The following is a 72,089-nucleotide window of genomic DNA, read 5'->3' on the forward strand; positions in this document are numbered from 1 at the left end:
GGAAAAACCATAGCCTTGACTAGATGGACCTTTGTTGGTAAAGTAATGTCTCTGCTTTTGAATATGCTATCTAGGTTGGTCATAACTTTCCTTCCAAGGAGTAAGTGTCTTTTAATTTCATGGCTTCAATCATCATCCTCTGTGATTTTGGAGCCCCCCAAAATAAAGTCTGACATTGTTTCCACTGTTTCCCCATCTATATCCCATGAGGTGATGGGACTGGATGCCATGATCTTCGTTTTCTGAATGTTGAGCTTTAAGCCAACTTTTTCACTCTCCTCTTTCCTTTTCATCAAGAGGCTTTTGAGTTCCTCTTCACTTTCTGCCATAAGGGTGGTGTCATATGCATATCTGAGGTTATTGAGATTTCTCCCGGCAATCTTGATTCCAGCTTGTGCTTCTTCCAGCCCAGCGTTTCTCATGATGTCCTCTGCATATAAGTTAAACAAGCAGGGTGACAATATACAGCCTTGACGTACTTCTTTTCCTATTTGGAACCAATCTGTTGTTTCATGTCCAGTTCTAACTGTTGCTTCCTGACCTGCCTATAGGTTTCTCAAGAGGCAGGTCAGGTGGTCTGGTATTCCCATCTCTTTCAGAATTTTCCACAGTTTATTGTGATCCACACAGTCAAAGGCTTTGGCATAGTCAATAAAGCAGAAATAGATGTTTTCCTGGAACTCTCTTCCTTTTTCAATGATCCAGCAGATGTTGGCAATTTGATCTCTGGTTCCTCTGCCTTTTCTAAAACCAACTTGAACATCTGGAAGTTCATGGTTCATGTATTGCTTACCTCACATTAGCTCCCTCAGATTGTCCTCAGGATATTCAGGCCTGGTACCTACCCTAAGCAATGCAGCCTGTGCCACCCTGTTCAGCCCCCGCTTGCTGGTAGTGGATGCAAGCATCTGGGCTACTTCTACACTGGGAGTTGCTGTTAGGCACATAATCTGTGGGTTTTATTTATTTATTTTTCCTCCCAGTTATGTTGCCCTCTGAGATTCCAAAAGTCCCCAAAGACCCACTGGTGAGAGGGTTTCCTGGTGTTTGGAAATTTCTCTGCTTTTATGACTCCCTCCCTGGGATGGGTCTCCATCCCTAACTCTTGTCTCTCTTTTTATCTTTTATATATTGTCCTACCTCCTTTCGAAGACAATGGGCTGCCTTTCTGGGTGTCTGGTGTCCTCTGCCAGAGTTCAGAAGTTGTTTTGTGGAATTTGTTCAGCGTTCAAATGATCTTTCGATGAATTTGTGGGGGAGAAAGTGGTCTCCCCATCCTATTCCTCCACCATCTTAGGACCGCCCTCTACCCTTGCCTGGACAATTCCATGGACAGAGGAATTGGCAGGCAACAGTCCATGGGGTCTCAAAGAGTCAAACACAACTGAGTGACTAACACTTTTATGATACTTCTGTATCCAAAGGTTACTCTGTGCACATGTGTTGTCTAACATAAGTGTCTACAGACCAGTCTTTGGAGAGCTGTGATGGCATGGCCTATGCTGTTGGCTTGTAGCATGCTAAGCAGAGGAGCTGTTCCAGATCAGACATCTGGGGGAGAAATCAGGGATCACAGTGAAGGCATGAAAGCACTGGGAGATACAATGGGCACAAGACTTGGGAAAGAAATAGGGACTAAAGAGGAACAAAGATAAACTTCGCAACTTTGTGGTTGTTTGACATAGCTGGACAAAGACCCTACTGTATATGCACTGCCAAACTGCCCATTAGGTAAGAGCTGTAGGCAAAACTGGCTGATGTTCATGCAATGAACATCATTGGGAGAATAGCATTGAAACATGTATAATATCATGTATGAAACGAGTCACCAGTCCAGGTTCGATGCACGGTACTGGATGCTTGGGGCTGGTGCACTGGGACGACCCAGAGGGAGGGTAGGGGAGGGAGGAGGGAGGAGGGTTCAGGATGGGGAATGCGGGTATACCTGTGGTGGATTCATTTCGATATTTGGCAAAACTAATACAATATTGTAAAGTTTAAAAATAAAATAAAATTAAAAAAAGTATCATCTTTATTTGCTATACTAGAGGTTTTTTTAAATAATAAAAATTCTAGCTATTCATCCATACATATACTCAAAGGCTTATAGACTGCTTTCCTCCAGGTTACAACTCTGAGATTCTGTATTAATTTCTAAAATATTTTTCAGGCCTGTAATTGTATGTCTATGAGATCTAAACATATAAATCATCAGAATCAAAATCTTACTGCTGGGTTAGAAAGACTCTCAAATGTCATCTGATGAGTTCTCCCAAATCTGATGCTTAATCTAATCTATAATTCTATAACTATAAAGATAGGAACTCACTTCATCACATTTCCCTCAGAGATAACTTCATTCATTTATACCTTCCATGCCTTGGTTACATAAAGACAATTCCATTCCTTTACTTGAAATATCTAATCAGCTATCAGTTATCAGACTTTTTTGAAACTTGAATAAGTCAAATGTTAAAATTCCTTGATCAGTTCTGTGTATGAAAGGACATTGGTATAATTTTGAGTAACTTTTTCTTCCATCAAATTGCCCTTCTGAAAAATTTAGACTTTCCATATGTTGGACAGATATTGGAGAGTTTTATTTTTTCAACTTCCTTAAGACTTATTATGTAGGATTCCAACTATAAAATTAAAAATGCCTTCTAAGGGTTTAGCATTTTACTCTATGGCCACTAATCATCTTTAAGAATGTGATCACCTAAACAAAAATAGCATTATTATCTGTAGGCCAATACTTAATAGATTTAAAGCAGAATAACTTTCTTATTCATGTCATAAATTGATCTTCCTTCTGCCAGGTCCTATGCATTGTCTTGGGGCTTCAGTGGAAAAGAAGACATAGCTACATCCTCAAGGAATTATCCTTGGAAAAAATGACAAGAAAACAAGCAATTACAACACAATGTGTTAAAGGCTAGAAAAGGATGTATGCAGTTCTGCAGGGAAAGACACCAGCCATCCTAACAAGCTATGGTGATGAGGGGATGGATGTCAGAGGAAGGGTTGTAGATTTAACTATGAAGTGGCCACAGAGGTGTTGAATTTGGCTGTCACATGATGTGAAGAAGATCTTCCAAGAAGAGGAGCTATTGGGACAAAGTTTTGCAAAGGAGAGAAATGACATGATCAGAAAACTGCAGTTGCTTACATGTGACCTAAAATGGGAAATAACAGGAGGGAAAGAGAAAGAGAAGGTGAGGATAAGGAAAAGAAGGGAGAAAAGAGGAGAGGAGAGAGTTAATGGTGGAGAGTGAAGAGAAGCTGAAGATTAGGATGAAGGCTAAGGCCACATTATGACAGTCCTTGTATGAATGTCCTTGTATGAAAAATGTGATGATCAGGGCCCAAAGAAAGCTGGATGATCAGAGAAAGAGTCTAAGAAACACTAGTTATAGAACTGAAGAAAAATATGCCCCACAATGAAAGAGAAGAGTCTCCAGAAAAGGAGGGAATAGATAAGAAAGTTGAATGCTCCAAAGAGGCGGAATGGTAAGTAATTTAAGGACAGAAAGGTACTATTGGACTTGGTGCCAGGGAGTCCTTGGGAACCCAGAAGTGAGTATTTTCACAGGTTGGGGGTGGGGGTGGGGCAGGCACAGGAGAGGACCTTGAGGCTGAAGTGTAGATGGAAGGTGAGGACATGGAGACAATTCCTATAGCTGGTGCTCATAGGAGCCTGGCTGTGAGAAGAGAGAGTAAGCAGAAGAGCTGGGAATTGAGGTGAACACCTTTGGTAATGGCTGAGATTCTCATACATATTTATGCTGATAGAAAGGAGCCAGGAGGGAGTGTGAAACTGAAGATATAAGAGGAAGAAGGATTGTGCCCATGTGCTGGTTATTGTGCATAATGTTACAATGAATATTGTATTCTTGTGCATGTCTTTTTGTATGATAATTTTCTCAGGGTATATGCCCAGAAGTGGGATTGCTGGGTCATATAGTAGCTCAATTTTTAGCTTTCTAAGGAATCATCACACTGTTCTCCATAATGGTTGTTATCTATTTACTTTCCCACCAACAGTGTAGGAGGGTTCTCTTTTGTCCACATCCTCCTCAGCAGTTACTGTTTGTAGATTTTTTGATGATGCTCATTGGGTCCAGTGTGAGGTGATACTTCATTGTATTTTTGATGGGAAGGATGTCCAAGAGAGGGGATATATGTACCCGTGCAGTGGAGGCTAGCACAATGTTATAAAGCAAATATAGTCCAATAAAAATTAGTCATAAAGACAGAGGGAGAAGAGTAACAATGACAGAGGGGAGTCTCTTTGAAAGGAGGGAGAAATGGCTTCAGAGGACAAGAGGGGGACTAAAGCTTGAGCAGGAGACAGATTTTCAATGTAATTAGAGAAAGGGAGAAAGAGGTGGGTATGTTTGTGGTTGAGTTTTTGCAGCAAGTTGGGGCTCCTCTTTACACTATGAGAAACTGGAGGGTGTTTATCAGTTTATGTTGTCTGAGAAGCAGACAACCAAGATGGAATCAGACATGCAAGAGGTTTATGGAGGTGGAGAATGCTGGAGACTGGGGAAAGGAAGCAAGAGCAGGAGGAGCTTAGAGTCTTGGACTGCAATACAGTCTGACATATATCAGAGAAGAGAGAGACATAAAAAGCACCAAAGAGGAGGAGCCTCAAACCTCAGGGGAGCTAAGAGAGTGTCTTGGCCAGGCTGATGCAGAGTCATGTCCCTAGTAGCTCACAGTCTCAGACAATGGTGGAGAGCAGCCACACACATGGGGAGAGGGTGGCCACCTTCAGGGGAGGCCAAGAGCTGGAGGCTCTTTGTAACAGCTTTCCTATGACCTCCCCTAGGAGCATCACCCAGAGAGAGGAGGACACAACAACTCCAACTGCTGCTCCAGCAGTATCTCCACCGGCAGCTGTGGGGCTCCAGCTCCCACTGAATGGCACCATGTGATTTGGGTTCCAAATGCATGTCTCGAGCTGCTGGCCTCCTCCCGAGTTCTCTCCATTCTTGGAATGTGGGTGGTTTCTTGCTGCCATTAATTTCTGTTTGTCTCTTCCTCTATTTGGCCTCTCAGCTCTTCAGTGGCTGGTATGAATGATGGCAAGTGGTTTCTTCTTTCCTAGATGGCCCATGAATGACAAAAGGACCCATATTCACTGTACCTCTTGCCCTCCCTCCTCTCCCCAAACACTGAATATAGAGTTATTTACTTTGTTTACTATGTTTGTGGTCATCTGCCTAACTAACAAGGACCAAGAAGCACTAGAAACCTACTTGGAAGGTCTGGTTCCAACAAGAAGTTAAAATCTGGGGTTTGGGATGAGGCTCAAATATTGTACAGTTGTTCCTCATATCTGCAGGAAATTGGTTCTAGGAGACTTCAAGGATACCAAACTCCATGGAGGCTCAAGTCTCTTATATAAAATGGCAGAGGACCAGGAATTTTCTGGTTGTCCAGTGGTTAAGACTGAGCTTCCACTGCAAGGAGCACTGATTCGATCCCTGGCTGGGGAACTAAGATCCTTCATATTGTGTGGTGTGGCTAAAAAAAACCATAAATAAATACGGCAGTAAATATGGCAGAGTACAACAAATACAGTTTGCTCTCTGTATCTACAGATGCAAAACCTACAGATGGGAAACTTGCAGATATGGAAGGCAGACTGTAATTATAATGAATGAAGTTATTAGGCTTTGGGCATTGCAAACTCCATGTTTCTTAGCTACCCTCACAATTTCCATAATACAAGTTCCACTTATTCCTCACATCAGGGGTCATGCCCATCTTATTCCATTCTTGGCTCTTCAGTTCTGTAGAATCCATAATATCTGTATCTGAAGAAGAATGACTTTGTGTTCATTACATTATCTTCACAACAGTGTGCATTTGAAAATTCCTAACCAGGGTTGAAAAGCTCCTTGGACTGCAAGAAGATCAAACCAGTCAATCCTAAAAGAAAGCAACACTGACTATTCTTTGGGAGGACTGATGCTGAAGCTGAAGCTCCAATACTTTGGTCACCTGATGTGAAGAGCCAACTCACTGGAAAAGACCCTGATGCTGGGGGGGAAATGAGGGCAGGAGGAGAAGGGGGCAACAGAGGATGAGATAGTTGGATGGCATCACCAACTCAATGGACATGAGTTTGAGCAAACTCTGGGAGATGGTGAAGGACAGGGAAGCCTGGCATGCTGCATTCTATGCAGTCAGAAAGAGTCAGATATGACTTAGTGATTGAACAACAACCCAGGGTTTTTGGCCATGTGGTGTGCTGATCATCACTGGGCATGGAGAGAAGGATAATGTTTTTTCCTGTTATAACCAATGTCTAGAGGAAAGAAGATTATATTCTCCAAATAATGAATTCATCTCTTTAACATGATAATTCTGAGGCCCACACTAAATGCCAGGAAGGGAATATTTTTTCTATTACTTTTTATTCATTGTTTTTCCAATGAAACAACTATACTAGGTAAAAAGCTATAATTCACCCAAATATAATTTGCAGCACCATTCAGTAAGAACTCTGGGTTGTATCACCCACAACTGGGCAGTAGGGCAGCTGGCCTTCTCATTTCGTACTGTCAGTTATAATAACGGTGTGTGTGGCTGCAGAGTCCTTTTCTAACTCTTTTTTAGGAGGAAATACAACAAGGAAGGATGCATATTCATTCCATGCCTGGTTGACTGGAGGAGACTGTTACATTAATGGCCCCAACTTGTACCTACCTCCCTGTATGTGGGCCACCTTGCAATGTGACTTTGCCCACACATGTGAAGTCCGTTTCTCTACTCCTCAATTTCTCTACTCTACTTATTACTCCAGGGTCTTGTTCTGCCCTATGCAACAAGTGCAAAAGGGATGCAGACAAAGACTTGAAAGTGCTTGCCCACTGAAACTTACTTTCTGCTGTTGGAAACTTTCTGTCATTGGATGAGTAAGCCTGGGCTGGCAGGCTACAGAGAACCTGTGGGGAGAGTAGCCCTGCCAGTCCATCTGAGACCCCAGACCACAGAAACCTGGAGAACTGGTGATGTGAGTGCTCGGGGATTTTTTTATGCCTTCCAGTTCTCTATTCCCTTCAATGGATACTTGGAAAAACAAGCAAACAAAAATATTGTTTAACCTCATTTCTCAGTTAAATTACATTTTTAATTTCTTGTTGATAGTTCTCACTTTTAAATGTCCTTCTTGGTGTTTCACTAGCAGAGTTATCCATGGAACATGTTTGTATATTAACCCATTTTGTCTTTTAACGCTAAGTCACTTCAGTCGTGTCCAACTCTGTGTGACCCCACAGACGGCAGCCCACCAGGCTTCCCCGTCCCTGGGATTCTCCAGGCAAGAACACTGGAGTGGGTTGCCATTTCCTTCTCCAATGTATGAAAGTGAAAAGTGAAAGTGAAGTCGCTCAGTCGTGTCCGACTCTTAGCGACCCCATGGACTGCAGCCTACCAGGCTCCTCCATCCGTGGGATTTTCCAGGCAAGAGTACTGGAGTGGGGTGCCATTGCCTTCTCCTTGTCTTTTAATACTTCATACAATCATGAAAATGACGGTAGTTGTTCTGATTCACTAAGTTCTGAGTGGTGTCTCAGGCAGCAAAATGTAACTGTGTCTGAGCTCAATAACCATGTAAAATGCCTGGCACAGACCTGGTATGTCCTAGGTGTTCCACATGGGTTCGTTGGTTGATGGCAAGGATGTCTAACTCATTCTTGAAAAAAAATGAAAGATTTCTCCCAACTTGAGCTCCTCTTATATGAATCTGGAATGTACTTGCATTTACTTCTTCAAGTTTTTTTCTTAACCAATTTAAGTTCATTTAAAAGATGCAGAAATTTTTAGCTACTCATCTAAGGGAGAGTTGGAAAAGGGTGGAACTAGAGGGTGAAAGAGGAAAGAAGAAGTTAGAGCAGAAGGCAAAGAAGTTTTTGCCATCTGGTCTTGGCTCAACTACAAGAAGGGGACACAAAATAAATGTGGACCTTAGAACTGTTCTCAGGGATGCACTGGGATGAAGGAGGTGCCAGGCATTTCAGAACTGAAGGGACTGGTTACCTCTGCTGCCTTCTTCTGTGCACAGGAGGGGTTCAGGCTGTGTTTATCTTCTGGATTTCCAAGAGATGTTGAGAAATACATATCAGCTCTGGCAATAAGACTGAGCTAAATAAACATTTCCCAGGCAGCTTGTATCTCAGGCTTCCAAATTAACTGCAGCTTGAGAGCAAAAAGACATGTTTCAACAGCTCCTAATTACAAAGCATTGAACACTTTAATGGAAAACCAAGAACAGCAACAAAAGAAAATATCAATCAAATTTTTTTCAATATGTATATATGAGGAAGATGAATTAGAAGCATTATATTCACACTTCAAAGAAGAAATATCTTTAAATATTTCTATCATACAGAACAGATGTTGTTGAACTACAGCATATAGACCAAGTCTAGCCTGTCCCTTATTTCAAAAATAAAGTTTTCCTGGAATACAGACTTTCCCATTTATTTACAGATTGCCTATGGCAGCTTTGGGGCTACAATAGCAGAAATGAGTAGTTCCAACACAGACTCTATGGCTCGTAAAGTCTAAAATATTTGCTATCTGTCCCCTTATAGAAAATGTTTTCCAACTTCTAATATGGAAGATGGTAAGGGGTAACTACACGAATCTATGTCTAATAGTCCCTGAAAATGTATGAAATATCATTGATATTCTCTTTTTTAAATTGAAGTATAGTTGATTTACAATGTTGTGTTAATTTATGCTGTACAGAAAAATGATTCATTTATATAGATACACACATATACATTCTTTTTTATATTCTTTTCCAAGATTGTTTATCACAGGATATTGAACATCGTTCCCAGTGCTATAAAGTAGGACCCCATTTTTACGGGGACTGAAGAACATCTTTAGAGAACTCACAGCTCGGTTTCAGTTACATGAATCTATGTTCCAGTGCCAACTTGATAGAACTCATGTCCTCTCATCCCAATAAAGAATTCTTCTTCTGAGTTACTTCACTACCACCTCTTAAGAGATCAAATACAGTGCTGCCCTGGTATCTCTTTGAAGGGCAATAAAGTCACAAAATGAAAGGGAGATAGGCATCTCTCCCCATGGCGCCATGTTATATCATGAGGTTTTGGCCATGTTGAACTCTAGTCAGTTGCTGGTATCCAAGGATGTAGCAGCCAAGATGGCGGAAGGCAGTCACCTTAGTGGTGCTTATTGAATAAAGCTTGGTTGAACAGAAGTGCCAGCCCTTGAGGCTCGGTGGAGGTCAGAGTAGGAGATGTATAGAGAGAACCTCAGTGCCTGCTTATAGTTCCTGGGGCCTGACAGAGCTGGCTGAGAGTTAAAGAACATTACTCAGGAATCCAGCCTTGGCAGATTTTATTTGAGTTGCTAAAAGACAGACTGTGACCACACCGAAGTGGGTGGAACAAATATCTTTTCCATCAGAATTATTTTCCCATTTGTTTTGAAAGTAGCCATGGGAATCAGAGTGGATGGGAATCAGAGAATTGGTCTTGGACCAACCAGGTTGTGAAGAAGAGAATGTGTGCCTCTGGTCGACTCTTTTTCCTAACCTCACTCCACGTATTTCTTCCTGGATAAAAGGTGATAGCACTCAGGTTCATGTGCTTTTCTCTGCAGGTTCACAGAGAGGAAGGGCAAGAACAGCTTCACTCTACTGAAAAGACTTTGAGGCCATGCTCTGAAATTGCTATCAAAAAGAGAGACCAGCTGCAAGGAAATACAAGCCTCTTCACAAATCAAAGGAAGACTTCTTTTCCTCCTCACTTTGATCATACCACTTAATTTTTCATAGTCTAAGCTAAACGTAGTGTTATTTATATAAAGAGCAATCCTCCAGGAAAGGTGCCACATGCTTTTGCATTTCACATAGTATTTCTTCTCTAACAGGTATAATGTGATTTTTGGAGCAATGGTTTATACATAAGAGTAACACTTCATGTATGGACCATATAAAATGGCCTCAAATTCATCATAGAAGCAAAATGAAAGCTATGGATATTGTGTAGCCAGTCACACACACACACACACATACACACACACATGCCTCTATGATCAAATGTATTAGAGACATGCTGAGTTACAAAAACTTAAATGGTTTATTTACTCCAAAAACTTCTCAGGTTCTTCAATATGCTAATAAGTGAAACATATTTCTAAGAGAAGAACATAATGTGAAATACTACTCCAATGTTTTTGATCAAGGAGACCCTTTTGTGTGACATAATGTTATTAAAACACATTCAATCTTTGCATGATATAAAATCTCAGTTATTATGGGATGGGCATTTGCTTAAGATGGTAGATATCTGGGAGGTGCCCTGGATTGGGCAGAACTCTTAGGGAACAAGGTGATAAAATTTCAATGCAAAAGTAGCTTAAATAAAAACGAAATGCACTGGCAGTGCTGCTGAGAAGCTTTATAGAGCAGCTTGGTGCAGGGCTGAGTAGGTGTTCAGGTAAAGAACAGTCTCATCCTCTTTCAGGGTCTCGTGCTCTTTCTCGGTCACTTTCTCGTTCTCCTTTCATTTTTCAGCTCAGTCTTTCTCTATTCTCCCTTCCCCCAAAAAGTCTCTTTCTTTAAGGTGGCAAATCTGTGATTTCAGAAGGAAAGAATGCCTCTTTTTCTGGGAATTCCAGTGCAATCCAGAGAGAGTACTTATTGGCCAGCTTGTGTGATATATCCCTCTGTAATCCAAACACTGTGGACAGGGGAATGCAGAATGATGGGGACCCAGGTCAAGGTCATATGTTTACCCACCATGGAGGTGAAGGAGGAGGAGTCACTTCTACTCAAACTGCATGGAATAGGTTCTTGATAATAGAATTCTTTCAACGCAAGACCCCAGTCAGGCGAAAAATCAACAAATGTACACTAAGCTTTTCCACACATACATAAAGTCTGGTGGTGTGTCTCTCTGTTTAGGCTTTTTATTTTTTTAGACCTATGTCATATGTATCATCTTTGGTTCCTTGATTATTCATCACGTTGATCAGATGTCTTCACTTGGAAGAAAACATTTCTCTGACTCCTATAGTCTCTTTCTCCTCGTACAAATTACTAACTCCATAAACCAAACAGTAAAAAGATTCTCTAAAGGAGTGATTCTCAAAGCATGATCCTGGAGCAGCAGCATCTATAGATGCCTTGTTAGAAAGGCAGATACCTTGTCACTAACCTACTGAATCAAATCTCTTGGAGGGGTGGGACCCAGCAATTCATGTTTGCTCAAGCTCTCTGGGTTCCGAAATGCGCTCAAGCTTTAGGACCACCACTATCCAGAGACAGTTGAAAACCACTTAACATTGGCCTTGCAGAACCTCCAGAGGAAGCTTTTCTTAACAGACCATCATAAGGAACTCTTTTCTGATCATCTTGATTCAGCTGGTCTGGGTTAGGGCTTACTCATCTATCTTTTCCCAGAGTTCCACAAGCAACTGAAATGCACATCAAGTGTGAGGACCACTGTTGGAAAAGAGCAAAATGTCTAAGGGAAGGTTGGTGGCTAGATTTCAAGGTCTAAGTTCAGACTGGTGGCTAAAATTATGTGTGGGGACAGCCACCATAATTCACAAACATGTATCCCTATATTCACAGCAGCACTATTTATAATAGGCAAGACATGGTAACAAACTAAATGTCCATCAACTGATGAATGGATAAAGAAGATGTAGTATACATATACAGTGGAATACTATTTAGTCATAAAAAGAATGAAGTAATGCCATTTTCAGCAACGTGGACGGACCTAGAGATTATCAGACTAAATGAAGTAAGTCAGAAAGAGAAAGTAAAATACCATATGTGTGGAATCTAAAATAAGGCACAGATAAAACCTATCTATGAAACAGAAACAGACTCACAGACATAGAGAACAGAATTGTAGTTACCAAGCGGGAGGGAGGGTAAGGGGGGATGTTCTGGGAGTCTGGGGTTAGTAGATGAAAACTATAGATTGGAGATATATAGAGAGATAGAGAGATAGATGTATACCTGTACAATACAAATTAACACAACACTGTGAAACTATACTTCAATAAAAAATAAATTAAAAAAAATTAAAAATAAGATAAAAAAGAACAGCCCATTAATTTGAACAGATTGAAAACTGCATGGCCTCAGGACTTGAAAGCAGTTGCTGCAGAATTAAGTCAAGCCTGGCAGGCTAAGGAAATGTGATGAAGACGAGGGAAGCTCTTTCAGATAGTGTGGCATGACTGAGCCCTAGTTGGAAACCAGGGAAGACAGAGGTGCCCCAATTCAGCCATCTGAGACGTACTAGGAAGGGGACAGGATGGAGAGCAGGGGGACAGCGTTTGAGCAAAGGCACCATGTGATCTTGCAAGGTCAAGAGGCAGGAGCTGTGAGCAACAACAGATTCTATAGACAGGCTAAGGTAAAATACACATTTTCCAAGGTCACAAGTTAGGTGTCTAGGCCCTCTTGACACATGGAGAACATTCTTCAGCAGTATCATCTTGGAATAATGGAAGACAAAGACAATCACAATTGATACAACCACTATGGAGGGCAGTTTGGAGGTTCCTTAAAAAAAAACAGAGTTACCATATGATCCTGCATTCCCACTCCTGGGCATATACCCAGTGCATGCTCAGTCACTTCAGTCATGTCCAACTCTTTGTGACCCTATGGCCACCAGGCTCCTCTGTTCATGTGATTTTCCAGGCAAGAATACTGGGTGGGTTGCCCTTTTAATAATTCAAAAAGATACATGCACTCTAATGGTCACTGCAGCACTATTTAGAGTAGCCAGAACATGGAAGTAACCTAAAAGTCCATCAACAGAGGAATGAATAAGGAAGATATGGTATATGTATATAATGGAATATTATTCAACCATAAAACAGAAATGAAATTGGGTCATTTGTAGAGACGTGGATGGACCTAGAGACTGTCATACAGAGTGAAGAGACCTAGAGACTGTCATACAGAGTGAAGTAAGTCAGAAAGAGGAAAACAAATGCATATGAATGCATACACGTGAAAAATGGTATAGAAGACCTTTTTGCAAAACAGAAAAAGGGACACAGACACAGAGAATAAACACAATGAACACCAAGGTGCAGGTGAAGGGGGTTAGGATGAATTGAGATATTGAGATTGACATATATACACTATTGATACCATGTATAAAATAGGCAACTAATGAGAACCTACTGTATAGCTCAGGGAACTCCACTCAGTGCTCTATGGTGAGCTAAAAGGGAAGGAAATCCAAAAAAGGGGATCTCTCTCTCTCTCTCTCTCTCTCTCTCTATATATATATATATATATATATAGCTAATATACTCATATAGCTAATTCACTTCACTGTACAGTAGAAACCAAAAGAACATTGTAAAACAACTATACTCCAAAAAAATTAATAAAACAATGAAGCCATGCATCTTGACAGCTTCAGTGATCTCAACATATATTAAATGTGCCAGGAGCAAGTGCTTACTTTCCTAAGGTGTGATGACACAGAGAAAGGAGACTAATTGTTCTTCCTCTCCTAGAGGAAGTGCACTTAAGTAGCATTTCAGAGGTTACAGGGCAGTGTAAGGAGATCCTTTCTGATGGGAATGTCCTGAGACAGACACAGCATGGATTATAGCGCAAGGCTAAGGAAGTTCCCCCCCAGGGGGCGCTTCCTGCTCTCCTCTGTATTCTGCGTGCCCTATTTCAATAAACTCGCACTAAATGTGGTTCCCTAACTTGTCCTCATTCCTTGAAACCTGACAGAGTCTGAAGCACAACCTGAGATCCTCCATGCCTCTGCTCCAGACATTCTCCATCTGGCAGAGCACCCCTCAGCCACTAACTGGCTCCTAGACATCTCTGGCCCTGGCATAATCTTTCAATGTTATAAATCTCCCTCTAAGTACTGCTTTAACTGCATCCCACAATTTTTTATATGCTGTTATTTTTTAGTTGTTAATTTGTTTTATTACCCAGAATATAGTCTATTTTGATGAATATCCATGTGCACTTCAAGACTTCCCCTATGGCTCAGCTGTAAAGAATCCGCCTGCAGCACAGGAGATGTAGGAGACATGAGTTCGATCCCTGGGTCAGGAAGATCCCCTGGAGATGGGCATGGCGACCCACTCCAGCATTCTTGCCTGAAGAATCCCGTGTACAGAGGAGTCTGGCAGGCTCCATGGGGTCGCAAACAGTTGGACACCGGTGAAGCAACTGAGCACGCGTGCACGCATGTGCACTTCAGTGTGAACTTTGCTGCTGTTGAATAAAACATTCTGTAAGTATCAATTAGATCCATTTGGCTGAGACATTATTTTGTTCTGTTTCATCTTTGATTTTTTTTTGACTTGTTTTTCATAACTGAGAGAGAAATGTTGCAACTTTAATTTCTCCTTTTATTTCTATCACTTTCCCCTGTATTTTGAAGCTTTTTGTTAGGTATATAAACATTTAGGTTATTATGTTCACTTGGGGTTTTATCATTATGCAGTGTCTCCCTCTATCCCTGTTAATTTTCCTTGCTCTGAAATCTACTTTATGTGATATTTACATGCCACTTACTTATATAAGATTTCTTCCCCTTATTGATTGTATAGGGGTTATCTTTTCCATCCTTTTACCTTTTTCCTATCTGTATCATTAAAGTGGGACCCTTTTAGATAGTATATGGTTGGATCTTCTTTTTTATCCATAATGACAGTCTCCATATTCTGTCACTTCCTCTGTTTTTCATTCCTCTTTTTCTCCTTTGATGTTTTTTTCCAAATTATTTGAATTTTCAAGTATTTTATTTTAATTTTTCTATGGAATTTTGACTATACGCCCATGTATAATTATTTTAGTGGTTTCTTTAGGGATTACAATATATATACAAATTTAACTTTTCATAGTGTATTTAGGGCTGATATTTTACCACTTCAAGTGAGATGTTGAAAACTTCCCACCACAGAAGTTTCCTTATTCTCCCCTAGCCTTTGTGGTAGTTGCCATGTATTACATCTACACACTTCAAAACTCCATTGTTATCAATAATGCTATGACATTATCTCTCAACTGCATACTTGAGTCAAACAACATAAGAGGGAAAGAACAGTTTATTACATCTATTTATATATATATGATTTATTTCATCCCTCCTTCATTGTTGATGTTCCAAGTTTCTCTCTGATATAAATTCACGCTACTTGAAGAACTCACCTTAACATTTCTTTTATATAGCAGGTCTGCTCACAGCAGATTCTCTTATTTTTCTTTTATCTGAGAATATTTTTATTTCATTTTTCTTCCTATAAAGTTTTTTTGCTAGATATGCAGTTCTCAAAGGATAGTTCTGTTCTTTCAGTACTTTTATAATGTTGCTGCACTGGCTTTTCTTTCCATGGTTTCTGATGAGAAATATGTAGTCATTCTAATCATTGTTTCCTTATAGGTAACACATTTATTTCTCTGGCTCCTTTTTTCTATTTCTTTAGTTTGCAGTCATTACATCATGTCTGGGTGTGGATTTCTTTGAGTTTATCCTTTGGGAGATTTGTTGTGCTTCTTACATCTGTAAGTTTATGTCTTCTGCTAAATTTAGGAAAATTTCAGACATTTTTTTTCCCTTAAGCAGGTTTTCTGTGCTTTACTTTCTCTTCTCCTTCTTGGATTCTGATGATATAAATACTAGATCTTTTGTTTTCCAGAAGTCTCTGAGGCTCTGTTCAATTTTTTTAAACCATTTCCTCTCTGCTGTTCAGATGGTATAATTTCTTTCTTCAGTTCATTGACTCTTTCTCCTATCATTTTTGTTTTGCTATTGACCTCATCCATTGAATCACTATGTCAACTTTTGTATGTTCTAGCTCTCAATTTTCAGTTCGCTTCTTTTTTCATATTTTCTATATCTATGCTGAGATTTTCTATCTTACTATTTGTTTAAAGAGTGTTCAGCCTAACTTCTTGGAACAAAGTCATGTTAACTGCTTTTGACTGCTTTTTCCATGATAAATTGAAGTTTACCTGTTTTTCATTTGCTAAGCCATTTTGGATTATATCTTGAACATTTTGAATAATGTATCATGAGATTGTAGATCTTATTTAAATCTTGAGGAGACTGTTGACTTTTTTGACTGTTTGATTTAGCAAACAATTTATCTAGTTAGTTTTAGTCTGCAACTTCTAATCTACCTTCTTTCAGCTATGGTTTCAATACCCATTCATTTTCCTTTGGAGTGCTACTTGGGCTGATCTAAATGGAAAACCTGAAAGCCAGTCTGAGACATGACTGGTTGTCTATCCTCTAATGAAGTTCTCAATACATATAGTACACTATTTATAGTTAGATACAATCATGGACAGCTCTCAGATAAATCTAGTTCATAAACAACATTATTGCATTGACCTCTTTATCTCCTTCCTTTCTGCAATATCCTTGAAATTTTCTTTTCAAAAAATTTTAAAATATTTATTGATTTAGTTTTATTTCTTTGATTGTGCAGGGTCTTAGTTGTGGCATGCAGAATCTTCATTGCAGTGTGAAGAATCTTTTAGTTGTGTTATGTGGGATCTAAGTTCCCTGACCAGGAATTGAACCCATGCTCCTTGCATTGGGAGTGTAGAGTCCTAGAAGCTTGACCACCAAGAGAGTCCTTTGAAATTTTCTTGATCCCAGGTCTCCCTCTCATTTTGCCAGCACTTTAGTCAGAAAGCCAGAGCTTTATTTTCTCTTTTCAGCTTCACAATTCCCATAACTGCATTTGTATTAGGACCACCAATCACAGAGCAGAGAAAAAAACAACAGCAATAGGCATTGCCCCACCCTCTTGTGAGCACAGTTCCTCTGGTCAGAATGAATTTTTTCCCTTTAGGGTGGTTCTCTTAGGCCCACTGCTGCCATCATCCTTGCCTCTAACATATCATCATGGTATTGTCAGGGGGCTGGGTAGGAAAGAAAAGAAATAAAGGAGGGATTTCTCCCTCTCTTTACAACACTTAGGAGTCTTGTGGCCTGCTCTTGGGCTTATAAGAGAGACATTCTTCCCAAGTTTTTCCATCTCCACCTGCTCTACGTCTTCATCTGGGTTTTGGCTGCTTTTGAGCCCAGGCAGAATGATCCTAAAGGAAAAAAAAAAAAAGAGAAACTCCCTGCCAGTGTCATATTACATCAAGTTATGGTTTCTTTTCTTAATTATGCCTGCTATCATTTACTTTTCAGAGTTGTTAGGGAGTTGTTTTATGGATTCTGTCCAGAGTTTATAATTGTGTTCAGTGGGAGAATGTCACAGCATAGAGTATATTTACTCCATCTAGCTTGGAGTCAGAACATTCTGAACAGGGTAATTTTTGTTAGCTAAACTTTGTTACATAAGGAAACATCCCAAACTGTTGGATCTGACCAGTCAGATATGTCTTAATTTTTTTTGATCCTGGTTTTAGAATTATTAGTAAAATGATGCTGTTTTATTCTCATAGTATAGTACATATGTCTTTTTAGTCTCTTCTGAAAACATTCTCTTTATCATACCACTGATGTAAAGCTATTATGCTTTATGTTGAACTGGTGTGGTTAAATTCAATTGAAAGTCTTTGACACATTTCACCAACTGAGATTACAGCTTTTCTTCTTTTATTTTTTTAACATCAAGACTTCTGAATTCACAGCTGCCTCAGGACATAAAGACTTTATAGAAAAAGTAACTTATTAGATAACCATAATTTTATCACTCTATTCAAAGAGAGTTATTATTCTTAAATAAAGTGACAATTCAGCTATTTAAATAGGTCCAGATTGAATAAAAAGTAGAGACGGAGAAGAAGGATCAATTTTCCACAGAAGCCAACAATAAGATGTGGTCAATATGAGGTCCCATATGGGACTCATGGTCTGTATTACTAATGACTGGTAGAGACTGATCAGAAAAGCCAATAGTAACTTGAAGTTAGTCTTCTGATAGCAACAAATAGCATTACAAAACTCACAATGTTTCATGTTTTCCTAAAGAATCAAGGAAAAAGATTACCTGTAAACTTTTTGCAGCTTATTTTGAAACACATCAAATTTTCCTCATAGTGACTCCTAATTGAAATTTTTTTTTTGAGTTGAATATTTTTGCTTTTCCCTCTTTATGATGCTTTAAAGAAAGACTTCTGTATGCATGTATATATAATAAAATTAACATAAATATTTTATATAAAATAAAATTAACATTAAATATATATAAAATAAAAACTAACATACAAAGAAAGACTTCCAGAGAACAATAGCAAAACCAGCATAGGCACATAATGATTCCAGCTCTCAGATTTTTATTTAAATAACAAATGGAAGTCAAAGCAGAGATCAACCTCCCAGCATCAGGAATGCCATCCACCTACTAGAAACGTCAGGAAATATAGTTAGCAGGAAGTAGTATAAATCAGACTCCATTCTTAAGAAACAGCAACTGCCTGAGAAGTTATCAGAGAAGATGCTAATAAAACTCCTCTAAGGTCTCTTAACTCAGCAATAATATCAGAGCTAGAGGTGAGAAAAGACCACAGGGAGAATGGAACCCTCTGTCACCTGGAAGTGGCCAATGCATGCGAGGCCATAGTGCTTGGGGTGATTGACATGAAGGGAGAACAGGAAGGGGACTGTCTCCTGCCATTGTTTATTTCTAGAGTTTAGGCCATGGTCGAGGGAAAACTGATTGCCAGGGGAGCTTGTGTCCACCTTTTGTTTCTTCAAACACAGTGAAAGAATTTTAGAATCAAAATATGCTGGGGTTGTCAAGCGGTAGCTTACCCACTTTGCTAGATTTGGGGGGGTGTTTGCAAATTAATGCGTGAGTACAGTAAATGTCATCTTTTTTTTTTCCATTCTGGATCCAAAATTTTCCTGAAGATACTTATCCATTCTTGGGATAACTATAATTCATGTTTAAACATAGACTAGTGTGTGAAGATGAACAAAAAGAAAAAAATCATCAACTCTCTTAAAAAATAAGGCATATCTATGAAAAAAAAATTCTCTAGGAAAACAGAATAACTTGCTACAAAGAATAGGAGGAAAATTTAGAGAATTTCTCATGTTCAATTCCAAATGATTGAAGAGGACATTTTATCTTTAAAACAAATTTGAGCAGTCATGAATAGGGCTCAAGGGAGTCTGTGAAAAGAATGAAAATATATATGGGCTAGTTGAGGGATTATAAACAAAACAAGTAGAGTATGATAGATTAGCTTTTGCAAAAATCATACTGGAAAAATAGTAGACACATATGAGAAATTTCAAAGTTACATGGGAAAGATGAAAAGAGGAGAATAATAAATAAAAGCTAATTATGTCTACTACTATTGGCTGATCTATCTGAACAGTGTCTTAACTGTTAGCTGAGCAGCCTCTGTCCTGTTGAATGATTTAATAACTTGCTCTGCAATCAAAGAAGCGATGAATGTACTCCAACCACAGACGATACTCTGGACAACCTCTCTAGCAGAATCCTGGCAGTGATGGAGGTCAGAATGTGATGGGTTATTGTTCTTGGCGTGCACTTTATCAAGGGTGAGAAAGAGTTTAACCATAGATCACACACTCAATTTGATGACAATAAATTTATCGGGAAAAGCAAATTAGGTTGTGAGTCTACTTTTAGATTCATGGCTGAATTGTAACCATAAGTTGGCTATAAATGCTGGAGTTTGGCAAAAATCAATGAAAGCATTTTGTGAGAATCAATTAGCTATATTGGATTTCAATAAAAAGTATTGTAAATTTTTAACAGTTGTGTGTTACAATCCTTTATATCAGTAAAATTTTTATCCCTCTATATATGTATGTGCGTATTGTATATATATGTATATACACATATATACATATACATACATTTTTCCAGAGCCAGTTATTAAACATCTACCAGCTGTCACTTTTTGTAGATGATAGTTATTTATTAAAAAAAAAAAAAAACCTAACTGCATAAATAAAGGCAAAAATACTTATGGAAATATTTTTAAATTAATTAATTTATTTTAGTTGGAAGTTAATTACTTTATGATATTGTGGTGGTTTTTGCCATACATTGACATGAATCAGCCATGGGTGTACATGTTTTACTTGATAAAACTAACTGTATTTGGTTTATTCATGAGAAAAAAACTTATTCAGTAAAGAATCATTAAAAATTATATAAGTATATATACATATACACCTGAGAAATACTATTTCAATTTAAATATTTGACAATTTGCCATGAAGGGGCATGAAGTTAAGGCCATTTCCTTTAGTGTGTGTGTATCCATTAAAATTCACTTTCTTACATAAATCACATTCATTAATGCAAAGACTTCAAGACACCTGTGACTCGGTGTATACAACTTGCCCAAGGTCACACAAGCAGGTAAATGACAGAGCTGAGATTTGACCCCAGACAGTTTGAACACACAACCTGTATTCTTTAAACAGTGTACTACCTTGATTCTCCTGGGCAGATGATGGAGAGCAGGAGACAGAGCATTGTGCAAGAGGCATTAGCCAATAGGTCTAACAGAGACACAGAAGGAAGAGGCCTTGAGAAGATCTATTATAAGATTTGCTATAACTTTATAGCAACAATAACTAGTTTAAAGGTATTATAAAAAAACAGATAATAACAAGTGTCAGCAAGGATGGAGAAATTGGTACCCTCATACAGTGCTTATGGCAAAATTCAGACTTAAACTGAAGAAAGTAGAGAAAACCACTAGACCATTCAGGTATGACCTAAATCAAATCCCTTACAATTATACAGTGGAAGTGACAAAGAGATTCAGTGGATTAGAACTGATGGAGTGCCTGAACTACTGTGGACAGAGGTTTTTAACAGTCTACAGGAGGCTGTGATCAAAACCATCCCTAAGAAGAAGAAATGCAAAAAGGCAAAATGGTTGTCTGAAGAAGCCTTACAAATAGCTGAGAAGAGAAGAGAAGCAAAAGGCAAAGGAAAAAAAGAAAGATATATCCATCTGAATGCAGAGTTCTAAAGAATAGCAAGGAGAGAAAACAAAGTCTTCCTAAGTGATCAGTGCAAAGAATTAGAAGAAAACAATATAATGGGAAAGATTAGAGATCTGTTCAAGAAAATTAGAGATACCAAGGGAATATTTCATGCAAAGATGGGCACAATAAAAGATAGAAATGGTATGGACCTAACAGAAGCAGAAGATATTAAGAAGAGGTGGCAAGAATACACAGAAGAACTATACAAAAAAGATCTTAATGACCTAGATAACCACAATGGTATGATCACTCACCTAGAGCCAGATATCCTAGAATGCAAAGTCAAGTGGGTCGTAGGAAGCATCACTACGAACAAAGGTAGTGGAGGTGATGGAATTCCAGTTGAGCTATTTCAAATCCTGGAAGATGATGCTGCGAAAGTGCTGCACTCAATATGCCAGCAAATTTGGAGAACTCAGCAGTGGCCATAGGAAGGGAAAAGGTCAGTTTTGATTCCAATCCCAAAGAAAGGCAATGCCAAAGAATGCTTAAACTACTGCACAATTGCACTCATCTCACACGCTAGTAAAGTAATGCTCAAAATTCTCCAAGCTAGGTTTCAAATGTACATGAACTGTGAACTTTCAGATGTTCAAGCTGGATTTCGAAAAGACAGAGAAACCAGAGATCAAATTGCCAATGTCTGTTGGATCATAGCAAAAGCAAGAAACTGAAAGCGAAAGTCGCTCAGTCATGTCCAACTCTTTGTGACCCCATAGCCTGTACAGTCCATGGAATTCTCCAGGCCAGAATACTGGAGTAGGTAGCCTTTCCCTTCTCCAGGGGATCTTCCCAACCCAGGGATTGAACCCAGGTCTCCTGCATTGCAGGAGGATTCTTTACCAGCTGAGCCACAAGGGAAGCCCAGAAAAAGTGAGAGAGTTCCAGGAAAACATCTACTTCTGCTTCATTGACTATACTAAAGCCTTTGACTGTGTGGATCACAGGAAACTGCAGAAAATTCTTAGAGATGGAAATACCAGACCATGTTACCTGCCTCCTGAGAAACCTGTATGCAGGTCAAGAAGCAATAGTTAGAACCGGACATCAAACAACAGACTGGTTCCAAATTGGGAAAGGCTATATATTGTCACCTTGCTTATTTAACTTATATGCAGAGTACATCATGCAAAATGTTGGACTGGATGAAGAACAAGGTGGAATCAAGATTGCTGGGAGAAATATCGATAAGCTCAAATATGTAGATAACACCACCCTTATGGCAGAAAGTAAAGAGGAACTAAACAGCCTCTTGATGAAGGTGAAAGAGGAGAGTGGAAAAGCTGGTTTAAAACTCAACACTCAAAAAATGAAGATCATGGCATCCAGTCCCATCACTTCCTAGCAAATAGATGGGAAAACTACGGAAACAGTGACAGACTTTCTTTCCTTGGGCTCCAAAATCACTGCAGATGGTGACTGCAGCCATGAAATTAAAAGATGCTTGCTCCTTGGAAGAAAAGCTATGACAAACCTAGACAGCATACTAAAAAGCAGGGACATTACTTTACCAACAAAGGTCTGTCTAGTCAAAGCAATGATTTTTCCAGTAGTCATGTATGGATGTGAGAGTTGGACCATATGGAAAGCTGAGCGCCAAGGAATTGATGCTTTTGAACTGTGGTGTTGGAGAAGACTTTTGTGAGTCCCTTGGACTTCAAGGAGATCCAACCAATCCATCGTAAAGGAGATCAGTCCTGAATATTCATTGGAAGGACTGATGCTGAAGCTGAAACTCCAATACTTTGGCCACCTGATGCAAAGATCTGATCCATTTGAAAAGACCCTGATGCTGGGAAAGATTGAAGGCAGGAGGAGAAGGGGATGACAGAGGATGAGATGGTTGGATGGCATCACCTACTCAGTGGACCTGAGTTTAAGCAAGCTCTGGCAGTTGGTGATGGACAGGGAGAACTGGCTGCGGTTCATGGGGTCGCAAAGAGTTGGACAGAAGTGAGCGACTGAAATGACTGACTGACTGACTGACTGACTGACATACGCTGCTGGTGGGGATGCAAAATGGTAGAGCTGTCATGAAAAATAATCTGGTAGTTATTCAAATGGTTAAATATAGTGTTACTATATGATCCATTAATTTCACTTCTAGGTATCTACCCAAGAGAAATGAAGACATGCCCACACAAAAACTTGCACAATAATATTCATAGAAACTTTATACAGAACAGCCAGAAAGTGAAAACAGCCCATATGCCAACAACTGCCTTTAAAAATCCCAATGAAATATTAATACATATGTTAATAAATATTACATGAAATGCACTTGTTCTATATGAAGAAAATGCTATAACTGACTAGGAACATAGAAGAAACTTTGAAAAAAGAGACTTATGGATTCGTGTAAACAGAATTTTGTGTTCTGTGAGTACATAATGTGATGGAGAATTTGGTATTATAAGCAGATTAATTCTTTCAAAGTTATTTTAAATTTTAAAGTTAATTATTTAACTTATTTCAATAAAAATACCATCTTCCCCTGTTTTTGTACTTGTTTTAGGATTATAATGCTTCCTTGAAATTTTTAACTATGAGAAACATTTTGCAATAAAAAAAATAAAGAGTTTTATTCCACCACATATAAAATATTATCAAGTTTCAGTACCTGTACAAGTATGAAGAAATTGATATTTTAACTAACAGCAGAGCCCAAGAACATGATTTAATAGTATATGATTAAATTTGTATACAAAATAATTGGGGAGAGAAGAAATTGCTGAAAAACTTATGACAATTGTTAAAAGATAAAATTTAAGTATTATCTCACATTGTACACTGAAGTATTTTTCAGAGAGAAATTACCCTAAGGGAATAAATAATAATGTTTAAAAGTAATGTAAGGACATTCATTATTGTATTATTTAGTTTTACAAAACCCCAATGTTCATCCCAGCAATGTTTATAATAGCCAGGACATGGAAGCAACCTAGATGTCCATCAGCAGATGAATGGATAAGAAAGCTATGGTATATATACACAATGGAGTATTACTCAGCCATTAAAAAGAATACATTTGAATCAGTTCTAATGAGGTGGATGAAACTGGAGCCTATTATACAGAGTGAAGTAAGCCAGAAAGAAAAACACCAATATAGTATACTAATGCATATATATGGAATTTAGAAAGATGATAACAATAACCCTGTGTACGAGACAGCAAAAGAGACACTGATGTATAGAACAGTCTTATGGACTCTGTTGGAGAGGGAGAGGGTGGGAAGATTTGGGAGAATGGCATTGAAACATGTATAATATCATGTATGAAATGAGTCGCCAGTCCAGGTTCGATGCACGATACTGGATGCTTGGGGCTGGTGCACTGAGACGACCCAGAGGGATGGTATGGGGAGGGAGGAGGGAGGAGGGTTCAGGATGGGGAACACATGTATACCTGTGGTGGATTCATTTCGATATTTGGCAAAACTAATACAATATTGTAAAGTTTAAAAATAAAATAAAATTTAAAAAAAAAAAAAAAAAAAAAAAAATTAAACAATAAAAACTTAATGATCCCCAATAAGGTACATTCTCAGCAAATTATGGTAAATCCACATGGTTGAAAATCACTAACAATCGTGCTTTCAAAAAATTTAATCATATGAGGAAAAAGCTCAATGATATGTCATCAGAAACTTTATGCACATGATTTCAATTATTCCTATGTGTACACACACACACACACACACATATACATACATATATACACATGTGAGCACATATACAAAATTACCAAACCATGTGAAAAAAATTTTGCACGTGAACTGGAAAAAATATACCAAGAAATGTATGACATTTATTGCTAGTTAATGGCATCACCAATAATTTTTATTTTCTCTTCTAGGTTTAACTTTTTTCCAAATTTTCTATAGTAAATTGATTTATTTCATAAGTGGGAATTAAGTTACTAAAATAAAAACATAATTTTAAATTGAAGGCGTTACATAGAATTTTATGATTAAATCATGCATATTCCATCAACAAACATAGTGAGTGTTTACTATGTGCCCAGCCTTATTCTCTGGTGGTGCTAGTGGTAAAGAACCCTCCCGCTAATGCAGGTAAACATAAGAAATGCAGGTTTGACCCCTGGGTCAGGAAGATCCCTTGGGCATGGCAAGCCTCTCCAGTATTCTTGCCTAGAGAATCCCATGGACAGAGGAGCCTGGCAGGTTATGGTCCATAGGGTTGCAAAGAGTCAGACATGACTGAAGCTACTTAGAACGCACTGTATTGTTCTAGGTGCTGGGGATACAACAGAGATAAAACAGACAAATTTTTCTCCCATGAGGAACTTTATATCCTAGTAATAGATCACACAAAAACATCTCCCTCAGACTCTACTGCCAATACAAGTATGTTTTAGGGACTCAAAGCAGTTAAGACTGAGAGAGGAATCTTATTTTAATGCAGCTAACTCAGGAGGAGTTCTCTGCCTATGTGAACACTGCTAAACTTTGGCCCACTCATAGGTAAATCACACATTCACATCCAAGGGCTCTGGTACTTGATGCCATAACAGCAATTATGAGTTATTTAAGTCCAGATTCATCCTCTTTTCTAAAACTCAGAATTGGTAATCTTGATTTTCCAAAGCTTGGCATTTCAAGTGTCTGTATTTTTATAGATGATTTGTAGAATTTCTGCTGCCTGGTTTGTGCAAATTCATTAGTAGTCTCAGATCTGCAAAGACATGCCTACAAATCTGTAAATACAGCCAATGGGGGTGAAAATACTTATTCCATCAACTCAGTGTCATTTAAATAAGTTCAGTTATATCCACATTTGTTCATTCACATTAGATTCTAAATTCTGAAAGAAAGGGACCCTAGAGGCTACTCTGAAGTTTGTACAGACACTAACTTAAACACATTAATTCTTAATAAGAATGCTAATGCTTCAGGATGATTAACACTGGGTTACTCAGTACACAGTAGGGAACTGTGCACATTATCTGATTAACGACTTACCTAGGGTGGTATATAAATGCTCTCTTACAAACTTGTCTGTACATGCTTTGATAGTCGTGCTAAAAATCACGTTTCCAGACTATTTACACTAAATAAAGCTGAAGCTGCCAAAAAAAAAAAATGTTTTATTCTTGCTTGAAAGGATATAAGTATATTCTTGATGTATATTTTTGTATAGGAGTCTATATTATGATGGACACAATACAATTATGCATTTCTCTGTTTTTCTTGGGGATATATTCAGGGAAAGAGAATATAGTCAGGGATAGATTATTTCTACATCAACATATATGTTGAATCTGTGAAGCAATGGTTTATAGTAACATATTTCATTTGTTCTATCTCTTTCCCTTTCTGAGAAAATTTGGCTATTCTTGCACATTCACCATTTTGTTTAATTAGGATACATGCCTTATTATTAGGAGATCCAAGAAACATCCAAAAATCTAAATAGAACTCAGAAGACTATTTCATCATCATTTGACTTCTTAAAACCAGTACTTTAATCTTTTGTGAGCAGCAAAATCTCCTTAGAGCTTTTCAAAACAATTTCCTGGGGCTCATTCTCAGTGATTATAGTTTTAATAGATTTGGCTGGAACCAAAGATTGCTTCCCTGGTGGCTCAGATGGTAAATAAAGAATCTGCTTGCAATGCAGGAGACACAGGTTTGATCCCTGGGGTGGAAAGATCCTGTGGAGGAAAGATCCTGTGGAGAAGGGAATGGATACCCACTCCAGTATTACTGCCTGGAGAAGTCCATGGACAGAGGAGCCTGGTAGGCTACAGTTCATGGGGTTATAAAAAGTCAGGCACGACTGAGCAACTTTCATACAAGGACTGCTATTTAAAACAAGTAAAAGTTACACAGGTGATTCTGATATGTCCTAAAGGTAGAGAACCATGATCTTGAAATATCTTAATAATTTGTCAATGATTTTAACAGTCATTTCAGAAAATTGATTGTTCACATGACAGAGTTTTCCCATATAATTTAAATATATCCATTTGGTTCAACTCAACCAATATTTATTGAGAATATATTATGTACAAGCCACCTACCTCTGATTGGAGAATATGCTATAAACAAACAAACAAAATCCCAAAACCTATTGCACAATTACTTTCATATTTAAGCTTCAAGGGGGAATCTGGTAGGATCTATAAGAGATGGAAAATGTGCTGTGAGAGTTTAAAGGAGGGAAAGGTCTCCTTGATACCATAACATCTTTATTAAAGATGTATTTGAGATAAACACTGAAGGGTTGATGGCAATTTTGACAAGCAGAAGTTGCAGGGCAGGCCAGGGCAGGACACTGCAAAATGAAGGAATGGATAAATATGGGACAAATTGACTGGAGCTTAAGTAGAAAAAAATAAAGTGGGAAAGTTCTTTTGGGAAATTAATTCCATAGGCAAGAATTCAGTCCAAAGAAATGAAAGAAATTCCCATACCATGATAGAACTTAATAAAATCTCATTTTCAAAGAGAAAGCTCAGAAAAAAGAATAGTAAAGACAATAGAATGAATTGAGGGAAAAAGTGATTGCAGTTAAAGCAATAAAACAAGGAATGAAATGACAGTATTAGAAACACATACATTAGAAACTATAATAAAGAGAACACCATGCCTGAAATTTAATTATTATAATAAAGGCTTGAGATTCAAGAGTTAGTACAGAGGACAAATATAAAAAAATAAAACATTAAGATAGATGACACCATGTTTCATTAAATCAAAGGTGCCATCAACTGTAAGACACACCATTAGTTTATACAACATTCAAAAAGGAAAAAAACACTGCCAATTACATTATGATGTGACGCTGTCTTATGTCTTAGAATTTTTTATTTACCAAAGGAGCTCACTTAATCTTAGACATTGATTGTTTTACATCACATATTGTTCTGGTGCATACGAAAAGGATACGTTATCAAGATATATACCGAGATAAATTAGTTAAGACATTCCTAGTTCTTCTCATAGTGTCCAATTGCTCTGAGTCCCTTTTCAACTCAGAATTGTTGACGTCTGTGTTTTTTTCTGTTTAATACTCAGCAAACCCAACATAACACAGCATCATCTAATTGCGACTATTACTGCTTGGTAAGAAAATACAGGGACTTCCCTTGCAGTCTGGTGGTTAACACACCATGCTTCCACTGCAGGAAGCATGGGTTCTATCCCTGATCAGGGAACTAAGATCCTGCATGCATGAGGCACAGTCAAAATTAGAGGGGGGAAAAGAAAGAAAATATGTCAGTGAGTCATTCCCCAATTTGAATGAAAGGATATTTGTTTCATAAATATTTGTTTCAAAGTACTCCAATATATAAATGGTAGATGTAACTGAATAAAAAAAGATATATTCAAATTGTAAGGAAAAACTATCCATAAGATAAGATATACTCTGATTCAGAAAAATATATCTATAGAATTAAGATATGTGAGAAATGCTGATTAAGACATCACATTTCAGAAATAAACTGTATGGTGTAGTTTTGAAGCATTTAGGGCTGGGAGTCAGACCCCCCAGAGTTCAGCCCACACTTCCGCCAGTTACCATCTGTCTTCCCTGGCAGTCCATGCTACTCTCTGGAGGCTCAAAGTGTACACATCTCACAGGGGTGTCATGAGGATTAACCAACTGTCAGTAACTGTGTCACTAACTGTTAGGTACCACTGCCATAAAAAAATAATCACTCAGAGTTCCATCTGGCCAACATAGAGTAACAAGGACTGGATTTACTCTCCCTCTTGACACTAAAAAATAGACCAGCCATATGAAACAAAGGTTCTAAGACATTAGATTCCCAGGCAACAAACCACAGTGATCCCTGGGAGACTGGTAACAAGTTGAGCCTTACCGCTGCCCCATTTTTCTTCCTGGGGAGAATTTCTAGGCTGCAGTGTAGAACAGGGGACCCCAGGCCAGTCCAAAGGGATTTCCCTGAGCTGAGGAGATAGAGGTGGGCATCTGGTGCCCAGAGAACCCAGGACAGAGTTCTGGACAGGAGAGAGCTGCCCAGAACCGGCTCTGGAGATCTGCAGGGTGCCCCATCCTGTCTGCAGTTGAGTAGGGCAACCAATGCACTGGAGGAAGGGACCTGAGAACCACTGAAAGGATCAGGGGAAACAGTTTCTGAGGTTCACACAAAGCCAGAAATTGTTCCTGTTCCCAAGAGGAGATGGGAAACCTCAAAAATCATAGGCCATCTGGTAGAGTGTTCTACTGTCTCAATCACAAGAAAAAATTCCCTCTAGACTAAATGCTGCTCTGGGTCTGCCTAATAAAGTTTAGAAGCAAGACTCAAATGTTTTCAATGTGTTCAATGTTTCCAAGTAACTTCTTCAGTTATGTGTCTAACCAAATTTTTGTCTTTTTTTTTTTCAGCTGAATTTTTATTTTCTATTATTGTTTCAAAAATTCTTAATATATTCTTTTTATACAGTTTTACTGAGATTGTATTAGTTTAAGGTGCACAACATAATGATGTAATAGACATATACAATGCAAAGGTGGCTACTATATGTTTACTCAGTATCCATCAACTCACATAGTTACAAATTGTTTTTCTTGGGATGAGAATTTTTAAGATCTACTCTCTGATCAATTTTTAGATATACAACATATATATATTTTTGATAGAAGACCTTTGTACATACGTAGTTTGCAAATACTTTCTTCCAGTGGGTGGTTTGTATTTTTATTCTCTAAACAATGTCTTTCAAAGAGGGCAGAAGTTCTCATTTTCTTAAGTTCCAATGTACACAAACAAACACAAGTTCATAGCAGCTTTATTTGCAATACCAAAACTCTGGAAACAGTGCAAATGCCATCAACACGTGAATGGATAAATAAATGTTGGTAAAAGCGTACAATGGACTAATCAGCAATGATTCATATATGCAACAACATGAATGAATCTCAAAATAATTATGCTCAGTGAAAGAAATCAGACCTAAAAACAGAGTGCATACTTTATGACTATACTTATATACAACACTAGAAAATGCCAGATAACCTGCAGAGCAGTGGTTTTCTGGGGAGGGGGAGATTTGGGCATGATGGAGCAATTAAAAAGGGGCACAAGCACACATTTGGGGGTGATGAATGTATGATCTTGATTATGGTGATTATTTCAAAGTAATGTGCATTATTTAAATAGTGGTTCTCCAACCTTTTTGGCATCAGGGACTGGTTTCAAGAAAGACAATTTTTTCATAATCTTTTTGGCACCATGGTGGGAGGAGATAGTTTGGGGATGAGTCTCATAAGGAGCACACAACCTAGATCCCTTGCACACACAGTTCACAGCAGGGTTTGCACTCCCATGGGAATCTGATGCCACTACTGATCTGACAGGAGGCAGAGCTCAGGCAGTAATGCAAGCTATGGGGAGCAGATATAAATACAGATGAAGCTTGGCTTGCACCCCTGCCACTCACCTCCTGCTGTGTGGCCTGGTTCCTAACAGGCCAAGGAGGGGTACCAGTGTGTGATCCAGGGGCTGGGGACTCCTGTTTTAAAACATCAAATTGTACACTATAAATATGTACAGTTTATTGTATGTAAACTATATTTCTCCAAACGTTCTAAAAATTAGTTCTTCAGTCATCTAAGCATAGGAATCGAGCTCTAAAAATGGTGAAAATTTCAAGACAACCTCAAATTTCTTCATGACAATATCATTTTATTTTATTAGATAGTGATTTTATGAAAACATTTGATGGAGTTTCTCAAGTATGTAAGAACCCAGAAGACATACCTCTAATGACAATTTATTTAAAATCACAAATCATTACAAAAGTGACCACAGCTTTAGGCTAATTTGGGTTCTGTTGGACTGTGGTCTGGATCCAGTCTGAGCATCTGAGAATGGTGTCCCTGGAGAAAGCACATCTGGCTAAGATCAAGAAAAGTTTACTTTGTGAAGAGGAGTCAGAAGAGTGTTTTGGAAGAAAGAATATGTGCAAATGAGGTTTTCCTTTGCAGTGAGCTCAAATATGCTTTAGAGGCAGGGTACCAGACCTACGAAACTCAATTCAGATGTTTAAGGGCTTGGCCAAAGGCACACTTGGAAGTGACAAGGACTAGATAAAACCTAAACCACTCGATTTAACCTATTTCATCCCCTTCCCCTCAAAAAAAAAATTTCTGCAGAATTTAAACTTCTGAGCAGAAAAAAAGGAAGAGACATAAACAACCATTGGGAAAATACAGAAGATATATGCAGAAGTCTCCAAACATCTTTCTTTAACCAAAACAAACAAACAAACAAAAAGATTCCCATTGCTTAGCAAGTTCTTCCTGGAAAAAATTCAAACACATTTGTGCAGCATACAAGACTGCATCGTTTGCTTAAGACCTACTTTTCTGTATGTCCGTTCACACAGAACAACCTTCGACTCGCAAGTGTCTTGCTATCTTCCACCTTTGCTAGTTCGGCTCTCTCTGCTACAAGGCTCACCCCGTCCTAGGCCGTTAGCCACGCCCTCCACTGGATTGACTTTCCCGCGGAGCCCTCACTTGGGTGGAGCCTCTTTGGCAGCACAGAGAATGTGCTTCACCAAACCTGCCCACATCCTTGTCATTTTTCAAACCTCAAAAGGAATTATAAAGAGAGATCTGGAAGTTAAGCGCCTTAAACCGCAACATTTCATGGGTTGATGGGCAACACTGAATTCCCCGGGAGAGAAAGATCTTTTTAGAAATGCTGAACTCACACTGGGATGTGGTGTTTTTGAACGTTTTGAATGATGGAGGCCCTTTCTTTTTTTCACATGAAACATTACTTGAGATTCCAACATATAATATAGATGAAAGAAGAACTTTATGAGTCAAAGTTTAATTTATAATTTCACATTTGTAAGGGCAATCAATAATAATAATGGGGCAGTTTAGGGAAAACCACATTTTGGTACCTAACGCATCTGAGCATATGTGCTTTTTTTAAGCTCAATTTTATTAAAAGCGTTTAATGTGTTCTTTAAAAAGCCATTCAAACATTTGCAGACCCTGAAGCAGTCCTGAACCTGGCTTGAAAATGACTGCTTCAAATAGGGAGGAGTAGGGCTTAGACTGGAATGAACGGGCATTCAGGGAATTCAATGGTGTTGCTTGATTTAAGCCTGGGTCTTTCCAGTTCTGAAACCCTGTACTCTTTCCATTGCATCACTGCTCCCCAGGCTTTGTGAATTCGCCCTGAGGAGTTACAGACAGGCGTTTGCAGTCCTGAGTCTCTAATTAACAGACCAGAAAATGTACTGGCCAAGGCAGGAGTGAAGGACCCCAACAACTCGGCACTCGCTCTCCTGTTAGGCGTGCAAAGCCCGGTCCTCCAGGAAAATGCATTTGATGAGGCCACAATGCACTGGGCTTGGGCAGCTGAACAATGATAAAAAGGGAAGGTTTTTGACTTCATCCAAATACTTTTAGCAACGGCCAGTCTCAAGTGCATTTGTGAGGTTCCTTCACTCAAAGAGAAGCAGAAGGTTCTAAATGGAGTAATTGTGCACAGGCTTAGGGGCAATCTGAGACATGGCCAAACCACACGAGGATAATAGCCATCTCAGCACAGCGACTGGAGCTATGTAAAGCTAATACATACAGACGCTGTAGGCTTCAGCCTGTCTAAAAAGGCAGGGAGGTTGCATGGTATATTAAATTCACTGAATTTTACAGCCAACATCTGGCCTCAAGGACAGCTGTGGTCAGGTTTAGTGAAAGACTTCAGTGAAAAATGGTAAAGTCAAAGTATGTGAGCCTCTCATTTGCACTAGAGCAATTTGTTAATCAGGTGATCGGCATTGTGGCTTAATATTTAGTAGTTTTATTTTACTGAGGCAAGAACAAACTTCTCAAAGAGTTAAGCAGCATCTCCTGGACTCCAGGGAGTCTTACTCATGTATCACTGTCCTTTCTGTTTGAGAAACATACATTTTTATTGTTAAGAAATTATGAATGTTTCTTTTAAAAAATCCCTTGAATTTTATGTACTTTGATATCACCAGGCACTCAGTGATGAATAAATAGTGAATAATGAGAATGTTGAATAATCAGCATCTAAGCCAGCCACATCTGAGATTTTGAATAAAAGACTGTTTAGCATAAATAAGAACTCTTCCTCATAAGCATGGAAACCAAACTGTGGGATTTTCTATTCAATGCAGAAAAGTTGCATCTCAGAGCTGTTGAGTTCATTTAGCTGTCTGTTTCTAATCTTGCAGAAAACACAACATGGGTTTAATGTGACCCTGAAGGGTATAAGCAAAACAGGGCTTGCCCTCTGATCCTCCATTTGAAGCTTGTTGAATTAGTCCAAGCACATTTGAAATGAATCAAGATGGTTAACATCTGCCTCTCTTTATTAGAAAATTTCTCTTTTTATTATAAATAAACACTTTGTCCTGGTAAGATTGTGAATTCCATTAGTCCAAGGACTGGCGTTTCCTGAGCAACTTGAGTGCTGAGCCAGAAGCACAAAGTATGATTAAATCTTGCTAGAATCCATCAGTGGACACAGAGTAGACAATTAGCTAGTCCGTGGCAGGCTTTTGCTTCATCCTATGTAGCAGCTGATTCAGCTACACTGAAGAGTCTTAGAACAGGGTCTTGATTTTCCTGATTTACATCATGATTGAATGGTGCAGAGATGCTTGGCACTCCTTTGAGAGAAACACGCCTCAGTCAGCACTTTGCTAATTATCAGAACACAGGAGAGGCCCATCAGATAGTTGCTTTGCCTTTCAGCCTCCTCACTGTGGGTGTTTGCTGATATCGGGGGGTAAAGTAGACCCAGATGAGACAGTTTTTTAAGGGGCTGTGGGTATTAGAAAGCAGGATTTTTAAGAAGGGTCGGCTTTGTACCACCTCCCCTCCCCCACTCGCACTCGCCATCTTTCCTCTCCTTCTCCAGCTCTCACAAACGCACAGAATGTGGTTTTAGTGTGGCTCTTCAGTGACCACACTGATGTCACACCTCATTTAGTGGGTAAGGCATGATGGGTTCTGTGAATTCAAAAAAGTAATTTCTCACTCAAAGCTGGAAAAAGTAAAAGCCTCTATTAGAAATGAATTGTTCTTTCTCTCACACATACCCCTTACTCAAAGAAAACTGATTTGAACACTAAATTATTACTATATGACTTCGGACATGATTCTTCACTCTTTTAAAACTAATTCTCTAAACTGAAAGTAAAACAACATTGACTTTGAAGAATAATCTTCACAAAATGTCTCCCCTTACATTGTGTAATTAGTGTTCCCAAGTAGCCCAGTGATGGAGACATGATCAGCCCGTTTAATCCAGGAGGAAAAAAGTTAAGCCCTGATATTTGCACTTGTAAGATACAGAAGAGGACTAATGTCTAGGTCTCCCATTTTTCAGTCCTGTGCTCATTTCAAAACACTAAATCCAAGACACCTAAAAATAAAAATAAAACAACAACAGTAACCCTGAAAACTGTCATTATTCTGTTTTACAAAGCTTGATGGAAAGAAAGATATTCTGGTTTTTAGTGTATGTCAGGCTACATACCTGCATCAACCCACTGAAAACAAACATACTGAATTAAAATTTTTTTTTAATCTTGTTAAAACAGCCACTCAATTGTTGTGATATCAATTTTTCGAGGGGACTTTTGTCTGTTTCTTACCCTGCTATATGCTAAGAACATAGAATAGTAGTTGCCTTATGCAGGAAGTCCACAGATATTTGTTGAATAATTGATTTGGTGAGCTAGCTAGAAAATAATGAATCTTTAGGCCAAAATCTAAGTGCAGGTGAGAACCTGGAGAAGCAAGTATGGCATTTCATCTGCTATTTTTACCTTAAGATTTGAAGACCATAACCATTTAAGTTTTTATGATCCTGTGGGATGTGGAGGCCAAAATAATACAGCTCAAGAAAAAGACAATAAATATAAACCCAAATATAGCACATTACACATTATGGCAAATGTAAATGACTAAATAATCCAATTAAAGTGCTAAAGTTGTTGGGTTGGATTTTTAAAAATCTGACTCTATTTACAAAAGGCAGATTCCCAACAGTAAGGATAGAAGAGGCTTTTAAAAAGTGTGAAAAATATGAATCATGAAATATTAACGATAAAAACAAAAATCATTGTATGTTGCTGCTGCTCCTAAGTCACGTCAGTCGTGTCCGACTCTGTGCGACCCCGTAGACGGAAGCCCACCAGGCTCCCCCATCCCTGGGATTCTCCAGGCAAGAACACTGGAGTGGGTTGCCATTTCCTTCTCCAATGCATGAAAGTGAAAAGTGAAAGTGAAGTCGCTCAGTCGTGTCCGACTCTTAGCAGCCCCATGAACTGTAGCCTAGCAGGCTCCTCTGTCCATGGGATTTTCCAGGCAAGAGTACTGGAGTGGGTGCCATTGCCTTCTCTGCATTGTATGTTAGTAATATACAAAATAGATCCTAAGGCAAAAGGTTTTCTTAGATATAGGTTAATTTTAAATAATAAATTATTTAATTTACAAGTAAGATATAAGAATTCTAAATGTGTATGCACCAAATAACATAGCTTGAGAAGCCATGGAGATGCTGTGGTGTTGCCAGGAAGAAGAGTGATGATAAACTTTAGACCTTTCAGTAAAATTCACTTTTAGACAAAAATGACCCACTCTCCTACCCTGAATGCAATATGTACATATATATAGCTAAATAATTTGTGTGACACTTATTCAGTGGAATACTAGAGAGTAGTGAAAATAAATGAACTACAGCTTGATACACAGAAGAATCACAAAAACACAATGATAAGGAGATTAGCCCTGGGATTCCTTTGGAAGGAATGATGCTAAAGCTGAAACTCCAGTACTTTGGCCACCTCATGCGAAGAGTTGACTCATTGGAAAAGACTCTGATGCTGGGAGGGATTGGGGGCAAGAGGAGAAAGGGATGACAGAGGATGAGATGGCTGGATGGCATCACTGACTCGATGGATGGGGGTCTGGGTGAACTCCGGGAGTTGGTGATGGACAGGGAGGCCTGGCGTGCTGCGATTCATGGGGTCGCAAAGAGTTGGACACAACTGAGCGACTGATCTGATCTGATCTGAAACAATATTATCAAGTCAGAGAAAGTACATGGAGTACTGTTTCAGAAACAGACCAAACTAAGCAAAACAGTACTTGGATACATTCAAAAGTCATAAAATCCTAAAGAAAAGCACAGCAATGATTATCACAAAAGTCAAGATAGTGGTTACATGTGGTGGGCAGATAGGAGCAAGGCACAGAGAGGGTATCTAAGAAAGTGGCACAATCTATTTCTTTACATAGGTGTCAAGTTCTCAGGTATTTGCTGTATTACTTTTAGCAATCTATTTGAATAGAACATATATACACAAAAATGCACAAACAGAAGTCTGCAACTCAGTGAGTGAAGTTGAAACAGTGAATTAGCACCAAAACTTTCCTACATCTGAATCAACTAGCTATCCTACTGAAGGACAAAGATACTAAGTGTAAATACACAAGAAAGAAATGGCAAGTTGCTAACTTCCTCTCAAAGGTAAATGTGTTCTTACTGCCAACACCATTGATCAGTTTTGCCTGTTTTTGAACTTTATATAAATGGAACTACATAATATCTACTCTTTTTTCCTGGCTACTTTCCATAAATATTTTGTTTGTGAAATTATCTATGTTGTTCCATGCATAAATAGTTTGTTTATTCTCTGATTTACAGACCTACCTTGTTTTATTGCACTTAGCTTTATTGTGCCACATAGATATTGCATTTTTTACAGATTGAAGTTTTGTGACAATCCTGTGTCCAGAAAATCTATCTATGCCATTTTCCCAACATCATTCACTCATTTCATGTCTCTGTGTCACACTTTGGTTATTCTCACAATATTTCAAACTTTTCTATTACTATTATATTTTCTGTAATTATCTGTGATCAGTGATCTTTGACGTCACTTTTGTAATTAGAGATTTTTTGTATTTTTTCATCAAGATATGTATATTGGTGTTTTTTCAGATGTAGTGCTAGTGCACACTTAATAGACCACAATAATAGTATAAACATAACTTTTATATGCAGTGGGAAACCAAAAATTTCATGTGACTCACTTTATTGTGGTACTTGCTTTATTGTGGTGGTCTGGAACTGAACCCACAATGTCTACAAGGTATGCCTGTATTATTTTAAAGTCATACATATGTATTTTATATAAATGCATATGCTTTACTTTACAGTAAAGCAAGTGAAAATGAAACTTTGAAAGATCAGATTCAGTAGTTAGGTAGTTGCTGTTACCCTTTGCAGGTCCCTTATAGTTGTAAATCGTAACTATCCAAATATTTTAGACATTAAATATTTCCAGAGAAGCTGAAATGAAAGTCATTTCTCAAACACCTCAGTTTTTCTGTTTTTGCTGCCAAGTTCAGACCAGACACAGGGATAACAAATATGGACTCTGTCAAGTAAGTTCACCTTAAGTGTTTATAAGACCAAAATTCGAACAGCAAAAACAAAGAAGTGCTCACTCAGCCAGATTTCCTCAGCAGATCTACTTCTGGCAAAGTTATGGAGCCAGTGAATTGTCTCAGGCACATGGCTCCTACAGTCCTCAGCCCCCTCGCACACATACATACACCTGTTTCTCCTTTTGTCCTGTGTTTGCCTTTTTGATCTGTAAGTTCCACCCCTGAACAGTGATCAATCCTGATTTCTCCATGCATGATGAAAAAGAGCCTGATAAAATAATTCACAGTGGAATGTGAAAAAGGAGGGATTATTCTATATTTCCAGAAACTGTCTACATTTTACAAGAGCAATGGTAAGGAGAAAGATATCACAAAGAAGAATCAGCCATGGTGATAGACTATTAGGGGAGATTTTGGATGAGCTTTTTACATCAAATTAGGATGGCATTACCCAAGTTTTCTTGCAATGAGCAGACCCAAGACCTTCTGCCCTGGAAGGCTTTGTCTATTCTAGGCAAGGGGACTTCTGAAGGCAGGAAGAAGTCTTTAACTTAATCCCTGTGGCCTCCAAACCAGAAACCACAATTCAAAGATGAAAGCTAATCTTCACAGCAGAAAATTTTTTTCTTAGCTGCTGCCACTGAAAAAAGCAAGAAGTCAACCTCAGCAGAGGTCATGATGGGAAAACATCCAAGCACTGCTGGCTCTTCTGACCAGGCTGAGCAATGCCTGGAAATGCCTGCATCTTTAGTCGTGTTTGTAGATGGAGATTTATTGGTCTAGTAGGAAACAGGTTTGGGAACAGCTACCTGAAGTTAGATCCAGGCTCAGCTATAACTGAAGCTGTTTTCCTGAGGATGCTACCTTCAATCTATTCTTCTCTGGGGTTGATGTTCATACTTCCACAAATGTGACCTTACTTTCTGATTTGCCTCATTGAGTCCTGGTTTATGACTACTGTCTTGAATTCCAAATCCCTTTTGGTTTTGCATTTGTCCTGGAGTTTTCATTTTCTAAGAAGATATAATATGAGTAGTAGTAACTGCATTAATGTATCTTTCTACTAGACTGGATGCAAGGTTGAATATACCTATACTTTTATCTCCAACTTCTGCCGTGGTCCCATCTGGGAGTGGAGGAGTTACATGATTAGTGAGCAGAGTTCTCACTTTATGGCCTGGTTACAGCAGAATGCAATCGGTGATAAACTTCTCTCTAATCTCTAGCTTTCCCATGTGAAACACTTCTTTTATGAGACAGCATGCAGGATAGTGGCTGACAGACCAGTTTGGTCAGATACCCATTGTTAAAAACAACTTCCTCCTTCTCATTTCAGTGATATGGCAAGGGAAGCATTCTGGGCCATCTGGTCTACCAGTTTGTGATTCCTTGGTCAGCGCTGCAGACTGTGAGGCACAAGAAGCCACAAGGCCATTAGCGTAGATCTTACACTTAATAAGTTGAACCAGTACGCAAACCCAGATGTATTTATCTTGAAAACTCTTGCTCTTAAACATACTACAGAACACTCCCTCATTTTCACTAAAGACAATGGCAAAAGACTCAGCCTCTCTCTTCATGTCATGTTTCTTTCTTCCCAGGTGAAATTCATATCCTTGTGGTCAGTTACACCATCATTTCAAGTTCACAGGTCCATGCCTACTGGTGCCTTGATTGGTTTAGAGCTGAAACTCTGGGCATTAGTGTAGTTGCAATATCCTAGTAATTCTAGCAACAAATTCCTAATTCTCTTAGTAATATCTTCTGACAACTCCTTTGCTAGTCTTTAATTAGCTCAGTCTTCACCTAAGCAATATTTTAATGGACTCACAACTTTTCTCAAGCCCTCAATCCTATAGTTACCCTTCTTTCCAAAGGTGACATTGTATTCTATAACATTTTTGGAGGATATTGAGGGGCTTGACTATGGATTTTTCAGTCTTTATCAAGCTCTCCCTCCCACCTAGTTCTTCCCTCTATTAACAGCCACCTTAACTCTTGATCTTCTCTGCTTTTGTCTCCCAAAGATGTGACTCCCTCACTTATCACTATAATCTTTTGCCTTCAATCTATCCTATTCTACTGTCTCATTCCCTCTGGTTTTTAAACTTGATAAAGTCTCCCTCATCAAAACAAACACAGAAACAAGTAAAAACCCTAAAACTTAAACCATTTCCTCAACAGTATACTTTTACCCTTGACTCAGTCCACTTCTCTTGTGAGTTGATGATCCTGAAAAAGTAGAATATATTTCCTCACTAAATTTTTTTATTGCCCATTCTCAACTCAGAGTCTCATAATAAGCTTCTACCCTCACTAAAACCCTAAAACTCCTCCAGGAAAAAAAAAAAAAAAAACAACTTTCTCTTCATTGATATTTCTATTAAAAAATAATCTTTTGCTACTACAGAACTCGATTATCTGCATAATTTGATTCATTCTACTATTATACTTCTTGGAATATTTATCCTAAATATTTTTCAAAATGCCTCTCATCTTTTATATCTTATATTCTCAGGCTCTCAATCCTTAATCTTTCTCTTGTTTATCCTCTTATACTCTCTTTACGCCATGCTGTTAGCTTAGTGCTAACATTTCACTCAAATTTTTAAACAAAACTTTCCATGGGTTCCCTATTGGCACAGGGTTGACTCCAGGCTCCCTAGATGGTAGACACAGCTCTCCATGGTGTGCATGCTGAGGTTAGAAGCACACAGAAGCATCTTCTCTTCCCTGCTGATGTGAAATTTGAACATGCATAAACCAGCGACAAGGTGATGTAATCCCATCCAATTTCCACAGATAATATCCAGGGTAGAAATGTTTCCAAACCACAGCTGAAAGACACATGTGGTTTTATTCAGCATGAAATTCAGCAAGTAATTAATACTCAACTCTGTCATGCTCCTGGAAGCAGGGTTTCTCTTGGGGCTTTGGAGAGTGAGAATGAGACCCTTGTCCTGGTCTATATGGACTCCCTCTTTCCTACCAGGGCAGGCTAAAACCTCTCATACCTGTTCCTGTGTAATCACACACCTGTGTGGCTGCTTCTTGGGGTGCTTGGAGGAGTGTCAAAGTTTCTGGATGATTACACAGAGAGCACCCAGAATCAAGTCTATTTTAGGGATTATCTGAGGCTATTTCTGAGGCTGATTTTCCTGTCAACACTGCCCAGCAACTGTACACAGCTAAAGACATCTAGAAAAAAAAATAATAATCTAAGGTGTTATTCTATTGGGCTGGCCAAAAAGTTCATTATGGTTTTCCATAAGATGGCATGGAAAAATCCAAACAAACTTTTAGGCCAACCCAATATTCTAAAGGACTCAGATACTAGAAGCCTTAAAGACTAGCTGAAGGGAACCATAGGACCAAACTACAGGAGTGGTCAGGCTTCTGCAAAATGAGTGTAAAAATATCTCATCTGGAAACCTCCCCTCAAGAGCATTTTTATAAACACTTGCCCCATAACCATTAAGGAGTTTTCCTTTTTCTCCAGTGCTTTCCCTTGCTCTTCTCCTACTGGACATATTCACTTTCTATTTGATCATGCCTTGAATCTATCTTCAATTCTGCTTGATAACAGACATCAATGGTTTTAAAACATTTTTGCCTTTCTATCACATCTTGTTTTTTTTATATTTTGGAGACCTCTTTGAGAAACAAGGAAAATCTACAGGCTGAATGTATACATACATATATGACAAATATGTTTCAAATATCTAGAGCTACTGTTTGATGAATAAATTCAAATTGATATAAAATGTCTTAATTTCTGAATTCACATTAGCATTTTGCTATTGTACAGTTTCTCAGTCATTGGCTACTAATTTTACAACCTTGAAGGGGGAAGGAGTATCTGATAATTTTTTATGTTTATAAAGCATTTTGAATTGGAGCCATCTATCACAATAAACTGTGGAAAATTCTGAAAGAGATGGGAATACCAGACCACCTGATCTGCCTCTTGAGAAATCTGTATGCAGGTCAGGAAGCAACAGTTAGAACTGGACATGGAACAACAGACTGGCTCCAAATAGGAAAAAGAGTACGTCAAGGCTATATATTGTCACCCTGCTTATTTAACTTCTATGCAGAGTACATCATGAGAAACACTGGACTGGAAGAAGCACAAGCTGGAATCAAGATTGCCAGGAGAAATATCAATAACCTCAGATATGCAGATGACACCACCCTTATTGCAGAAAGTGAAGAGGAACTAAAAAGCCTCTTGATGAAAGTGAAAGTGGAGAGTGAAAAAGTTGGCTTAAAGCTCAACATTCAGAAAACGAAGATCATGGCATCTGGTCCCACCATTTCATGGGAAATAGATGGGGAAACAGTGGAAACAGTGTCAGACTTTATTTTTTTGGGCTCCAAAATCACTACAGATGGTGACTGTGGCCATGAAATTAAAAGACGCTTACTCCTTGGAAAGAAAGTTATGACCAACCTAGATAGCATATTCAAAAGCAGAGACATTACTTTGCCAACAAAGGTTCATCTAGTCAAGGCTATGGTTTTTCCTGTGGTCATGTGTGGATGTGAGAGTTGGACTGTGAAGAAGGCTGAGCACCAAAGAATTGATGCTTTTGAGCTGTGGCGTTGGACAAGACTCTTGAGAGTCCCTTGGACTGCAAGGGGATATCCAACCAGTCCATTCTGAAGGAGATCAGCCCTGGGATTTCTTTGGAAGGAATGATGCTAAAGCTGAAACTCCAGTACTTTGGCCACCTCATGCGAAGAGTTGACTCATTGGAAAAGACTCTGATGCTGGGAGGGATTGGGGGCAGGAGGAGAAGGGGACAACAGAGGATGAGATGGCTGGATGGCATCACTGACTCGATGGACGTGAGTCTGGGTGAACTCCGGGAGTTGGTGATGGACAGGGAGGCCTGGCGTGCTGCGATTCATGGGGTCGCAAAGAGTCAGACACGACTGAGTAACTGAACTGAAGTGAAAAGTCATAAAGTATAATATATCTGTATGCTAAAATACTGCAGTGTTAACAAAAAATGTAAAAATATGTGTACATTTTGGATTTCTATACGTAAAATTCTAGAATGATAGTAAACATTAGTTAGTTACTCTAGGGAAGTATAATTGGGGATAGAAGTAGGAAAGAGCTTAGACTTTAAATTTTATATACTTTATAAATGTATTACTTTTGTGGTTAAAAGTAAAAAAAAAAAAACTATAGGATTTCCCTCCAGGAAGAAAAATGTACCTATGATTGAAATTATGCTTATAATTCAGAGAGTTTATGGACCAACCTCGTCCCATCAAGGCACATTTGTATCCCTCATTGGGCTTATTAGGCTTTCAGATGACAAGTTTCACGTATTTAAAGAGAGCTCTCAAGCATCATTTTCTCTTCTCTATCTACAACTTGACTTATGTAAGTCTTTCTCACTTTTCATGTTTCTCTCCCAAATTGAATCCATTTATTTCAATTGGATGTGCTGAACTGAGTTTGTCTCTATAGGTTTGGTATCACACATGCCCAGTAGGATAGGTGATTACCTCCTCTTTATCAGAAGAGCAGTACAGGAAATGTAGACTCTAGCACTTGCTTCCTCAGCAGTTCCATGGCAGATGCACACAGAGTGTCCTGGCAGTTAAAACTCTGAGGGAGTTTCTTGATATACTGATGCTAAGTTGTATTTCTATCAAGCTCCATTCATTAGGTCTACAGGTACCCTATGGCCAGACCCAGTCAACTATCACCCAGTGGAGCAGATTAGAAGAGGCCAGGACCTGGAATTAGAATTCCCCATGGGAATGAGGGAGGTGTTGTGTTGGAGCCAACTGACAATTTAAGAGATGGTCCAGGTTAGCTGCCACCACACGGCACCCTGCATGGTTATAGATGGGTGGCTGATGCAGAGACTATGATGTAATCTCAGCCAACCACTGGAACTAAGCAACTGTCATTCATTCTTTCTTTCATTAAATGAATCAGCTTTCACTGTGCTCCTACTAAGTTCCAGGCTCTGCTAGTGCCTGGAACATAATGATGAGAAAAATAGTTATGGTTCTGAAACTGAAAACTGAAACTGAAGCCGCTCAGTCGTGTCTGACTCTTTGCGATCTCATGGATTGTAGCCTACCAGGCTCTTCATTCCATGGAATTTTCCAGGCAAGAGTACTGGAGTGGGTTGCCATTTCCTTCTCCAGGGGATCTTCCCAACCCAGGGATTGAACCTGGGTCTCCTGCACTGTAGGCAGACACTTTACCATCTAGCCACAAGGGAAGCCCTTCCTGGGATTTCCCATCTAGTGGGTGACTCAGATATGATGGTGTAACCATTAAACTATGAAGATAAGAACAAAGTTTTAGAGAGGACCTAGGACATGTAAGATTCTTTGTGGGAGTAAGGGGTCAAGAAAGGCTTCTAAGTACAGTGATATTAATGCTGATTTGTAGAGGCAAATAGGTGCTAGCCAGGTGATATGTATGTGTGTTTGCATGTGTGCTGGGGTGTAGGGGTGTCAGTGTGGAAAGGACCAGTTTAAGAGTGGAAACCTAGGAGAAAATCAGTGGTGAGGAGCAGCAGAGAACAAATCATCAAGAGATGTTATGAGAGAGGTTGGAAGGGCCCACAAGGACCTTTGACATTATTTTACGAACTTTACACTTTACTCCAAAGGGTTTTAATCAGGGCATGATCAAACCTGATGTGGGTCCTGGAGTAGCGCCAGTGGCAGTCTGGAGCATTTGTCAGTTGGTAGCAAGGCCACCCCTGTGAGCTGGCTGGGGAACCCCTGTAGTTGGCAGACAGTGTCCCAGAGAGCAAGCAAGGTCCAGGCCTGCCCTAGGAGCCAGCTGACAACTTGGGGGGTGAGGCCAGAGCACAGAAGATGTTTCTTAGGCCTCTGACATCTTGTCTCTCATCTACACCTTTGCCCCTTGTGCCCTCAGAGTGGCAAAGACTGTTGGTCCCTGAGCCTCCTTTCTTGTCCTCTTTGTCCTTAGCAGAGGAGCAGGGATAAGGATAAGGAGCAGGGATAAGAATGGGCTCAAGGCCATAAGGAGGACCTGGAACAAGTAAGTGTACTAATCACTTTTGCCAAATCTCAGGCTTCCCTGGTGGCACAGATGGTAAAGAATCTGCCTGCAATGAGGGAGACCCAGGTTCATCCCTGGGTCAGGAAGATCTGGAAAAGGAAGTGACAACCCACTCCAGTATTCCTGCCTGGAGAATCCCTTGCACAGAGGAGCCTGGCGGGCTACAGTCTATGGGGTCACAAAGAATCGACATGACTGAAGTGACTTAACACACAGCCAGGCCTTTGCAGCATCTGGCTCTCCCTAAGGTTCTCAAATCCTCACAGAGAACCTGAAACTGGAAGTCTTCCTGAAACATCTGGGTTTCAGGGCCATGCGTGGCCCACCTTTTCTTCCGAGTGTGCTGGCCCTGCCGTGAGAGGCTGTCTGGACGGTTGCATGAGGCCAGGAGCGGCTCAGTCTCTGCCTTCCTGGTTGTATTCCCAGGGAAAGGACTCAACTGTTAAGTAAACGGACAGTCTCGTGGGAGCAGAAGAAACAGGTGGGGCTTGTCTCTTAAGAAAACTTCTCGTTAAAACAACAAACTTCTGGTGTCCTTTTAAAGCCCACTAGACAACATATGCAGAAAGGAAGAGCCATTTGCGCTTCTGGCATGTGAGTTTCTAGAAGGTGGTGTCTGCAGCCTGCCGCTTCAGACCTCTGGTCCTAGCCTTGAGGGGATGCAGCGAGCAGCCCTCCTTTCATCCTGGGAAATAACTTGCTTACCAGGCATCCAGGCCCGGCCCTCCTGATGAAACTTGTTCTGAGAACAGCATCTGCTCCTAGGGGTGAAACTGAGGGTCACAGGGGCCCACGGCCTGCCCCCCTGGTCTCAGCCTTTCTCTGGGGTGACCTTTTGCTGACCCCTCCCCCTTGGGGCAAAATCCAGGCAAGGCAGCTGCTGGTTCATTCTCGGTAGTAATAGGAACCCTTCTAAATGCTTATCAGCATGCCAGGCGCTGAATGTGAGCTCTGGAAATTACTTTCGCTGAAAGATCCCTGGTGCCTGCCCCTGCATTCGGTTTCCAAAAGCTCTGACACCACTGGGTGCTTTACTGAGCTTTCTTTTTGCGATCAGCTTGTAAGTCCTGGATGACACTCATTCCAGGGCTTTCTGAGGACTTGTATGCTGCCTGTTTATGAGCCAAGCTGGAAAGCTCAGCCTTTCCGGGGGAAGATTCCCACCCGGCCATATGTGGGTGAGTGTCAGAGGGCATCCGGGATTAGCTGAGCCTAAAAGCCGGAGGAACGTTTGTCCTGTTGTTGAAAGGGCTAATGGGATGCAGTCTGAGGCTGGGAAGAAAAGCCCAAGGGTTGCTATCTATCCCTCAAGGCCAAGGTTATAAAGAATAGGAGCCAAACTTTGAATTGAATCCAGTAACCCTTGAGCATTTCACCACGCCAAGCCCCTCACTTGGGCAATCCACCTCCCTCTGCTTGGAGAATTTACTTTTCCTTGTATCATATATCAAAGCAATTGGCAAAATCTAGTTGGTTCACTCACTAGTAGATATTTATTTATGGTGAGAGATAGAATGGTGAAATAGATACCTTAAAGCAGCATAATTATAAAAGAACAGAACAGATTCTCAAGGTTGGAAAGGTCTTAAGGGTTCTCTAGGCCAGCCAGTCCTGGGAACTCAAATCTCCTGGCTTCTCTCCTTATTGGGCAGACTTCAAGCCCAAAAAGAAGGCCCCTGGTGACTCACTGTGCCTTAAGTGAAAGGCATTGGTTCCTCTTTCAAGGAGCAGCTCATCATTTATCAAACTCAGTGTCCTCTGTCCCTCCTAGCACTGTCTCCAGAGCCTTCGATCATTTCTCTATGATGTGGTGATGTGATCCATGGAGGAAACTCATCTACTCCTAAGCCTCATTCTGTACTTGTGAGACTGATTATTTTTAGGTCTAATGTCATCATCCTATTTTTAGTCTTTAATAACTTCATCTTTTATATTCACTCCAATATTTTGCTCTAAATCAGTGGTTGGCAATAGTGGCCTATGTGCTAAATCAGACCCACCCCCTGTTTTCTATTACCTACCATCTAAGAGTCATTTTTATATTTGTAAATATTTTGGTAAAAAAAGAAAATATTTTAATGACACATGGAAATTATGTCAAAGGACCTGCATAATATCCTCAATTTTACCTCTTGGATCACAAAGCCTAAAATATTTACTGTGTGTCCATTTACAGGAAAAATTTGCCAAATCTTCATCTAGATTTTTAGTTCTAGAATTAAACACAGAATAACCCACCCCTTTTACACAAGGGCTCCATTCTTAAAAGGATAATGTTTTATATCATTTATGAAATCTGAAATGAATAGTCCTGTACAGATGTGAGAGTTGGTCCATAAAGAAAGCTGAGCACCAAAGAACTGATGCTTTCAAGTTGTGGTGATGGAGAAGACTCCAGAGAGTCCCTTGGACTGCAAGGAGATCAAACTAGTCAATCCTAAAGGAAATCAACCCTGAATATTCATTGGAAGGACTGTTGCTGAAGTTAAAGTTCCAGTCCTTGGCCAGCTGATGTGAAGGGCCGATTCACTGGAAAAACCCTGATGCTGGGAAAGATTGAAGGCAAAAGGAGAAGGCAGAGGCAGAAAATGAGATGGTTAGACGGCATCACCGACTCAATGGACACGAATTTGGGCAAACTCCGGAAGAGAGAGGAGGACAGAGGAGCCTGGCATGACGCGACTTAGCAACTGAACAACAACAAAACGAATACAGAGTAGGATGAGGTTAAGAATAGTTTTCGGTCCTGTGATGTACCACTAATGTCTCCTCCAGGTAATACCAATCATCATCAATGGACCCCTCTAGTTCGGTTCTTTACAAATTTGTCTTGTGTCCAAGGATATCAAGAGAGCCATGTCAGTTTTCTTGTTTACATCCAGAGATAACAAATGCACTGGTATATCTCTTGTTTCAATAAGAAGTTCTTTCAATCAGGACTGCAGTTAGTCTCACATAACTTATTCGGATACTAGTCTCCTTTTCTAACATATGAGATTTGGCACAAAATTTTTCCAGAACTTCATGGTACACTCTCCGACCTGAGCTTGAGAAACTTGTCTAAATTGGTAGGGTACTGCTGGCTACCATAATATGTAAGCTCTACAATCTCAGAAGATTAATGAAATAAAAGTTAATTTCACTCTCAGAGTAGTTATGATTCTTATAATGTCTATGTCATGGTTTAGGGACTTAATTCCTCATGTCGCTGTTAACCACCAGGGCTTCCAAAAGAAAGAGAGCTGAGAAAGTACACCTGCTCCTTAACTTCTATCACCTTTACCCATGTCACCTCTACATGACATGCGTGACAACCAGTCACCCGTTTACCGAATGGGAGTATTGCTCCAGTCTCTTCCGGCCACACTCTAAGCTATGGAAATGGAAAGAAAATCTTTGGTGGGCAGCTGGTCATGTCTGCTATATTTCCTGTCTTTCCTTCTGAAAATTGTAACTCTATTTGCAGTTATCCATATCTCTCTTTTCTCTCATTTTTTTTTTGTCCTTGAGAATTGCTAACATGGTATCCAAACAATTTTTAGAAGGTTCTGTTAAAATTACTTCACTCATTCATTCATTGTTTCTATTTTTTATTTAATTTTTATTGGAGTGTAGTTGCTTTACAGTGTGTGTTAGTTTTTACTGTACAGCAAAGTGAACCAGTATATCCCCCTCTTTTTTGGATTTTCTTCCCATTTAGGTCACCATGGAGCACTGCTAGAGTTCCCTGAGCTAAACAGTAGGATCTCATTAGTAAACTATTTTTTATATAATATCAATAGTAAATATATGTTGACATCAATCTCTCAGTTCACCCCACCCCTCCTTTCCTCTCTTGGTGTCCATATATTTGTTCTTTATATCTATGTCTCTATTTCTATTTTTCAAATAAGATCATCTATATAATTTTTCTAGATTCCATATATATTTGTTAACATATGATATTTGTTTTTCTCTAAGTGATTCTATTTTGGCTTGTTTCTTACTCATTTGGGTTTTAAGGTCATTTTCTTTAAGATCAATTTACTGAAGATATTTAGCAGCAAGTGTTAGAAAGCCAACTTAAATTAGCACAAGCAAACAAAAAAGAAAATACTAAGGTATATATCTTGAAACAATAAACAGAAGAAACTGTAACACTGGGGGTTGGAACCAGGATGAAATATATCCTGGTCTCTTTCTCCCTCCATCTGCTTCTTCACTTGTCCATCTGACTTCACTCCAGCAACCCCCATCATGTAAATTAGCAAGCCCCAAATGCTTCTTACCTAATTTACATTAAGAGATTTTGGTTCTGATAGGCTGGACCTGAGACACCTGCCAGTTCTAGACCAATCATCGTGTCAATTGAAATGGGACTAGAGTAATGGGTCAAGCCCAGGCCTGTTCTATATGGCCATTCCCCTGCTCCTTACCACTCCACCCTGACTGTGGATGGCTGAAGATCAGGGTAATGGAAATGCTTGTCAGGCAAACAAACAGAAACAATTCTCTATGGAGTGACTATGGGAATAAACTAAGAGATGAGGGTTCCTCTGTTATCTGTATCATACCAAGGCCACACACATCCTACCCTAACACTTGGGTTTTTGATTTGTTTGTTTTTTAAGTTGTTCATTTTCATCTTTTTGTTTTTGCTGTTGTCCATCCTAAAGGAAATCAGTCCTGAATATTCGTTGGAAGGACTGATGCTGAAACTCCAATACTTTGCCACTTGATGCAAAGAACTGACTCATCTGAAAAGACCCTGATGCTGGGAAAGATTGAAGGGGGGAGGAGAAGGGAATGACAGAGGATGAGATGGTTGGATGGCATCACCAACTCAATGGACATGAGTTTGAGTAAACTCCAGGAGTTGGTGATGGACAGGGAGGCCTGGCATGCTGCAGTCCATGGGGTCGCAAAGAGTCAGACATGACTGAGCGACTGAACTGAACTGAAAAAAATGTTTACTGAAAACAAAGAAAAGTATATTACATAAGATGATTGAGACATGAATAGAGTGTTAAAAAGTTTGGAGGCAAGAGAGATGCTTTGTGATATCTGGATTACAACTTGAAGGCTGTATAGGATTTCAACTGGCAGCCATGAGGGAGGGCGGTGAAGAGCTGGGCCAGCATTCCAGGCCAACTAAAGGTTCTGAGAAAACCCTCAGGGTGATCCATATTAGAAAGGGTGTCAGGGTGATGGGCAGAGTGGAAGAGTTCCAAAGAGTGTTTAGAGAACAAGGAGTTTCTGGGTTTGGCTGAGGCCTGTGAAGGCCAGAGTATCAGAATACATCAATTCTGGTCTGTCTGTGTGAGAAACAGTCCTGTTTCCTTATCGTTTCTCATTGTAGATTCCATTTCCCTCATTAAATTCCAAGCTCCTTGAATCCCGGGGGAAAGAAGCTCCTTTATAGAAAGTCAGCTGTGTGCTGATGTTTTTTTAAGTCTTCATAAATCATGTGAGCTCTTTCATAAATCACATGGAGCTGCCTTCGCAGTGCAGCTGCACTGCACTGATACTTCAGGGTAATGCTTCTATTTGTTGCAGGCAAAACTATCAAACTTGGGCAGTCCCAGATCCCCTCTGCTTCTTGATGGTACCTCTCCCCTATGTCCTCCCTTTGCCCAAAGGCCTCTTACTGTCTTCACTCCCTTTCCCACTCACTGCACACCTATGAAAACAGGAAAGACTCTGTTATCAGTCACTTACCCTGATGATGGATTGATTAATTGCACTTTAACTGAAATCTAGTCACACAAGTAAAACCTGTGCTTTCTGGTTCATTTGCATTTTAATCCGTTTATCTTCCAATGTGGAATGAAAGGCTATTTTCTATGTTACAAGGCTTTAACCAGCTCACAGTTAGATGGTAGTGGTAAAGGAGAAAGAAGGAAAAGACCAGAAATAAGGAGGGGAAAAGGGACCAGTTGAAAAGCAGAAGATACGCAAGAGATTGAAGAGGCATATGAACTGACATAGAGTATAGTTGATAAATCAGATGTTCATTAAATATTTATTGAATAAGTGCTCATGGAATGAGTAAATGGTTGAGTACTAGATTCAGAGAAATAGATTAGAAGAATTTTCTCTTCCAACTGGACAGAAAAATTCCTCAGGGCTGGGAAATGTCACTTATTTTTCTTAATCCCGTGGCATCTAGGATATATTGCCCTACTCAGTAAGTAAGTAGAGATATTTGTTTTTGTTGTTAAGTCACTAAGTTGTGCCCAACTCTTTGCAACCCCATGGACTATAACATGCCAGGCTCCTCTATTCTCTACTATCTCCTGGAGTTTGTTCAAATTCATGTCCATTGAATTGGTGATGCTGTCTAACCATCTCATCCTCTGTCACCCCTTCTCCTTTTGCCTTCAATCCTTCCCAGCATCAAGGTCTTACTTAATATTTAATAGATACATGTCATTTGAGGTGTTATATGTATATTTAGCATACACTGCCAGAAAAGGAGTCTGTCAATAAAATAATTTCACAAAACCCCTAAACCTCAATCTTTTACTTCTACACACTTGGTTTTTCAATCAATTAGCTATGCCTCTTTAGTTCACTGGTTGACCTCGTCTGCTAAATAAGGAGTTGTAGTAGATCAGCAAATTTGAACCTGTACTCTGTGTAACCCTAGAGGTTTTGAAAGTGCCCCCAAAGCAATCATGAGGTAGACAGGTGCAAGGAAAAAATCAGATGGTTAGGACAGAAAACCCTCCACCATAGCCCTGTCTCAGGCCCCTCCTCCCCATCCCTACCACCTGCAGTGGCTCCATGTCAAGGAAAGCAGACCTGCTCTTACCTTTTAATACTTAAGAGTTCTGAGTAAATATTTATTGGGGGGATGAGAAAAGTTTCAAGACCACTGGACTTGATCTTTAAACTCATCATTTCTTTAACTTTTTCATGTATTATTTTAGGATATCTTTCCTAGCAGTAGTGCCTAATTAGAGCAGCTTCTCAACTTTTTATGATTAATATCTTTAAAATTAGGAATTCAAAGCAATTACAGTTTCAAGGCATTTGCCAAATACCTTCACATACTAGATGTTAGAGTGAAAATAGACTTAGACATAATCTTGAAATTACTATTAGGACATTTTGATGTGCTTTCCAAAATAGTTGCAAAATCCTCATGCTATCTTCAAAATATTCACTGAATGGACAGTTATTAAAATTAATTTTTTAAAACATCTCTTTTTCTAACCAGAAGGCTGAGTCAGATTTTGCGAATTCCTAGAGGGGAAGCGGTTTCCAACTAATGATTTCTCTGGTGAGTTGTAATAGAAAAATATAAAATCTCATGTCAATGAAAAAAAGAGCAGAAATAAATTATCAATTGGATAATGATTGGTGAATTAACTGGCTTATGAAAGTATAGGAATCAAAGGAAAATATATGTCCAACCACTGGCTTGATGATAACCACAATCAAAATGTCCATATGTTTAACCTAAACTAATGTCTATTCATAAATACAAGGTGGAAGAGATGGGTCAACATATTACATGAATAGAGCTTCCCAGGTGGCTCAGTCAGTGGTAAAGAATCCATCTGCCAATGCAGGAGATGCAAGAGATGCAGATTTGATCCCTGGATTGGGAAGATCCCCTGGAGGAGGAAATGGCAACCCACTCCAGTATTCTTGCCTGGAAAATTCCATGGACAGAGGAGCATGGTGGCTATAATCCATTCGATGACAAAGAGTCAGACACGACTGTGCACACACACACACACATATGCACACACACATTACAAGAATTTCAAGTAATTTTAGAATTCACGGACACCTCCATGCCAGGGAGGAATTACTGGAAGCCAAGCTTTAAGTAATTAATGTAGGTATGCAATTATATGTGTGGTTGTGTTCTTACAGTTCATCACATAAAGCTAGCAAACAGAAAGATTGTACTTCCTGACTTCCTTGAGGTGGGATGGCATCATATGACTTGCTCTGGCCAAAATCTGAATTGGGTCAATTATGAGCTAAGCACTTAATTGCTAAGGCAAGACCTTCCAAAGCAGTCTTTCAACCCATCTTGACTCTCAGCAACTGGGTTCCTGAGTGCCCATAATGACCATGGTGGTTGTGTAGTTGTGTAACATGAATGAGGAATAAACCATTGTGGTTTAGACATTGATATGTGAGAGTTGATCAGTGAAGCCTAGTCTGATAAAATATGTGAAAAAGAAAGCTATTTCAACCAGGAAATAGCCTTTCTCTTCCAGGCAAATTGGGAAATTTGGATGAGACCAGACCATAGGCAAGAATTTGTGGGATAATGTAGCACATCCCTTCTGAAAAAAAAAGTATAAAACTGCACTGATTTCTCAGGCTCCCATGAAATACTTAAATACTCTCTGGGAGACAAAAAGAACCTATTTTAATTGAAAGCATATGACTTTTCTTCTCCCATCTTGAAGTTTTTAAGTGGCATGTGTCATGTTTTCTTGAAAACAAAACCAATTGAGGTAGGAAAAAAAAAATCCCTGTAATATTTCTCATTTGAGCAGAATTCAGACATTTTTCCATAAAACTTTATTTTTCAAATTTTTGCAAGTAAGATTTTTAAAAATTTTACAATAAATGCTACAAAAAGAAAAAAAATTCTTTAGCGCATCTGACTCTCACAGTCCTTTTGTCTTCAAATGCATGGACAACACATCAACACATTATTTTTTCTAGGCAATGTTGGTGGGTCTTGATATGGTTAATTTAAAAAGCTGAGCTAATAGCTGATGGACGAGGTTGAATCCCCTTCAGAGAATGGCAGAGGAAAGTTCTTTCCCGGAATGAGTCACACGGTCCTCACAGCGGCTGAGTTCAACGGTTCCTGTTAGTCAGAGTGCCAGAGTTTATTCCCCCCACTCTTTGTTTTTATAGCAATATTAATTCCATTCCTATGAACTGAGGTTTGGACAAGTTCCTCCTTGATTTTTAAAAACATATTAGTGGTGAATCAGGATGGGCCCCAAAATAAGAAAACACACACACACACACAACTTCTGCATGATTCCACTTATATTAGGTCATAAATTCATCCATTTCTTATGCTTTATACTTCTTTTCCGTCATTTGGTCTTACCAGAAAAAAAAAAAATGAGTGGAATATTCTGAAATATGTCCTCTAATTAACCAAATAGTCTGTGAAAGTTTCATTGGTGAAGCAGAATGAGACTTAAGTAATTTATTTGAGAGGTACCCCTCAGGAATTTTTAAAGTTCATTTCCCTCCTCCCCTTCAAATGCTCACAAATGCCAAGGACAATCTGTATTTTATGTGTGTTTGTTTGTGTTAATTGCTCAGTCGTGTTGACTCTTTGCGACTCCGTGGACTGTAGTCCACCAGGCTCCTCTGTCCATGAATTCTCCAGCCAAAAATACTAGAGTGGGTTGCCATTTCTTTCTCCAGGGGATCTTCCCGACCCAGGACTCAAACCCGGGTCTCCTGCATTGCAGGCAGATTCTTTACCATCTGTGCTATTAAAGAAGCCTAGCATTTCATAGTTTCACTGAAAAAAGTAAGAAAGCAATGCATTTAATATTCATGGATACTTAATTAATGTCAGTAATTATTAAGTATATCTCTCTAAAATATAGTTTTTGAAACCATAATATATGTAATTTTAGTTCTGAACTGAGATGTATTTTCCACATTTAATCATGGAATTTTACAAATTACTCTTTTAACAGTTAAACCTCACAAGGCTTTGAAAATTCAGGTTGATGATAAACACAATGGACTAATATAGTCCACTTACAATAATTGATGGTAAGTTATCAGTTTATAAATTGAAAAGCAGACATTCTTGCTTTAGGGTGATAGTAGTATTCTTATATTGCTTAGGCTTTTTCTGTTCACAGATTGTGAAACTGATATTAGAACCTGTATCTCCTGAATTCAAATAGTTTCTTTAAAAAATAGCAGAAAACAAACATGGTTACAAAAGGGGATGGTGACAGGGAGAGATAAGTTAGGAATCTAGGACTTCCCAGGTAGCACCAGTGGTAAAGAACCCACCTGCCAATGCAGGAGACATAAGAGACGTGGGTTCAATCCCTGTGTTGGGAAGATCCCCTGGAGGAGGGCATGGCACCCACTCCACTATTCTTGCCTGGAGAATCCCATGAACATTGGAGCCTAGTGGGCTACAGTCCATAGGGTCACAGAGAGTCAGACACAACTGAAGTGACTTAGCATGCACGCACATATATAAAATGGGTAAACAACAAGGACCTACTACATAACACACAGAACTCTACTCACTATCTTGTAATAACCTATATGGAAAAAAAATCTGAAAAAGAATGTATATATGTATAATTGAATCACTTTGCTGTATACTTGAAACTAACACAACATTGCAAATTAACTATCTTCAATTAAAAAATGCATAGTAGATTACAAGGCAAGATGGCAGAGGAATAGGACGAGGAGACCACTTTCTCCCCCACAAATTCATCAAAAGAACGTTTAAACGCTGAGTAAATTCCACAAAACAACTTCTGAATGCCAGCAGAGGACATCAGGCACCCAGAAAAGCAGCCCATTGTCTTCAAAAGGAGAAACTTTTCATCTTTAACCTAGATGTTTTATCAACAGTGCTGTATAGATGGAGAAGTCTTGAGACTACTGTAAAAATAAGACTGAAAACCAGAAGCAGGAGGCTTAAGTCCAAATCCTGAGAACACCAGAGAACTCCTGACTCCAGGGAACATTAATCGACAGGAGGTCATCAAACGCCTCCATACCTACACTGAAACCAAGCACCACCCAAGGGCCAACAAGTTCCAGAGCAAGACATACCACACAAATGCTCCAGCAACACAGGAACACAGCCCTGAGCTCCAATATACAGGCTGCCCAAAGTTACTCCAAAACCACTGACATCTCATAACTTATTACTGGATACTTCACTGCACTCCAGAGAGAAGAAATCCAGCTCCACCTACCAGAACACTGACAAAAGCTTCCCTAACCAGGAAACCTTGACAAGCCACCCGTACAACCCCACCTAGAGCAAGGAAACTCCATAATAAAGAGAACTCCACAAACTGCCAGAATACAGAAAGGCCACCCCAAACTCAGCAATATAAACAAGATGAAGAGACAGAGGAATACCCAGAAGGTAAAGGAACAGGATAAATGCCCACCAAACCAAACAAAAGAGGAAGAGATAGGGAATCTACCTGATAAAGAATTCCAAATAATGATAGTGAAAATAATCCAAAATCTTGAAATCAAAATGGATTCACAGATAAATAGCCTGGAGACAAGTATTGAGAAGATACAAGAAAGGTTTAACAAGGACCTAGAAGAAATAAAAAAGAATCAATATATAATGAATAATGCAATCCAGATCAGATCAGATCAGTCGCTCAGTCATGTCCGACTCTTTGCGACCCCATGAATCACAGCACGCCAGGCCTCCCTGTCCATCACCAACTCCCGGAGTTCACTCAGACTCACATCCATCGAGTCAGTGATGCCATCCAGCCATCTCATCCTCTGTCGTCCCCTTCTCCTCCTGCCCCCAATCCCTCCCAGCATCAGAGTCTTTTCCAATGAGTCAACTCTTCACATGAGGTGGCCAAAGTACTGGAGTTTCAGCTGTAGCATCATTCCTTCCAAAGAAATCCCAGGGCTGATCTCCTTCAGAATGGACTGCTTGGATCTCCTTGCAGTCCAAGGGACTCTCAAGAGTCTTCTCCAACACCACAGTTCAAAAGCATCAATTCTTCAGCACTTAGCCTTCTTCACAGTCCAACTCTCACATCCACACATAACCACAGGAAAAACCATAGCCTTGACTAGACGAACCTTTGTTGGCAAAGTAATGTCTCTGCTTTTGAATATGCTATCTAGGTTGGTCATAACTTTCCTTCCAAAGAGTAAGCGTCTTTTAATTTCATGGCTGCAGTCACCATCTGCAGTTATTTTGGAGCCCAGAAAAATAAAGTCTGACACTGTTTCCACTGTTTCCCCATCTATTTCCCATGAAGTGATGGGACCGGATGCCATGATCTTCGTTTTCTGAATGTTGAGCTTTAAGCCATCTTTTTCACTCTCCACTTTCACTTTCATCAAGAGGCTTTTTAGTTCCTCTTCACTTTCTGCCATAAGGGTGGTGTCATCTGCATATCTGAGGTTATTGATATTTCTCCTGGCAATCTTGATTCCAGCTTGTGCTTCTTCCAGTCCAGTGTTTCTCATAATGTACTCTGCATAGAAGTTAAATAAACAGGGTGACAATATACAGCTTGACGAACTCCTTTTCCTATTTGGAACCAGTCTGTTGTTCCATGTCCAGTTCTAACTGTTGCTTCCTGACCTGCATACAAATTTCTCAAGAGGCAGATCAGGTGGTCTGGTATTCCCATCTCTTTCAGAATTTTCCACAGTTTATTGTGATCCACACAGTCAAAGGCTTTGGCATAGTCAATAAAGCAGAAATAAATGAGATCAAAAACACTCTGGAGGCAACAAATAGTAGAGTAACAGAGGCAGAAGATAGGATTAGTGAAGTAGAAGATAGAATGGTAGAAATAAATGAATCAGAGAGGAAAAAAGAAAAACAAATTAAAAGAAATGAGGACAATCTCAGAGATCTCCAGGACAATATTAAATGCCCCAACATTTGCATCATAGGAGTCCCAGAAGAGGAAGACAAAAAGAAAGACCATGAGAAAATACTTGAGGAGATAATAGTTGAAAACTTCCCTAAAATGGGGAAGGAAATAATCACCCAAGTCCAAGAAACCCAGAGAGTCCCAAACAGGATAAACTCAAGGCAAAACACAAGACACAAATTAATCAAATTAACGAAGATCAAACACAAAAAACAAATATTAAAAGCAGCAAGGGAAAAAAAAACAAATAACACACAAGGGGATTCCCATAAGAATAACAGCTGATCTTTCAATAGAAACTCTTCAGGCCAGGAGGGAATGGCAAGACATACTTAAAGTGATGAAAGAAAATAACCTACAGCCCAGATTACTATACCCAACAAGGATCTCATTCAAATATGAAGGAGAAATCAAAAGCTTCTCAGACAAGCAAAAGCTGAGAGAATTCAGCACCACCAAACCAGCTCTTCAACAAATGCTAAAGGATATTCTCTAGACAAGAAACACAAAAAGGGCGTATAAACTCAAACCCAAAACAATAAAGTAAATGGCAACAGGATCATACTTATCAATAATTACCTTAAACGTAAATGGGTTGAATGCCCCAACCAAAATACAAAAACTGGCTGAATGGATTCAAAAACAAGATCCCTATATATGTTGCCTACAAGAGACCCACCTCAAAACAGGGGACACATACAGACTGAAAGTGAAGGGCTGGAAAAAGATTTTCCACACAAATAGAGACCAAAAGAAAGCAGGAATAGCAATACTCATATCAGATAAAATAGACTTTAAAACAAAGGCTGTGAAAAGAGACAAAGAAGGACACTACATAATGATCAAAGGATCAATCCAAGAAGAAGATATAACAATTATAAATATATATGCACCCACCATAGGAACATTGCAATATGTAAGACAAGTGCTAACAAGTATGAAAGGGGAAATTAACAATAACACAATAATAGTGGGAGATTTTAATACTCCACTCACACCTATGGATAGATCAACTAAACAGAAAATTAACAAGGAAACACAAACTTTAAATAACACAATAGACCAGTTAGACCTAATTGATATCTATAGGACATTTCACCAAAAAACAATGAATTTCACCTTTTTCTCAAGTGCAAACCGAACCTTCTCCAGGATAGATCACATCCTGGGCCATAAATCTAGCCTTGGTAAATTCAAAAAAATTGAAATCATTCCAAGCATCTTTTCTGACCATAATGCACTAAGATTAGATCTCAATTACGGGAGAAAAACTATTAAAAATTCCAACATATGGAGGCTGAACAACACGCTGCTGAATAACCAACAAATCACAGAAGAAATAAAAAAAGAAATCAAAATATGCATAGAAATGAATGAAAATGAAAATACAACAACTCAAAACCTGTGGGACACTGTAAAAGCAGTCATAAGGGGAAAGTTCATAGCAATACAGGCATATCTCAAGAAACAAGAAAAAAGTCAAATAAATAACCTAACTCTACACCTAAAGCAACTAGAGAAGGAGGAAATGAAGAACCCCAGGGTTAGTAGAAGGAAAGAAATCTTAAAAATTAGAGCAGAAATAAATGCAAAAGAAAAGAGACCATAGCAAAAATCAACAAAGCCAAAAGCTGGTTCTTTGAAAGGATAAATAAAATTGACAAACCATTAGCCAGACTCATCAAGAAGCAAAGGGAGAAAAATCAAATCAATAAAGTTAGAAATGAAAATGGAGAGATCACAACAGACAACACAAATACAAAGGATCATAAGAGACTACTATCAGCAATTATATGCCAATAAAATGGACAACTTGGAAGAAATGGACAAATTCTTGGAAAACTACAACTTTACAAAACTGAACCAGGAAGAAATAGAAAATCTTAACAGACCCATCACAAGCATGGAAATTGAAACTGTAATCAGAAATCTTCCAGCAAACAAAAGCCCAGGTCCAGACGGCTTCACAGCTGAATTCTACCAAAAATTTAGAGAAGAGCTAACACCTATCCTACTCAAACTCTTTCAGAAAATTGCAGAGGAAGGTAAACTTCCAAACTCATTCTATGAGGCCACCATCACCCTAATACCAAAACCTGACAAAGATGCCACAAAAAAAGAAAACTACAGGCCAATATCACTGATGAACATAGATGCAAAAATCCTTAACAAAATTCTAGCAATCAGAATCCAACAACACATTAAAAAGATCATACATCATGACCAAGTGGGCTTTATCCCAGGGATGCAAGGATTCTTCAATATCCACAAATCAATCAATGTAATACACCACATTAATAAATTGAAAAATAAAAGCCATATGATTATCTCAATAGATGCAGAGAAAGCCTTTGACAAAATTCAACATCCATTTATGATAAAAACTCCAGAAAGCAGGAATAGAAGGAACATACCTCAACATAATAAAAGCTATCTATGACAAACCCACAGCAAACATTATCCTCAGTGGTGAAAAATTGAAAGCATTTCCTCCAAAGTCAGAAACAAGACAAAGGTGCCACTCTCACCACTACTATTCAACATAGTTTTGGAAGTTTTGGCCACAGCAATCAGAGCAGAAAAAGAAACAAAAGGAATCCATATTGGAAAAGAAGAAGTAAAACTCTCACTGTTTGCAGATGACATGATCCTCTACATAGAAAACCCTAAAGACTCCACCAGAAAATTACTAGAGCTAATCAATGAATATAGTAAAGTTGCAGGATATAAAATCAACACAGAGAAATCTCTTGCATTCATATACACTAATAATGAAAAAATAGAAAGAGAAATTAAGGAAACAATTCCATTCACCATTGCAACAAAAAGAAACAATACTTAGGACTATATCTACCTAAAGAAACTAAAGACCTATATATAGAAAACCATAAAACACTGGTGAAAGAAATCAAAGAGGACACTAATAGATGGAGAAATATACCATGTTCATGGATTGGAAGAATCAATATAGTGAAAATGAGTATACTACCCAAAGCAATCTATAGATTCAATGCAATCCCTATCAAACTACCAACGATATTTTTCACAGAGCTAGAACAAATAATTTCACAATTTGTATGGAAATACAAAAAACCTCGAATAGCCAAAGCAATCTTGAGAAAGAAGAATGGAACTGGAGGAATCAACCTGCCTGACTTCAGGCTCTACTACAAAGCCACAGTCATCAAGACAGTATGGTACTGGCACAAAGACAGAATGGACACCTTACCTTTGACAAAGTAGGCAAGAATATACAATGGAGAAAAGACAATCTTTTTAACAAGTGGTGCTGGGAAAACTGGTCAACCACTTGTAAAAGAATGAAACTAGAACACTTTCTCACACCATACACAAAAATAAACTCAAAATGGATTAAAGATCTAAACGTAAGACCAGAAACTATAAAATTCCTAGAGGAGAACATAGGCAAAACACTCTCTGACATAAATCACAGCAGGATCCTCTATGACCCACCGCCAAGAATATTGGAAATAAAAGCAAAAATAAACAAATGGGACCTAATTAAAATTAAAAGCTTCTGCACAACAAAGAAAACTATAAGCAAGGTGAAAAGACAGGCTTCAGAATGGGAGAAAATAATAGCAAATGAAGCAACTGACAAACAACTAATCTCAAAAATATACAAGCATCTTCTGCAGCTCAATTCCAGAAAAATAAATGACCCAATCAAAAAATGGGCCAAAGAACTAAATAGACATTTCTCCAAAGAAGACATACAGATGGCTAACAAACACATGAAAAGATGCTCAACATCACTCATTATCAAAGAAATGCAAATCAAAACCGCTATGAGGTACCATTTCACACCAGTCAGAATGGCTGCAATCCAAAAGTGTACAAGCAATAAATGCTGGAGAGAGTGTGGAGAAAAGGGGACCCTCTTACACTGTTGATGGGAATGCAAACTAGTACAGACACTATGGAGAACAGTATGGAGATTCTTTAAAAAACTGGAAATAGATCTGCCTTATGACCCAGCAATCCCACTGCTGGGCATACACACTGAGGAAACCAGAATTGAAAGAGACATGTGTACCCCAATGTTCATTGCAGCACTGTTTATAATAGCCAGGACATGGAAACAACCTAAATGTTCATCAGCAGATGAATGGATAAGAAAGCTGTGGTACATATACACAATGGAGTATTACTCGGTCATTAAAAAGAATACATTTGAATCATTTCTAATGAGGTGGATGAAACTGGAGCCTATTATACAGAGTGAAGTAAGCCAGAAAGAAAAACACCAATACAGTATGCTGCTGCAAAGTCGCTTCAGTCGTGTCCGACTCTGTGCGACCCCATAGACAGCAGCCCACCAGGTTCCCCCGTCCCTGGGATTCTCCAGGCAAGAACACTGGAGTGGGTTGCCATTTCCTTCTCCAATCCAATACAGTATACTAACGCATATATATGGAATTTAGAAAGATGGTAACGATAACCCTGTATGTGAGACAGCAAAAGAGACACAGATGTATAGAACAGTCTTTTGGACTCTGTGGGAGAGGGAGAGGGTGAGATTATTTGGGAGAATGGCATTGAAACATGTATAATATTATATAAGAAACGAATCGCCAGTCCAGGTTCGATGCATGATACAAGATGCTTGGGGCTGGTGCACTGGGATGACCCAGAGGGATGGTACGGGGAGGGAGGTGGGACGGGGGTTCAGGATGCGGAGCATGTGTACACCCATGGTGGATGCATGTTGATGTATGGCAAAAGCAATACAGTATTGTAAAGTAATTAGCCTCCAATTAAAATAAATAAATTTAAATTAAATAAAATGCATAATAACAAAAAAAGAAAATAGGTGCTTTGGTGAGTTAACTGTTTGCTTGTTTGTTTTACTTAAATACATGTTTTTAATGCAGTTAGAGAGTTGAGTAGGTAAATATGTGAAAGGGAAAACTTAAGAAATCAAGGAATGATTTTCTGCAAATAGAAAAATCTTTTTTTCTAGAAACGTGATTTTTAAAAATAATTTTATATATTTATTTGTGGCTGTGATGGGTCTTCATTAGTGCATGGGCTTTTCTCTAGTTGCAGAAAGCTGGGGTTACTCTCTAGTTGTGGTGCATGGGCTTCTCATTCTGGTGGCTTCTCTTGTTGTAAAGCATGGGCTCTAGGGCATGGGGGCTTCAGTAGTTGTGGTTCCCAGGCTCTAGAGCACAGGCTCAAAGCCTCTATAGTTGTGGTGCCCGGGCTTAGTTGTTCCACAGCATGTAGGATCTTCCCGGACCAGGGATTGGACTTGTGTCTCCTGCATTGGCAGGCAGATACTTTACCGCTGAGCCACGAGGAAGCCCTAGGAAAATCATACTAGAGAAAGGAGAAGACAGGAGAGACCTCAACTGAAATACTTACGTTTTGTTTTCATTTCCCGCATCCCCACACCTAGAAGGATCCTGATCTCATTGACCTGAAGCCACAAGTTAAAAACTCAGACACAGAGTGAAGCCTGAGCATCTCCAGTGCTGACACCCAGAGGAAGGCCAGAGATACCAGAAGAGACATGGGGGCCCACCAGCTTTCGCAGCTGTAGCCAACATATTAGACAGAATTCCGCCATGACACAAACCGCAAAGTCTAAAATAAGGCTGCATGTGCCTTGGGCTTTCTTAAAGGAAAAGGAATGGGTTTTCCAGGACAAAGTTGCCCAGGAATTCTCTGTCTGTGGAAAACATACATATATACATTTTTTTCCACACATACACCATTTGTTACATATATATATATATATATATGAACTTCCTAATTAAACTTTTTAATATCTTCTCATGTTGAGTTCCACCCATGTAATTTAGATATTTTGTGAGTGTCTGGAGACAGAAATATGCCCCACGTGGCAATATTCCATGAAACTAGCTGGAGAAAATCATGACATGGAAACATAAAAGAGATCTGGCCTTATTCCTAGTCATCTGGTTAAATGAACTTTCCCTAATAGACTGCAAGCATCCCAAATAGACTCCATCTAAGATGGAGCAGCCAGGATCACAGAATGAGTGGTTTCAGGCATTTTGAGACTAAAATTCACCCTTTGTTTTCAGTCAACATGACTTCAGGATTATCATCTAGCATCCTCTTCCCTGCCTTCATATCCCTAAGGCATAACATTTCTATTCAGCTCAGTGCAGATTTTAATCTTCTGGACCAGCATGATGGAACCACCCCTCAGGGAAGGTGGTGGGCGGGCGGGTGGGGGGGGGTGGTTGCTGTCCACAGAAGCACAGACATTTCCAATAAAGGGAGCTAGTCCACAGTGGATTAGGCCACCTCTCTCTTCTTGGGAAAATGTGGGGACACTGGCAAAGCCCTACTGTTTTGTAGAACAGGAGAGCTAGCTGAGAATGAATGGTCTCCTCTGGGAAAACTTTCCTTCTGTAGTTGTTGGAGCCCAATGGGGAATGTTTTTCTTTCTTTAAGATTTCCAACCTCCCTACTTGGTCTCATTGCTGCCAAGTTGCACACAAACATGCCTTTGAATCCAGACTTTTGCTGGCCCCTCTGGTTTCATCCTGATTTCTTCTTCTGGTTAGGGTTCCACGCTGGGCCTGGTGCTCACACAGTATTGCACATGGGGAAATTGCCTAATAAATCACAGGGATCATGGGCTCCTTGTATAAATGGGGGTTTTCTTCATATATCTTCTACCTGGTGCAAAATGCATTGAGGGACTGATTTTCTATGAGTCATTGTACAATTTTATGCATTTGCAAGAACCGAGGTCTTTAATAAATCAGACCTTTGGAGTCCTTGGAGTATTTTTCTTTATACCACGGACTTGAACATTTTGTATGGTTTGTGGTCATTTGTTTTTTTAATATTCTGGTTGGTTTTCAGTTTGCTTGGTGGTGTTGGCTGCAGATGCATAATTCCTGCTTGAGTTGAATTTTCCACTCAGAGCAATTTTATAGCTCTCCAGTGTTCACAGAGACCAGAACGGACATGTCTGCCAATTTGACCAACTTCATTGACAGACTCAGAATCTTAAGTGTGGGCCAAATAATGGGCGTGATTCATATCTTACAAGCACCCCCATTGATTAGCCCAGGATCTGATGCTGGCCTTGTGTGAATAACATTCTCCAGCCTTCTCATCAGGGTGTCTTGGAGTATGCAAGGCCCTATCCCACACGGAACACAAATGTTATCCCTCATTTCCAGCACGTATTCTCAGGGTCAATAAAATCCTTTGGGAGAGATGCAATATCCACACAATCCTGAATATCTTTCTCCCTGATTATGTATGAAGTAAAGGAACACTGAGTGTTCAGAACTGAAGCAAAATTGTCACTCAGCACACTGACAGACTGGTTTTATGAAGAAAAACAGTACTATAGCTGTTCTATTGCATGGGAAGGTGACATGATTTTAGAAAGCCTTTCTCGTTCTATTTTTTGTTAGTTTTTTTTTTTTTTTAAGGTCATTGCCACCTCCAGATTTCCTACCATTACTTTAGAGGATGTCCCCCTGAAACACAAGTGTTTAGGGGATGCTTACTATCCAATGTTTTGCTAAGAACCAAGGAATACATACATTTGAGTGAAAGTCACTCAGTCGTTTCTGACTCTTTGTGACCCAGGCCAGAATACTGGAGTGGGTAGCCTTTCCCTTCTCCAGGGGATCTTCCCAACTCAGGAATCAAACCAGGGTCTCCTACATTGCAGGTGGGTTCTTTACCAACTGAGCTATCAGGGAAGCCATATACACACATTTAATGTAAGGCAATTCCTGTCTTCTAGAAGTTTATATTCTAAGTGAAAAACATGAGGTCACCACATAGAACAGTATAAAAACAATGCAGAGTATAAAAACAATAACTGATCACTTATTCATTCACAGTAGAAGCTCTTTTTCTATAGCATAATTTATTTAGCATACACGTCCAAAACACTTGAGATAGCTTCCAGTGTTAAAATACGTATGATACAAAACATTAAAAAATAAACCAGAAAGATCAGAAACAGTTCAGACAAAAAAATATTTGACTAAGAGTCCTCAAGTACAACAAGAATCCCTTACTATTGAAGCAGAAAGCAAAATCCAAACAGACTTTGATGTCCTCATTAGGTAAAGCCAAAGAATGAACTCTTTCTTGATATAAAACATAATGAATTTATTCAAATAAATTCAAAATATAAGTTGACACTGTCAACAAGATATCAGAACCTCACAGGATCACTTGGGAATTGGCTGTGATTAATAAGAGATTATTTAAGGAAATGCTACAGAGGACCAAATTAGGGCAAGTGTGTGGGTGGCAATGTAGATGATTTTAAGAATTAAGAGTATTCAAAATTAAATACAGTAAATCACAGATTGAGAAAGGAACCTCCTTTTCAATGTTCTTTCAGTCAAACCATCTCAGCTTGCTGTCGTTAACTCCAATGCTCGCTAATGTCTGCTAACTTTCCCTTTCAAAAAAAGAAACAGCAACCTCAGGCTAATTGCTTTCAATAGGTAGAAGTATCCAGTGATGATTTTGAACATGATTTTGGTTTTGGTTTATTTATTTATTTTCATGGTTTTCTATTTGTATGAAATGATATGAGTTTTCTACTTATGATTAAAAATATAACATTTCCCCATAATTTTTTAAGTGAGACTTTTCACCTATCCTGTTGGTATAAATTCAGAAGTCTAACACTTGCAAGCATTGAGGAAGGTATGAATTCAGAGCTATCTGTAATGATTGGTGGCAGAATAAATTGATGTGACTGCTTTGGAAAACAGTCTCCTGTTTAAGGAGGCATCGTCTCCTTAAATGGAATATTTGCCTGCTTTAATGAGTCACCATCCCAGCCTGTATGTTCATATCAAGATACATTTTTGCACTTGAATGCAGGTGATACGCAGAATAAAGTTCACAGCAGTCCTCTGAACACTAAGGAAATCACGAACTCCACCAAATACCCAATAGCAAAAAAAGTAGATGAATAAACGGTGGTGAATTCACATAACAGAATATTATATAGCAGTAAAACTGAATGAACTACAACCACTGAGAATAACAGAGATAAATCTGAGTTATATAAAATGAGAAGAAAAGCAATACTCAAAAAAGATTGCATAGAGTTAGATTAATTTTTTTAAGGTTAAAAACAATTAGAGTAAAACATGCACATTTTAGATCTACATATTGATGCAATGAGACTGTACAGAAAAGGAATGATGACCACAAGATTCAAAATTCTTTTCCTGGGGGCAATGGGTAGGTGGATAGGTTGTGGAAAGGGGTCATATAGACATCCTGGCTTTTGTTTGGGGTGGTGGTTTACAGACACGTATTACATAGTCAAAGAAATTAAATAACTAACAAAATAAGGAAACGTATACACTTTGATGATGAGAGTCTGTCAAGAACAACAACAACAAAAAAAATGATGAACTCAATTCTGTGTATTTCAGGTCCAATTGGAAATGTAAGGAAGAGGATTTAAGGAAAGATACTACGCAAAATAAGGTTCAAGTGTGAAGCAGGATACAACTGACTGACATTTGAAAAATGCTGCAATAAAAGAAATTCCTTCCCAGGCAGGCTGGTTTTGGTAGTTCAAATGACTGAACATTATAAGTCAGGTTAAGGGGCGATTTGGAAGGCATCTAAGTTGAAAATGAAGTTACCCACAGGGCCCAAAGGAAGCAAAGAATGTAGGGCAGCATGGGAACCATGGAGAAAATAGGATGGTCAACGAAGGATCCAGCAAGGAAGCTCAGAGCATCTGGGGCTGTGATGTGGTCAGGGAGGTGGCAGCTCTAGTCAGTGCCACATGGAACACTTTTTGATATTTGAGACCTGACATATCTATTTCTTGAAGTGTCTAGCTGAAGGTCTGTCTGTGGTACTTACTGGTAACCTACCTTTTTCCAGAAAGAATCGAGGATGGCTTGCAATATTATCTGAAATACATTTGGGTAATGTAGGAGAGGAATAAAAGAGTTTTTAAAGGGGGGTGGGGAGCCAAACTGGAGTCAGCAACACTCCTAATACAAAGAAAAAAAAAGTGCCAGCCAGAGGGTTGTCCACTGCACTTGCCACATAACACGTGGAGGAATCAGCAATGCTATCTTTATTTGTACTTTCACAGGATTCACAGTCCATTTTTGAATGCTGTATTGCATCATTCCTCAAATGAAGGCAAGTAGAATTCATGATCCTCTGGAAAAGCTTTCTTGAGAGAGACAAGCACACGCACTGGCTTTTGGTAACCTAATTTATGAGTAAGTAAAGGAACTGCAAAAATGGATGGAGAGTATAAGCCTTATATGACGTCTACTAAATAATAGTTTCCACAGTACTTTTGGCAGGAACTCTATGAGGATTCGTTTTTGAACTGTGCCTGAAGTGTATGTTCATTTTAAATGGGGAGCTCCATGTGCTTCAGATCTGTGATGGACAAGTGGAAGAGTTGACCTGGTGATGCTAACATGGAAAATATGGTTTATATTCCAGTCCAGGCTGAATGCTGTCCATTTCTAATAACAAGGGAAGGGTAGGATGTGGTCTTTAAGAATAGGTCTTTAAGCAGTGGAGTAGCAAGAAAACATTGGTGGTTGGAGAAGGTTAACCAAGGAAAGAGTTATGGCTTTACGGGGCTGGACATTGGAGGTATGAAGCCAATTAAGAACTTAGGTAGCAGCTGGGGCCCCAAAGTTACCTCTCAGATGGTAGCCCATCTTTGTATGCCTCCTTCTTTCTGAGTGAGTATCCCAGCACTGTATGGGTATCTGTGTTGCTGTGCACAATTTCAGCTGATTTAATTCCCTAACGTAACTCTTTTTAGTTGTCTAGGGAAATAATGATCATTTATAACAAACCCTTTCTACAAACATTAGTCCAGAAGCTAAAGAGTACACAAGATGCGGCAGGCACAAAAAAGAAATCAATATCGAGGGATAAGTTTCAAAATTCCATTTGTTTTTTCCAATTTGGAACAGACTTGAGCAGCATAAGAGCTGAGATTTCTGGCTGAACCATTACAAAGATATCACACAGTTTCTCTCGAAAAGTGAATAAAGTTGAGATATTAATAAATCAATCTGAAGTATCTTTAAGCTCCTAAAGATGAGGAATGAAGCCAACAGGAATCCCTAAAAAACACAGAGTGTGCCCCCAAATCTAGGCCCCTCTTGACTTTGTTACCTTGCATCCTCTGGTAGTTCTGTTGTGCATTCATCACCACATTCTATTGGATGGTCCTCACTTTCCCCCTTTGTTAAATCACAGCAAACCTTCAAATCAGAGCCTTCTGGCAGAAAGGAAGAAAGCCAAACAAACCAAGATAGATGTGAGTGGCTGAATGGAGGCCTGCTGTGGAGTATCAGTCCATCAGGGCAAGTGCATCCAGTGAAGATATGAGGAAAGGGAGAAGTAGATGGTTAGATAGAGAAAGATGAGCCCAGTGCTATTGAAATTTCTGGTCAGCTCCTGAGTTTTTGTGCTAATGTAGTGTGAAAAACGAAAAGTATGGATGCTTCCATAAGTTGAACTACCATGCCATGCCAAAGTCACACAAGTTTTCATGCACCTGTAAGTTAATTACTGATGGACAGTCCCCATGCTTACAAGATTTTTGAGGCCATTGGCTCAGGCTAGAGGAGCTGGGTTCCCAGAAGTGAAGAAGGATGGAAAGGAAGAGAAAGAAATACATCAACTTCCTTCTGACAAAAAGATTTCTTTAACATTAAGTTAAAGCTAAAAATGTCTTAGATCTTAAGAGATCATGTCCAATTAAAAACCTGATTCTACAGTATTTAATAAAAAATTTAAGCCCACGTAAAATGTAGCTTTTATTACCTTTACTAGAATATATTAAGTTGAACCACAAAAAATATTCTACCATTTTTGACCTACCAAGCCAGACTTCATATGGTTCAGTCTGATACAATTATCAGGAAGGAAGGAGTGAGGTAGGGAAGGAAAGAAAGAGGATATAAGGAGAAAGGGAAGAAATACAATATGCTCCCTTTCTTACTGGATTATTCAGGGAGTAAATGACTGATTATATACACAGTGTTTTCAGCTTTTTGGAAATGCACTGCTTAAATCTCAAGTTATTTTATTGTCACCATCCAGTAGAATGGCTGGATCCACGGGGGCTCTGATGCATGTTTAGGGATGTCACGCTTCTTCTACAGACTGGTGGTTATCTAGTTAAGAGATTTATAAACTGGAAAGAAAAAGAAAATGCAACAAACCCAACAAGAAGGCAGCTCAGTGCATGCGGAAGATGATCACATGGGAAGTGAGAAGAGACAGAGGAGCCTAAGACACGCTCACCACAGTCCCTGTGGGGCTGCTACAGGTCAGCTCAGGAAGGAGTCCCGAAACCGGCAGGCTCATTAATCATGGCGGCAGCCCCGGGTGGGAGACAGAAAGCGCGTTTCCTTTGCACAGAGGCAGGGAGTGGGGTGGGGACCATCCTCTGCTCCTCTGTGATCCCTCCCTACGCAGCCACAGGAAGATCTCCTAGTGCGTCCCTTGAGGCAACAGTAGGGTCTTCCAGGTGAGAGTCCAGCCCTGTGGGCTGCTGCGGAGGAGGCCCCCGCCTCCCTGAGTCATTTCTTCCCAACTCCCTGGCTCCGCATCTCTGAAAAGAGGCTAGGGCATCAGCGGTCCCCCGACCAGAAAGAAAACCGAGCCAGCAAGCGGGTATTCCTTTCACATAGACTTCTGAGAGTTTTGTCGTGGCAGTAGTTTTAGTAAATTATGCGGGGACTTTCTTTAAATGGCTAACTTCTCCCCTTTTCCTTGTCAAGTGAGTGAATTTTTTTACATTCTTGGAACAAAATTGAGAATTCCCCTTTGCTGTTTCGTTCTGCTCTAGGGAAATGCACACCACCCACGTGGCGCAATTTCAGGAGAGTTGGGAAGACCCTTTTACCCCAAGAGTCCCCTGACCGTGTTCCCACAGTACCCATCTATACACACAGTTCCAAAACCAATACAGAATCTTTGCACATTTCCTGTTTTCACCTCTGCATATGTGTAAAGGATTTCTCAATAAAACTTTCCATGAGAAAAAGGAGACCCATAGTTTTAAATGTGTAAGCATGTACTCATGCATACAATCATTCTTTAAGGAAGAATGAAAACATGGTAAGTGTGTAAATGAGATCTGAATAAATTTCCTGTAACGCTTACCTAAAACCAAGAGACAATGCAGAGAGGGGACACAGAAAGCAGGGATTAGTCTAACTCATTAATAAATAGTTTGAGAAGGTCATTAAAGTACAGTGAATATGAAAGTCACAAATATAATTGCTCTTCAGCCATTGTAATTCAGTTTTTAATTTTCTTATTATTGAGTTTTGAGCATTCTTTATATATTCTGCATACAAATCTTTTATTAGATTTGTGATTGCAAATATACCTAGTCTAACCTTGTGTTGTCAGTCTCTTAACCATTTCTTTTAACAGAATAACAGTATTTAACTTCAGTGATATCCAGTTTATCAACATTTCCTTCTATGGGCAGAACTTTTGGTGTCATGTCTAAGAATGCTTTGCCTAATACAAAGTCATAAGGATTTTTTTGTCTATGTTTTCTTCTGGATGTATCCTAATTTTAGCTGTATCTTGGATCTATTTTGAGGTGACTTTTGTATAAGATGTGAAGTTTAAAATTCTCTTTCTTTATTTATTCATTTTCCATATGAATACACATGTGTTCCAACATCAGTTATTGAAAGATTGCCATTTCCCAAATGGATTGCTTTTGCACCTTTGTCAAAAAATTAACTAGCCATATTTATGTGGGTCTATTCTGCACTCTTTATTTTCTTCCATTAATCTCCATGTCTGTCTCTTCATCAATATCACACTATTTTGATTACTATAGCTTTTCAGTAAATCTTAAAATTTTATAATAAAATTTCTCCAACTTTATCTTCTTTTCCAAAACTGTTTTAACAGCTATTCTAAATTCTTTTCTTGTGCATATAAAATTTGATATGCTGCTGCTGCTGCTGCTGCTGCTAAGTTGCTTCAGTCGTGCCCGACTCTGTGTGACCCCATAGACAGCAGCCCACCAGGCTCCCCTGTCCCTGGGATTCTCCAGGCAAGAACACTGGAGTGGGTTGCCATTTCCTTCTCCAATGCATGAGAGTGAAAAGTGAAAGTGAAGTCGCTCAGTCCTGTCAGATTCCTAGCGACCCCATGGACCACAGCCTGCCAGGCTCCTCCGCCCATGGGATTTTCCAGGCAAAAGTACTGAAGTGGGGTGCCATTGCCTTCTCAGAAACCCTAATTTTGATATACACTAACTCAAATGGACATGAGTTTGAGTAAGCTCTGGGTGTTGGTGATGGACAGGGAAGCCTGACATACTGCAGTCCACGGGGTTGCAAAGAGTTTGGACACGACTAAGTGACTGAACTGAACTGATGCCTATATCTACAAAAAATTCTACTGGAATTTTGATTGGGCTTGTATTAAATCTATAGATCAATTTTGGGAAAATTGATATCTTTACTATACTGATTCTTTCAATTCATAAATATCATTATAAATAAACAGCTATTTTAGTAGCTATTAGAGTCAGTAGCTCTATTAGTTAGAGCTATTTCGTTCTTACTTGATTCCTTTCATCAGCACTTTGTAGTTTTCAGATTACAGATAGCATGTATGTTTTGTTAAATTTATTAAGTATTTCATTTCTGAATCTATTTCACATATATTGTTATGAAAAGTTTTGATTTCCATATACACTTCTAGTGTTCAGAAATATATTTCTATATACTTCAAAATATTGATCTTTGTATGTTGAACTTGTATTCTGCAACTTTGCCAATCCCACTTATTAATTCTAGAAGTTATTTTCTTATTCCTTGGCATTGTCTACATATACAATCATGTTATCTAAATAGATACAGATATATTTTTCCCTTTCCCATCTGTAAACCTTTTCTTTCTTTC

At 39.1% G+C, this 72,089-nt stretch overlaps 1 long non-coding RNA gene across 1 annotated transcript; it reads left to right on the forward strand.

Moving 5' to 3' along the window:
* Positions 1–3,398: 3,398 nt before the first annotated feature.
* LOC138987528 (uncharacterized) lies at positions 3,399–10,188 on the forward strand. Its single transcript, XR_011463884.1, has 3 exons — positions 3,399–3,510; positions 4,835–5,004; positions 9,655–10,188. It is a non-coding gene; the product is annotated as an uncharacterized lncRNA (long non-coding RNA).
* Positions 10,189–72,089: the final 61,901 nt, after the last annotated feature.

This window comes from Bos mutus, chromosome 4 (genome assembly GCF_027580195.1).
Source record: "Bos mutus isolate GX-2022 chromosome 4, NWIPB_WYAK_1.1, whole genome shotgun sequence".
In the NCBI taxonomy this organism is placed as follows: Eukaryota; Metazoa; Chordata; class Mammalia; order Artiodactyla; family Bovidae; genus Bos; species Bos mutus.